This window comes from Neltuma alba, unplaced genomic scaffold, assembly GCF_004799145.2.
Source record: "Neltuma alba isolate B1F8T4 unplaced genomic scaffold, ASM479914v2 tig00013107_pilon, whole genome shotgun sequence".
In the NCBI taxonomy this organism is placed as follows: Eukaryota; Viridiplantae; Streptophyta; class Magnoliopsida; order Fabales; family Fabaceae; genus Neltuma; species Neltuma alba.
Window position 1 is genome coordinate 96,613 of NW_021637431.1, and position 57,238 is coordinate 153,850.

Here is a 57,238-nt window from a genome sequence, read left to right on the forward strand (position 1 = left end):
TGCTTTTGCCTGTGATTTTATTGGAGCAATTCATGTTTGAAGAAGGTTTTTTCTATTACTACTGGGATTTCTTCTCCCAGAATCTAATCCCTTCCATCATCTAAATCCACAAGTGCTAGTTCAAAGCAGAAGCAAGGATAAAGAAGTTAGTAATTAAGAGTGTAATATAGTTATTTGATATGTATGAGATGAACTTCAGTTACAATATGTAATGTCTTGTATATGCTTGAATATGATGCGCAAGATTTCGTAATCTCATTAGTAAACCCTTTGTTAGGCAAGGAACGCCATGCTCTACCCCTTTTTATTACGCCAAGGAATAATCCTTTACATCCAAATCAAACACAAATATAATAATGGGTTATGCTACGTTCAGGTGCATCCAACACTCTAAAATATTTTATGGTACATCCAACACCCTGAAATATTTTTCAGATGCGTATAGCGCCTTAAAATATTTTTTTATCTACATCCAACACTCCAAAATATTTTGTGATACATTCAGCATCTAGAAATATTTTTTAAGTGCGTACAGTACTTTGAAGTATTTTTTCACGTGCATCCAGTACTTCAAAGTATTTTATAATATATCCAGTATTTCAAAATATTTTTTAGGTGCATCTAATACTTTGAAATATTTTTTTTGCCTTAGTGCTTCCAGCACTAGAAAATATTTTTGGGTGTTGAACAGATCTAAAAAAAATACTTTGAGGTGTTGGATGTACCAAAAATTTTTCACGGTGCTGGACGCACCTCAAAAAGATATTTTAAAGTGCTGAATGCACTGCAAAATACTTTAAGATGTTTGATGCACTTAAAAAAATATTTTGAGACATTAGATGTACCTTAACCCTGTAATCATTCAACATTTCAAACAACAGTATACTCAAGCAATAAACATGTACCCATAAAGAATAATGATTATTGCATACTTACACCACTAAGAGCCGGACTTTTCCAGAAAAAAGAATGAGTGCAGACGAAACACACCAAAGAGTTAGCACTATACCTATGATATTTAATATAAAAACTAGTTTAATATATAATTTAATTTTAAATATAAGATCTAAATTTATTTTGTTTTTCATATATATTTATCTATTTTTCTAAAATAGTTCCTGTAGTAGTTGCACATATTAAACGTTTTATTAAATAGTAATTCTAATTAATACATATGATTAGTAAAGATATTTTAGAAAAGATAACACTTATTTATTACAAATAACTAACTTAACTAATTCAATTAATCTATTCAAATCAATTAACTATTCTTTCTGTTCTAAATATAAGACCTCTTTTATAGTATAATTTACACTACAAAAAAACTTTTATATTAGGAACTAGGGGAGTAGTTTTTATGTTAAGATTGGAGATAGTATCAATTTGTTTCCTGGATGCAAGTTTTGCGGCTTTGGAAAATCCACAGCCAAAATTGGTGACAGAGCCCATTAATCATTGCTCTGAATCTAACCCTAAAGTTGATCTCTACTTCTGTGCTGGGATTTTGGTGCGAAGGGGACTGGCAGAGAAAAATAGGATCTAATCAAGACAAAAGAAGCACAAAGGGAAGATTATTGAATTGGTCATGAGGAACTGGAGAGGAAATGATCTAAGTGAGGAGCCAAGGGGGCAAGAGATCGAACTGGTCTCTAATAGAAACGGAATATAAGGCAAAGTCAAACAACAAAGGCCAGAGATGAATCAACCCAGCCATATCAACTAATGGGTTTAACCCCCACGAATTCATGATATTCTCACCACACTAAAACATAAGGCAAAATCAAAACTCTGAGGTACAGAAGAGAATATGTAGAAAAATGAAGGCAAGAAGAAGGTTTAGATTTAGGGCCCATTTGGAATATCTTATAAGTAATTTTTTAATCGTAATTTACGGAATACGAGATAAATATGTGAAAGGAATTTTATCTCAATTTACATGAAACGTGTTTATAAGTTATTTCAATCATGATAACAAACGTGACCTTATATAGTTCCCAAAAGCACTTACTATTGTTATCAAGTATTAAGGGCTATTTCCGCAGTCTGACCTTCTTTTAATAATCATAAATGAGATAGAGATGGATGGAGAAATACATAAAGAAGTCCCTATAATAAAAAATAAATTCTAACCTGATGGTGGAAGATCATATTCATCGCATAAGTACTCTTTGCTGAATTTTCAACATATTTATGAATTTATTAAAAGACATATTTGAATATGATATTGTTAGTATTATATATAAATCAATTTACTATTTGAATTAACACACCTAAGTCTGATATGTGTGTCTATGGGTAAAACATTAGAACCAAATTGCAACTTCAAACTTGGGATTATTCAATGGTACTAAACGATTATAGTCCTTATTTATTACTATCTCTGGTCCTAACTATAAGAACTAGTTGATTAATTTGAGGAGATTAAGGAAAAAAATTAAGTTAGTTATTTATAATAAATATGTGTTATCTTTCCTAAAATATTCTTATTAATTAAGTGTATTAACTATAACTACTATTGTTAGAAGGATTATTTTAGAAAAAATACATAAATACGAGAGATAAAATAGATTAGGGTCTTATATTTAGGACTAAAATAAAATTTAAACAAAGTTTTATATTAAGGACCGGAGATAATATAAAAAATCATTATCATTTTTATTACTGTGTATTGGCCATAGGGGATGAAATTAGAAGTTAACTAGATAAATACTATTTGGCCAAAAAAAAAACCTAGATAAATACTAATAAACACCACCTTTTATATAAATATTATTCATATTTTAAAATTTATTTATTGTAATTTGATTTAACAAAAATATATTATTGGGTGACACCCCAAACCATGGTTTGGGGTGTCAATCACCCAAACACCCCCTCTAAAAACCAAAACCATGGTTTTGGAAAAAGCAAAAATTTTTTGCTTTTGGAGAAAAAAGGGAGAGTGTGAGAGCTTATATGATATGTATCTTGTTATTTTTTTTATAAACATATTTTTTGATAAACATATTTAATCTTATATTTTATAAATATATATACACATTAATTATTTATTAATTATATTATCTTATGTATTATTAATTATGTTGGTAAAAAATATATTATCAACAATTTTATTCCTTCAAATTAAAATATATCATAAAATCTATTTTTTCTGTAATTATTATATTAACTTATGTCTTTTTTTTAGTAATTTGTATATATAAAAAGTGCTTCTGATAACAACTACCCAAACACTCTCACTTCTCAGAATCACTTTTTTACAAAATTTATTTTTTACAGAATCTATTCTCCAAAATCACTTTTTCAAACCATGGTTTGGTTTCATCGACCACTCCCTAAATAAAAAATGTTTTGCGTTATTAGTTGTTTATCCGATGCGATATCGGGTGCGTGTGAAGATCGAGTTGGCGTGCCCGAATCGGACTTGTTGACTCGTTTATCAACCCATTGTTGCCTTTTTTCTCGTTTTCTTTCTGAGTTTTTGACTGTCGCTGCGCAGGAGATGGGGCAAAGGTGAATCATACTATCGATTTATTGATTGAATAAGTTCAGCGGGCGAAACTAAAAAGCAAACCGATCCGGGCAATAGAATTTCCTCGATCGCTTCGTTGATTCTGAATATTTGGTGTTTGGAAAGAATAACTTCAAGATGTTAGAGAAGATCGGGTTGCCGCCAAAGCCATCACTGCGCGGGAGTACTTGGGTGGTGGATGCCTCAAACTGTCAGGGTTGCTCATCTCAGTTTACCTTCATCAATCGCAAGGTTTCCTTCTTACAATTTCATGATCACTAGATTTTTTTTCATATATTTATAAATTAAATTGGTTATGGTTCTCTTTCGAGTTACCCACGATCCGGTTGTTTTCTCAGTTTATGTCTTTCTTCTTGGATTGATTTAGAAACATTTGTCAATTAGAGAGGAAACCCATGGTTTTTGTTTCCTTAGGGGTGTGACGGTTTATGTGGGACATCGGTTTCGCGATGCCATTTGAAGGAGACTATTAATCCAGTTTACTTCAAGGGCTCAGTTACTTATAAAAGAAAGTTTCGGCAGAGTTATCGTTGATACGGCTCTAATATCCTGTTATGCTGGCTAGCTTCAATATTATTCTTCAGAGTTCAAGTTGTCGATATAGCGGATATTTCAGAATCCGAAATCTTTCTTTTTTTCTTTTTATTTTTTATATGGTCCCGGATAAGTCTATACTTGATTATAAGACAGGCATGAGGAATGTTGTCGCTAATTAGTTTTGTTACCTAAGGGAATGGTGCTCAAGTTGATTTTCTTGAATAGATTAGTCAACTTGATGTAATCGATATAGCAATAAGGGAGGCTTGTATATAATGACGAAGTATTTTTATGCTGACTTGAATCTGGCTATCTGCTAACTGATTGTTTTTGGACTTCAAGAGTTCTTATCTGTCTATAGACATACAATGTACAAATTCTCTACTCTCTTTCAGGCCATGTCTAATGCCTCTGTAATTACTGCTTGCTTTGCACAAGAAGTGTTAGATTTCACTTCTTATTGACTAATGTATTCTCAGAGAGAATCAGTTGTGTGTGTGTGTGTGTGTGAAGTTTAGAGTTTTGATTTCATATCGTGGTGCATTTCACTCTTTAATTTTTCCTATGATAAGATATCTTATTGGGTCTTCAAGATACCTTCCTCTTACCTTTTTAAATTATGATGGCCACCCGGATACACAAGGTTGATTCTTGAGGATCCAGGGAGGTATTGTAAAGGAACAGTTTGAGGAAGGAAATATGTAACTAATTTGGGGTTTTTGGTTAGGTGTGGGCAGGAAACATGTGAAGTTTCTGGAATGGGCTTGAGTGTAATTCTGTTATGGTATGGGAATGGATGGGCAAAATTCTTGTGAAAGCTGAGAGGAGATAGCTAGAGTGTTGAAAGTCTAGGAAGCCTTTAAACTTACTGCCTTTTCTATTTTCTGTCGTTTTGGCAGTTTTCCAGATGCAACTGTGCTGTTGAGCTTTCATGCTTGGTGTTGCCTATTAAACTTTCTTATTCCATAAAGAACCAAGTCAATGTTTTAGTGAAATTGGAAACAAAAATACAGGAGCATGCCTAAAGTTCCTGGAGTTTAATCAAATTATGACTACGATCTGAAGTTCCATGGAATCAGTATTTATAATAGTATGCTTTCCGATTTCATTATTTTATTGAAACACTGGCTGTTGATCTTCTTTGTTTGTCCATTGAGTGCTTTTAAAGGATGTTGCAAAGGAAAGCCAATTTAGGTGTTATAGCAGTGACTAATTTCTTGTTAATATATTGAATTTAATTTTCTTCTTTTTATTTAAATCTTTTTAGCATCACTGTAGACGGTGTGGAGGATTGTTTTGCAACAGTTGTACCCAGCAAAGAATGGTCTTACGTGGACAAGGTGATTCACCTGTCCGTATTTGTGAACCTTGTAAGAAGCTAGAAGAGGCAGCACGATTTGAGATGCGACAGGGACGCAGAGCTGGCAGAGGTAGTTCCTATTTTTCATGATTTTTAAATTGGGCCTTTTTAACATTAAAGGATCAGATAACTTCTTTTTTATAACTTCATTATTTCATCCTTTTGAATTCTCTCTCCTATTTTTTTCAAGGGGGTTCAAAATCAGCACCTAGATGTGAAGATGAAGTTTTGAAGCAGATTCTTGGCCATGATGGAGAACAATCTTTTTCATCAGGAAGTCATTCAACCAATAGCGCAATTTCTCACAGTCAGAGATCTGTTGGCAGTGCATCCTCTTCAAGTACCATGGGACATGCTAATCAGGATGTAGGTGGCATACAAAAAACTATCTCAAATGATGACGTCAATCATTTGGGGGTTGATCTGGGATCCACCAGTCCTGATGATTTGCGCCAAAAAGCTTTGGAGGAAAAGAAGAAATATAAAATTCTGAAAGGAGATAAAAAATCTGAGGAGGCCCTTAGGGCTTTTAAGAGAGGTAAGGAGCTTGAAAGGCAGGCTGATGCCTTGGAACTTCATTTAAGAAAGATTCGAAAGAAAAATACATCCTCAGTTAACATGTCTGATGCGTTTAACAGAGATATTTCTTTAGAACATGGGAAAAAAACTAACTCACTTCCTCATATGCATAAAGAGAAGCATGATCTTACTGCTGAACTTAGAGAGCTTGGGTGGTCTGATTTGGATCTTCGGGATGAAGATAGGAAGTCAGCAAACTTGAGTTTGGACGGTGAACTATCATCTATTATTGGAGATATCCATCCGAAGAACAGTGAAGAAAAGGGCAGTAGAATTGACAAGACCCAGGTTGTTGCTCTTAAGAAAAAGGCTCTTGCATTGAAGCGAGAGGGGAAGCTTGCAGAGGCCAAGGAAGAATTAAAGAGAGCTAAAGTTTTAGAAAAGCAACTGGAAGAACAGGAATTGCTGGGAGAAGCTGAAGATTCTGATGATGAGCTATCAGCACTAATTCGTGGCATGGACAATGATGAGGAAGGGTCTTTAAATTTCCATGACCATGATCATAACTTTGATTTTGATAACCTTTTGAGAATGTCTGATAATGTTGATAGCAATTTTGAAGTGACTGATGATGATATGTTGGACCCTGAAATAGCTGTTGCTTTGAAATCATTCGGATGGACTGAAGATTCTAATAATTCTGAAAATATAACACCTGATTCTCATCCCCTTGATGCGGAGGCATTGCTTAGCGAAATTCAATCTTTAAAAAGAGAGGCTCTTAAACAAAAGAGGGAAGGTAATACTGAAGAAGCAATGACATATTTGAGAAAGGCAAAGTTATTAGAAAGGGAGCTTGACAGTTCTGGGTCTCAAGAGAACAATACTATGACACAAAAATCCACTGCTGCCAGTAAAGGTGTTAGTTCCCAAATTGCTGGTAAAGGATCTGAATTTATTGAAGTGGTTGAGGGAAATGCTAATTTCATGAACATTACTGAGGCCCCAAAAAGTCGATTAACGATTCAGAAAGAGCTTTTGAATTTAAAGAAGAAGGCTCTTGCATTGAGAAGGGAAGGGAAACTGAATGAGGCAGAGGAAGAATTGAGAAAGGGCGCAGCACTTGAGCATCAGCTGGAGAAGATGGATAAAGCTCAAAATCTTAACGGAACTCAGTCAAAAATTGGTGGTAATGTTCCGCATTCGGTGCACAAGCTTCCTGATATTCATAAAGATCTGCCACTTGGGGAAGGAGGAGAGGAACAAGTGACAGACCGTGATTTGTCTGATCCAACATATCTTTCGATCCTTAGGGACTTGGGTTGGAATGATGATGATGATGAGCCTCCAAAGTCTTCAACAAAGCCTTCAAAGAAAGATGGTGATCAATCTGTGCTGATCAATGATGTTTCTCTAAGCCAGCATTCTACAAATATGTTGGCAGGAGCACCAAAAAGAAGTAAATTTGAAATTCAGAGGGAACTCTTGGGCTTAAAAAGAAAGGCTCTTGCTCTCAGGCGTGAAGGGAAGGTGGAGGAGGCTGAGGAAGTGCTGAAAATGGCGAAAGAACAAGAAAGCAAGTTAGCTGAAATTGAAGCTCCAAATAAAGAACTGCAAGTGGAGGCTCTTAGCAAAGACAAAGTCTTCAATCATCCAGTTGCAAGTGCAGTTGATGAAGGGAGTCTTGAAGCAGTTACAGAGGAGGATATGCATGACCCAGGGCTGAATTCAATGCTTAACACTCTCGGGTGGAAGGATGAAGAGTCTGAAGCAGGATCCACAAAGGAAGAGCCAGTTAAGAATGCTGCCAGTAGTTCTGCACTTGATTCTTCTTCTAGCATTTCTAGTGAAGCTTCAGGGAGTAAGAGAGGGATTCAAAAAGAACTCTTAGCACTGAAAAGGAAGGCTCTTGCTCTTAAACGTCAAGGAGAAGTGGAAGAGGCTGAGGAAGTTTTGAGGATGGCAAAGCATTTGGAAGTCCAGATGGAAGATATAGGGAACCAGAACAAGGAATTTCCCCTTAATGCTTCGAATATTGAAAAACCTGGTTTACCTGCATCAATTGACTTGTATGGAAAGCGTGGGAGTCCAGGAGCTGCAATGGAAGTTGATACTGACTCACCTTCATCAGTGCTTGGTCCATTATCTAGAGAGGCCAGTCCCTCGAATGAAACCATTGGTCATAATGCTTCAGCTATACAGTCCATGAGTTCATCAGGTTTATTCACTGGCGATAGTGGGAGCCATTCTGAAATATTTGCCCAAAAACGAAGAGAAGAATCTATGATTGGGTCAGCTAATGTGGCTCAAGCAGCCCCTCCTATTTGTCTGGACTCCTCATCTCGTAATCAAGAAGAGGGATCCAAAAGCAATGTTGCAATTGATAAAAGAGAAGAATTTGCTGCCGAACATGAAAAGCCAAGCACAAGTGAGGCAGCTGCTGATCAGGATCATGCTACTAAGAATAATGTTTCCTATCATCAAGAAATTTTGGCTCATAAAAAGAAGGCAGTTGCTTTGAAAAGAGAGGGGAAACTAGCAGAAGCTCGGGAGGAACTCCGTCAGGCAAAACTGTTGGAAAAGAGCTTGGAGAACAATATGCAGCCAAAAGCTGCTTCCAACATGCCCTCCAATAACAATATGCAGCCAAAAGCTGCTTTCAACATGTCCTCCAATGTATCTAATATTGAACAGAAAAAAGATCCATCAAATGTTGCTGTTAAACCATTGTCTAGTCGAGATCGTTTCAAGTTGCAGCAGGAGTCTTTGGGGCACAAACGTCAAGCCCTAAAGTTAAGGAGAGAAGGCCGGATGGAGGAAGCAGAAGCTGAGTTCGAAAAGGCAAAGGCACTTGAAATCCAGTTGGAGGAGCTGGGAGGTCATGATTCTGGTAAATCTTCCAGTTTGTCAGATGCTGTACACGATGTGACTGTTGAGGATTTTCTTGATCCTCAACTGTTATCTGCTCTGAAGGCAGTTGGACTTGAAGATGTTAGTGCTGTATCAAAAGGTCCAGAAAAACAAGAGACTAATAAGTCCGATGTTGCTAGGACCGAAAACGTCAATGAAGAGAGAATTCAGCTAGAAGAAAGAATCAAAGCAGAAAAAGTGAAGGCTGTAAATTTGAAGCGGTCAGGAAAACAAGCTGAGGCCTTAGATGCTCTTCGACGGGCCAAGTTGTATGAAAAGAAGCTGAATTCCCTAACGTCCGCGTAAGAACGAAGCACTCCAACATCTGGGTTGGAAGTTCTTGTTTTGGGTGTTAACTTCTATGGTAGAAATTGATTTGTGAGAATTGTTTTGAAGGAGAAACTAGGAGTTGTACTAGAGGTTGCTCCTTCAATAAAATCCATGTAGAGTTCACTGTGTTTATCAAGATCATAGAAAATATACAACCATTCATGAAATAATTATAGATGTGGCTTTCAACGTGAAGGGATATGATGGTCTCTTGCTGCGTGTTTCTAATTGTTTTCAAAATTTAGTTTGACACAGACGACTTGAATTGCAAAATTATCACTTTGGTTTGTATTCTGTTATTATCTTTTTGACATGCTACATTGACCTGATCATGACTATGGAAATTCTGAAATTGTTTAGACTTGACCTGGAGAAAATTGTTTTTCTGGAAAATATATGTGCAGGGGAATGAATGAACATGGGATTGTTTCACTGCTATATGAACCGTTGTCACTTTTGCTCCCTTGTAAAAGTTTTAATAAGGGACAAATACATGGATTTTGAAGGCCGCTGTCTGGCGCAATCGAATCCATTGTCCGTATCCATAATTCCGCGGCTGTGCATCCGCGTGTGGTTTTCTTCCCTTAGTATAATAATTACTAGCTCCAGTATTTAATATAAAAGTTAGTAAAGAGTTGAATTTGATACTAAATATAAGATTACAATCTGTTTTATTTCCTTATTTATCCAAATTAATCCTATTGATTACATACATTAACTTCAAATGATAGTTTCGGTCTAAATGATTTAAAAGAGTATTTTAGAAAAATCAACACATTTTTAACAAATAACTAAGTTAACCACTTTTCTTAATTTATCCAAGTTTGTTGAGTTGATCTTATACTAAAGACTGAAGGTGGTATTATTCTTGTTGTTGTACAAAAAAGTTGAAGTGAGTTGAGTTTTTGGAGTTTACTAGGGTTAGAATATGTTTTTAAACTCAGAAAGTACTTATAAAGATATTTACAGATTACTCACTAACAATATTCTTATGTTGGTAGTGGGATTTGAATTCATGATCTTATAAGTTATGAGTCGACTTTTTACTAGCTGAATTAATCATTGTTTATTGGTGGTATTATTATTATACAAATGTTCAGTGTGTTTGAAATAATCCAAATAATGCAATGCGGGATGGGGCGATTTCATTGATGTTTGATGATAAAATATAAATTGGGGAATGTGTACGTCCATGAATACATTGTGGGCTAGGTGGGTGAGCTGGGTTGGGCCGCCTTTTTTCATGAAAAATTTCAATCCAACCCGCTGTAGTGCTTACTCAACATCCCGAAGTATTCTTTTAAGTACATTCAATATTTTAAAATATTATGATACATCTAGTACCCTAAAATATTTTTTTAAGTGCGTCTAGCATTTTGAAATATTTTTTGGTATGTAACATCCTTATTTTTATCTAGTATTTAATTAAATTTATAAATAAATATATTTTTGTATTAAGTTAATAAAAAAAAAGGTTAGATATAGGAAAATTATTATTATTATTTTAATAATGTTTTTGTGTGTGATTGTGTGTGTGTGGGGGGATGGTATTCTAGAAAATTATACCATGGTATAGAAGTCCCACATCGACTAATCTTTAGAGTGAAGGAGTTTGAGGAGCCTATATATATGAGATAGTGAGTGGAGCTTGTAGTGAGTAAATAATATTCGCGCATATCTAAGGTAGTCTCAGAAAAGTATTAGTTTTGAGTTTATTAACCGTTGGATCGGACTGAAATTTGGTCAGCCCATTTGGGACATCCAAATCGTTAATTTCAACGGTTGGATCATCATTTTGATCTCCAAGTTACAAGTTATTAGATATAAATCCTATTGTGGCATTTTCGAGTATGGGCCTCGTTTGTGCTTGATTGTTAGCTAGGAGACTAGGTAACTAAATTTCTATCTGTTACATGTATTGGTATGAGGTTGGTGAGTGATTTTATAACCAATTTCGTATACATATATTATGTTTTGTATGAACTGTCTTGTGGGTTACTGTTTTGAAAAGGATTGAAATCGTTTGTATTATTAGAAATTAATGATTATGACTATAAGGTGTTATTCTGGAATTCGGTTGGTTATGCATATAAATGTGTTATTTTGAACCCTGTGCATCTAGTTTGGGCGGGGACAGAAGATGATTGGAGTTATTGAGATGTATATACTTACCACATGGTATCGGCCTCCATATGGAGCTCTATGGTTGGCTACTATTACTGTCCCACTAGTTCTTCGAGGGACTGCGACACCCCACTAGTTCTTCGAGGGGGGACCCATGGTCCACCGAGTGCTCTGTGGTCTTTGGCCGGTCCATATCACTCGAGTGGTGAGCTTGTCAGAGTAGCCAGTCAAATGAAAAGAACTTAGCCCATGGGTCCAGTCGGCGGAAATAAGGAGGATATAAGGATGAATTTGGTTTCATGGGTTTCATATGACATGGTATCTTCATTAATGTTTATATCTTTTAAATAAATGAAAAGTATGTTATCTCTTTTGAAATCATCAGTTGCTTGAGATTGGCAGATATATTTGATATATATGGTTATTGTGAGTTCAACTGTTAGATAAGTGTCTATTGACTATTATTAACTCTGTGTATCCCACCTGACATCTCGCTAGCCCATGCTAGTGTGTGTGATAGGTAGGGATTTAGTTATTGAGACGTTGTCTCATCCCTATTGTTTAACATTTTTCAGGTGAAAGCTTTAAAGGAGGGACGTCAGGGAAGGCTCAGGAGGAGTAAAGCTACATTAGCAATTTGTAGCGTCTCCTTGGTTTATGAGCTATGTTGTATCCTGTATATTGCCACCTTAGGATAAATTGGTTTTAATTGATTCATGCATTATTATTTCTTATGTCTTTTGAGTATACTATTGTGGTATGTGTGCTAATAGGTGGCTAGAAGCCTAGGATCGCATATTCGCATGTGATTTATTTATGAATTTATTATAAAGTATGAATTAAGATTTAATTTTTAATATTTTGATTTATGATCTATATTATATGTTGTTTTATAACTATATTAGATAAGATTGATCCTTTCTTATATAGTTTGTATTTAAATGAGTTAAGAAAAGTTCTTTTATCCGTGATAGGATGTATGATTGGGTGCTGCTCTTTTCTATCACGGATAACAATATTATATAATTAGTTAGTGTAGATGATTGTGATATAATTTGAGTTTGTATTTAACATGGTTTGGTTATAAAAAGTTATTTATTAAAGTTACTATAAAAAAATAGGTTTATCTGTTTATTTAGGAAGGTTGTTTCATGGTGCATCTCCTAAAATATTTTTTCCGGTGCACTTAGCATCAAGGTAAAAAAAAAAAAATTACTTCATGGTGTTGGATGCACCTAAAAAATACTTCGGGGTCTAGATGCACCACAAAATACTTCAGGGTGCTAGATGCATTTAAGAAAATACTTCGGAGTGTTGGATGTACCTTATCTTTTTTTCTTAAAAAAATAATTTTCCAATAATTTTTAATGCCCCAATACATATTACAGATTTTTCAAGTTTAAATTAGACATTCTAGACAATTGTAACTGCTTAATATAAGGCTTAATTGAAGGTAATTTTTTTTCCAAGTTATCCTTGTAGTTAGATTCTTGTCCGATGTATATAACCTATGAAAATAATTAATACTCTGATTTGAATGTTTAAAAGAATATTTTTAAAAAAATATCGCACTTTTTACCAGCACATGAGTAATGATTCTGAATGTATGAGTTAGTTGACCTTACTATTAAACATTCAAATCATAGTATTAATTATTTTCATAGGTTATATAATTCTAAATATCAGACCTTAATATTATCTCTTATACTTATTACTGCTTATTGACCTATTTATAAATATGCGTATTACGTTTTCCTATTTTGTAAAAATCCCGCATTGCTTACAGTTATCCTCATCACCAGGCATCGATGCATCATATTGTTCTTTTTCGAACTTTAGGAAACGAAATGGGTAAACTGTTGCATCACAAGTATTTTTTATTGAAAGTAATCATATTCTAGGCATTACTGAACACTAAATATAAACAATTCTCTTATCAAAGATTCAAATCTTAACTCATCACATTACGAGAGATTAGCCTGTTCTGTTAGATTCAAAACCCATTGGCATGGGTAAGCTTCTTTGCAGTTTGCACACACAGCTCTGTGTGTATCCTAGGACGATTTAGAATCACATTGGATAAAGAGTTAAAGAGAGATTTTGAAACCAAGTTTAATTTGAAACAACTAAATCCCAAAGCAATTTGCAAATTTCAAGCACAATATTATTATTTAATAAGTTGGCAGAACCAAACTAAACTTCAAGCATGTCAACTACTACCTCCAATCCTTAATACTATCTCTGGTCCTTAATATAAAAGCTTATTTGATTTTTAGTTTGGTCCTAAATATAAGACTCCAATCCACTTTATCTCTCATATTTATCTATTTTCTTTTCAAGATAGTTCTTGTAATAATGATAGTTCTAGTCAATATATTTGATTTGTAAGGATATTTTAGGAAAAACAACACCTATTTATTATAAATAACTAACTGAATTAATTTTTTTAATCTACTCAAAATAAGTCAACTAGTTCTTATATTAAGAATTAAAGGTAGTATAAGAGTTAGTTTAACATTTAATTTGGTTATAAATATAAGATCCTAATCCACTTTGCTTATCATATTTATCCATTTTTTTCCTAAAATAGTTCTTATAGTAGTTGCACATGTTAAATGCTTCATTAAATAACTAATATTATTACAAACAACTAACTTAACAAACTTCTTTAATCTATTCAAATTAGTTAACTAGCTCTTATATTAACTCCAATCCTTGATAAAAAGCCTATTTTATAGTGCAATTTGTACTACAAAATGTGTTTTATATTTAAGATCGGAGGAGTGGTATTTAATTTTCAGAAACAGAAACATTTATAATCGGAGCACTTGACCTTCTATTTATTTAGTAGGTACATTTCATCATTTCATTAACAGGATCATATTTTCATTTCGTCTCAAGTAAAATTGCCTGGGGTGTTTGAAGTCACAAGTCAGAGATGATTCATAGATGCCAGGGAAAGGAGAAGTCGAGCAACCTTTAAAAAAAAAAAAAAAAGAAGTGGGAGGGAAGAGTCTTTTTACAGGGATAAAAGAGTCATTTTGTAGTTGTTATTTTTTTTCCAAATAAATATTATTACATGATTGGTTAAGGCCCTAACTTTTTTTTTTCCAAATAAATATTATTACAGATTGGTATCGATTTGTAATTAATTTTTACTTTTTTTTCCACTAAAATACTTTAATCTTCCTTATATTTTGCCTTAATTACACAGATTTTTTTCTCTATTTTAAAAATATTTATATTTAAGTTCAAATCATTAACTCTGTTTAGAATATTCTAAAAAATATTTAAATAAATTTTATTTTCTAATATACCATTCATAATACTAAATTACTAATTTTAGCTAAAACTACTTTGAAGAATTTCGAAGTTTCTTGTTCATTTCTTTAACTTTATTTTTTATTTTTACAAATAATTATTTGTGTATTTTTTTCATTCGCATTGGAACAGAAGTTTCAAGTAATTTGGTCAAAATATAAGTTTAATGGTCAAACTTAATGGTTAATTAATGATTTGTGTGGATGAAAAGGAATTCTTAATTATATGAGAGAAGTTTGTGTAGCATATAGGGGGAACAGACAGGCCAGACCAGGCTTTATCTTTGGCCTGTTTAGTAACAAGTTGGCCTGATCCTGGCCTATGGCATGTTATAATCTTTTTTTCAGCCTGAGCCTGACTTGTATAAAGGTCTGGTCTGACCTGAGCTTGTTAAAAAAACTTGTAATTTTTAAATTTTCAAAATGCATAGTAAAAAATACATAGGCTAATAAAAAAAAAGTAAAATATACATACTACATAATAATTATTTTTCATTATTATCTTTTATTTAAATTTTAATGTCATAAGTAATATTTTAAATTTTAGTTATGGTTAATATTATTGAAAACAAGTTATAAGTATATATTAAAATTTGAAATAAGACTAGATATAAATACAAAATTAAAGTTAAAACTAAGAAAAATAAACAGGTCAAGCTAGGCCTGACAAACTTAACAGGCTTTTGAAAAAGATTAGGCCTGGCTTTTTAGGCTAAACATGCCATAAAAAAGACTTGAGCATTTTTTTTTATTTTGAAACAGGCAGGCCGGGACAACTAATAGGCCATCTGCCTGTTTTCCCCTTAGTAATATATATTTTAATTTCAAAAGCGATTTATATATTTTCAAAGAAAGAAAGTGCTTTTGTAATTTGGTTAAAATAAAAAAGTGGTTAGTATGTTTTACTCTCTCCAATTCTTAGTATAAGCTTCAAATATCTAATTTACGAATAATGAATAATTAATTAAAATTAGTTAAAAATAATAAATAGGTTATGAATAGAATATACTCTTATCTCCAAATATGCCTTTATAATAAATGAGAAAAAAATATAGAAAATGTGACCAGAAAAAGATAACTAAAATCAACATTAAAACATGTAATAAATACTAAGTTAAGATAAGTCTAAATTAAAACTTATAAAATAAATAATACTCTTTCTCAATTTTAAAGTTAATAAATACTACGACCCCCACAGTCTTCTCCAAAAGTACAGAAGCTGCGTCATACACTTGAAGAGAGACACAAACATTAATTTCTTTCCATGGCTCTACACAGATCATGCATTCCCACCGCCCTCAAACCTCAGCTATCTGTACCAAAAGCACAGTTATCTCAAGCTTCCACTGTCAAATGGAAGATTGCTGAAGAATTCAAATCCACTCTTCGGAACAAAAATATTGTAAACGATTAACTCTTTCTTTTCTCTGTACGCACAGTCTTAAATACAAAAACCTTTTCTTCTTCAAACTTATAACATATCATGAACTGTGTTTTTCTTTTTCTTTCCGCAGCATGATGATCTCTGCGTTAATCATTCACAAAAGTTGAAGGTGGTTCAGAATGCACTTAGGAGTGTCAGTGAAAACTCATTGAAAGGTTTATACATGATCGATGCATTGCAGCGTCTGAACATAGATTATCATTTCCAAGAAGAGATTGACTCATTCCTATGGAGGCAATATGCGAATTTCAGCACTAATAATGTTGGCTTCAATGGTGATGAAGATCTTCATGAGACTTCTCTTCGCTTTAGTCTCCTGAGGCAGCAAGGACACTATGTGCCTGCAAGTGAGTATTGTGATCTTTCATACTAATTAAGGTTTTGCATTTCTGTATCCTTCTAATAGGTTTGTTCACTGGGAACATGTAGAAGAAGTGTTTGATAAGTTCACAGACGGGGAGGGAAATTTTAAGGGAGAGCTCTGTGAAGATATTGAGGGAATGAAGGATTTGTATGAAGCTTCACATCTAAGAATAGAAGGAGAGGATATACTTGAGGAAGCTGGGCTACTTAGTGGAGAAGTTCTAAAGGAAAAAGCAGCTCTTCTTGATGTTCATGAAGCTAAGTCTTTGAAATATTCCTTAGAGTACCCTTTTCACAAAAGCTTGCCAATGTTCACTGCTAAAAACTTCCTTGGAGATCACTGCAGCGTCATAAATGAATGGCTAGGATCTTTACATGATGTCGCAACCTTGGATTTCAAATTGCTGCAATTCTTATACCAGCAAGAGATTCTTTAAGTTTCCAAGTCAGTTAGTCGGTCAACATTATTATTTATTTTTTTAGGAATACTTAAACTTTGAATATTTGACATCTCTTAATTTGTTTGATTGTAGATGGTGGACAGATCTTGGTCTAGCTAATGAGTTAAGGTTTGCAAGGGACCAACCATTGAAATGGTACGTCTGGTCCTTGGCATGTGTCAGTGATCCTTCTTTATCAGAGGAAAGAGTTGAACTCACAAAAGTGATATCTTGCACATACTTGTTGGATGACATTTTTGACGTGGGTGGGACCCTTGCTGAGTTGACTCTTTTTACAGAAGCTGTTACTAGGTACATCAATTAAGAATGTCCCAAAAAACCCATTAGAGATTTTGAGAAATTAAAGGGAAAAAGTTTATCAATCATGTGTTGTTGAATATGCAGATGGGATGGTACATTTAGTGACAAGCTACCAGATCACATGAAGTTTTTCTTCAAAACTCTTTATGATCTTACAAATAAAATCAGCAGCAAGGTTTATCAGAAGCATTGCTGGAAGCCCATTAACGCTCTTCATGATGCGGTATGGTAAATTAATTCATACGTAGATAGGCAAAATCAATCTCATTGTTATAATTTAATATCTCATCATGTATAAAATACTAACATAAGCTGGTTAATTAGAGAGCTTTTGAGAAGTTTATTATTAGGAATATCATTAACTAGTGAACATTCTTGATGTGCAGTGGAGGAGTTTGTGCGAAGCGTTTCTGGTAGAAGCAAAATGGTTTGCAAAAGGGAAGATGCCAAAATCTGAAGAGTATTTGGAGAATGGGATACTGAGCTCAGGAGTGCACGTAGTGATAGTTCATGTCTTCTTTCTCTTAGGTGAAGGAATAACTCAACACAAAGTCCAGATGATAGACTCAAACCCAGGCATTATTTCTTCCTCAGCATCAATTCTTAGGCTGTGGGATGGCTTGGGAACTTCACAGGTACCTAATAATATTCCATACAATCACGTGCTAATGTCTGCACCTTTTAGAATTAAAATAAAAAAGAAGGAATATTTTATTATTATTTTGAGTGATATCAAAGTCACATGCTTATTCTTCATATTTAGACCTCTCAGATGATCGCAAGGAATTGGTTTCGGTGCTTATCAAGATCAACTTCAAAATATAATTTGAATGGGTTGGATTTTTTTTTTGAAGAAATATTTTGATATGTACAAAATCTAAAATAAAAAAAATTTCTTAACTATTAGTTTTTTAAAAAAAGTAAATTTTTTATTTAAAAATAATTAGTTAAAAAATTTTAAATTTCAACTGTTTGGTGCAGATCTCACTACAGTGATGAGTACCATTGCACTCATCCCTGCGGTGAGCATCAAAATTAGCTCCCATTTATGATAAGCATTTACTTAAGTTAAATCGATATTGAAAAAGAATGAGATATTTGACTAATGATATATGAGTGCAGGATGAGAATCAAGAAGGGAATGATGGATCATATGTGCATTGTTTGATGATGGAAAATGAAGGAATATTAATGAAAAGGGCAAGAGAGGAAGTAATGAGGAAGATAAGGGTATGTTTGGCTCAATGAGAAGAAGGGGAGGGAAGGGATTTTAATGGAGGGAAGGGGAGGGGAGGAGAGTGGAAGGATTTTAATATTATCTTGTTTGGATTTATAAAAAAAGAGAGGAGGGGAGGAAAAAATATTTTAATATGGATAATTTTGCTCTTATTTCATTTAAGATATGGGCATAATGGTCATAACATGATAAAATATGGATATAATGGTCACAACATGGCAAAATATGGGTATAATAGTCACAACATGACAAAATATTGCCCTTTCCCTACAAATTCTCCCAATTTTGGAAGGGGGTTGAGGAGGGGAGGGGAAGGAAAATTTTTTAAAATTTTCCCTCCGCTCCTAAAATTTTTGTATTGCCAAACAAGAGGAAATGATTAAAATCCCTCCCCCTCCCTCCCTCATACTAAACACACCCTAAGTGAAGCATGGAAGAAACTGAACAAAGAGTTTTTCTTTGAGTATTCATTTCCTGAACCTCGCAAGGATGGTGCCTTTGATGTATGGTTATGAAAACAAGATGATCGGTTAATGAACCAATCAAGACACTTGTTCATAGTTTACTAGCCAGATCGTGGTTAAACCGTGATCAATATGTAAAATTGTCTAAATAAAGAAACTATGGTTAATATATTTTTAAACACTTGTATGGGCATTCTTAGAGTTAAAGAAGTGAAAATTATTTATATTAAGTAATATTATATAAATTGTTTTGTTCAGATGTTTATAATATGTGGACAAATGAACTTATTTTAAGAGGCATTTTATTATAATAAAAATGTTATTATTGTAGTGTATTTCGGCCATGTTGAGGTGGCTATGTGATTGGTCATAGAGAGTCACCGTACGTTCAGGTTTAAAGCATAAAATGCTTCCTTTAAAAACACTGAATCAAGAAAGAAACAGAACATAGGTGATAGTTGATTTACTCTTTCTATCAATATAATTATTAAGTTAGGTTGGCATGAATGGTAGGAACACTCGTCAACTAAGTAGTGGAAGTTTGAATCCCAACTCATGTCTGTAACAATTTAATTGAGAGGGGTCCATGTTGTCCCACATTCGTTCTAACTACCCAAGTGCTAGTTGGGAAGGGTCCACCCTTTATCCTTCCTACTGTGTCATAGTTAAAGCGTACGTCTTTAATATAAAATAATTAATTTAAAAGGAAAATGATCACAAAATACCATATGGATTTCAAAAAGACAAATAAAGCATCCAAATAAGTAAAATAACAAAGAAGGCATCAAGTATCAATCTGGAATTTTGATTTTTGGTCTAAAGACCGAAATGCCCTTATTATTACAAAACACGTAGGTGGGATTTACAACTTTTATAGTAATATTGACTACTTCGTCAATGGGTTTTGCAACTTGTTTTGAGGAGCTGGGCAACTTTTCTATAAAAAATAATACAATTCCACGTTAAATTTTATGAAACACATAGTGGGATTTACAGCTTTTATAGTGAGAGTTACTACTTCGTCAACAAGTTTTGCAATATGTTTTGAGGGGCTGGGCAACTTTTCTATAAAAAATAATATAATTCCACGCCAAATTTTATAAAACACATAATGGGATTTACCACTTTCATAGTGAGATTTACTACTTTGTCAATGGGTTTTGCAACTTGTTTTAAGGGGTTGGGCAACTTTTCTATATAAAAAAAATATAATTCCACACTGAATTTTACAAAACACATGGTGGGATTTATAACTTTTATAGTGAAAGTTACTACTTTGTCAATGAGTTTTGCAACCTCTTTTGAGAGACTGGATAACTTTTCTGTAAAAAACATAATAAGGGCATTTCTGTCTTTAGGCTAAAAATCAAAATTCCGGATTAGTACCTAATTCCTTCTTTGTCATTTTACTTACTTGGATGCCTTATTTGTCTTTTTGAAATTCATATGATATTTTGTGGTCATTTTTCCCAATTTAAATATATTAAAAGTATTTATTAAATCAGTTATTTGTAACAAATATATATTAGCTTCTCTAAATGATCATTTTTAATGATGTGTATTGGAAATATTTTCTAGTGAGAGCTCCTTGCAATTAATGGGAATATTTTGAGAAAAAATTATAAATTTGAAAAACACGAAGTAGATTAAGATTTTATATTTAAAATCAAATCCAATTCTCAACATTATATATATATATATATATATATATATGAATGACCATAGGGAGTACATTTTTTGAGTCATATAAAAACTATAACCCCCCCCCCAAATTTAGACAACCTTAATTAGGGCTTATACTAGTATCAGTAAAAAGGCTTCACAAAATTAAACTTGGCAGTCCCTAAACTTTTGACCTATGTAGTTTGATATATGTGGGTCTATGTAGTTTGATATATAAGGAGCTCTCTCTCACTACAAAAAAACAGCTTATTAGCGACGGAATTTGCGACGGAAACAAATTCCGTCGCTAATTTTTTGGATGGATTAGCGACGGAATTTCTGTCCGTCGCTAATCCGTATTTAGCGACGGAATATTTTTCTTGAAGGGAATTGAAAGACGACGCGCAGCGGAAATCAACTTAAAATTTAAAACTTTCAACCCCTTGCCCGGATCTACCGATCGCGTTTAAGTTAGGTAGTAAGAAGCATTACCTTCGGTGTTTGATTTCCAGGTGGCTCGGTGATTCCGCCGTTCAGGATGCCTCTGCTCGCCTCCTTTGTCATTCGAAGTCGACAACTCCGGTCGGCTTCCTCTACCGGTATCCACACGAGTAGCCCTCAATCTCGAACGACGTGCTAGCGTCTATGTCCGTCTAGGGTTTTCAAAAATCCGTCCTCTCTTCTCACTTTTGGCCGTCCCTTATCTGCTTGGTGCTTTCGCTCTCCCTCTTAAAACCCTAGCTTCTTATATCAAATATATAGGATGCTATAGGTTTAATGAATGATTTTTAATTTCGAAATTAATCCTAAATTAATTCTGAAATTAATACAATATCAAATATTGCCTAATCAGATAAGAGAATAATTAAATAAATATGGTTTATATTAAATCCGTCTCACAGATTTAATTCACCTATTTATTTAATAAAAAAATAAAGATATGACGGAATTAATTTACATAGATCTAATTTATCCTTATAAATTAAATCTAACAATTAATATCTCTTATATTTATATAATATATATATATATATACGAATATATATACACACATACATGTCCACCCTATATTATTCATTGAATCTGGACATATCTTAGATTCAATGAATCTGGACATCATAACTCGCGTTGGGCTATTTTGTGTGCGACCCTGTAGGCCTATATGAAGTTGGCAGTGGGCCATTAACTATAATGACTCACAAGTCGTAAGCGGTCTCTAGCAAGACATTACGACTACCCAAATTATATGAGGATCGTTGAACGATATAACCTTTCATACAACCATATCGCGTCCCTTTTGTCACACGACATTTTGGTCATGGATGAGGCATGGAGAACGTCATCCTCCTATTCATGACCATTACTTTCTCGATCCCTGAGTAGTCTGAGTATAGAAACGGAACTACCTTTCCATTATAGTATGGCCATACATTTCACAGACTCACTCATCGAGGGGCCCAGTAAGATCTCTCTACGAATGTGAGGGACAAATTCTATCTTGACCATTCACATTCCTCCGCATGAAAAACCACTAAGCCTGAATATAGTCTTTATGATCACTCGGTCAAAAGTGACTTTTGACTAAGTCAAAGCTAAGCGTTTCTCATGTAGGAATCCATGATGATCTCAGGTCAAAGGGCACAGTGACATGGTTTGTATATAAGAGAAGCTTATGACTTAACCCATGCAGCTCTCTCATAGCGGGTCGATCCAACACCTTGTACTCTTACATGTGCCTATGACTTTAATTTATATCTCTATATATTTTTAAAGTCATATTGGTCTTATTTCATCTCTGCTCCCACATAGATGACCGACCAGGGACATTTAGGATAAACCATGAGTTATCCAAGGATAGTCATCACAGTAAACATGCAAATAATATGATAACGTAATTAATAAATTCATAAATTAACAATGTTCAAAACATAATGATTGGCCCCTAGGGCACAATTTCCAACATTTCTGTCAGACAATTCCGTCGCTAATCCATCAAAAAAAATTAGCGAAGGAATCTTTTTTGTCAGACAATTCCGTCGCTAATCTATCAAAAAAATTAGCGACGGAAATTCCGTCACAAATTAGCGACGGAAATTCCGTCAGAAACTAGCGACGGAATTTGTTTCCGTCGCAAATTTTAAGAAAATAAATTACATAGGATATATATACAAGTAGAAAAATACTGTTTATCATAATCTATTTAAATCATTTAATTTTTTATATAGAATAATTTATTAGATTTTATTATAGTAGTTATTTTTTGAATTTTTTGAATAACAAGATTTTTTGACTAATTGTAAATGATTTTCTTCAAATATATAAACCACATATACATAATATAATATAATGTAATATAATATATATATATATAATTAAATTGTATATCTTATCAATGTTAATTAAAAAATAAATTTAAAAAATATTTATGAAAAATTATTTATGATGTAAAATTCAAAATTAGTGTCATTAGAAATTAAAATTATATTAAAAATATTTTTTAAAAAATAAAACATTATAAAAATAGTAAAACTAATATTTAAAAATTATTTTTTCATTAAAATAGTTATGATTAAAATTATCATATAGTATATTTTTAGTTTTTAATAATATATATATATAATTGTTTGTCTAAAATAATATAATATATATTTAATTTTACATAATAAGTCAACAGGTTCATTGCAGCTCAACTAGTAAAGCCGCACGTGCGCATGGAGGAGGTCCTGGGTTCAAGCCATGGAGAAGTCACTTTGAAAAGGGAATTATGTGGTGGTGACACGTGACGCACGCGTGGCAGGCGGAGGTGAGGTGGCAGCGACACGTGGAGGTGGTCCCAGTGATGACGTGGCAATTGGTAGAGGTGCCACGTGGCATTTTATTTTATTTTTTAAAAAATCGAATTAGCGACGATTAGCGACGGAGAAATTCCGTTGGTAATTAGCGATGGAACAATTCCATCGGTAATTAGCGACAGAAAAATTCCGTCGCTAATTCCGTCACTAATTAGCGACAAAGGAATTAGTGACGGAAAAAATTCCGTCGCTAATTCATTCCGTCGCTAAAATCATGTTTTTTTGTAGTGTCTCTTTCTTCTTCTTTTTTAACCTTAAGGAGCTCTCTATGCCTGCATCCGTTTGTTTCCCAATTTATCCTCAAAATTGGCCATCATTTCTAAAATTATCCTCTGGCCTACTTACCTTATCTACTCAATGTATACATATATAAGTTGTGACAATATTACTAATTGATTATTAGTTTAGGTTGATAAACTTTTTCTTATTCAAATGAATAAGTAGTTGGCAAAACATACGATAGGTTTAAATATGATGCCACATGTTTTGATGAAAAAAAGAGTAAGGGTACGAATTGCTCCACATTTTTAAACTCTGGGGATAGAAACCGAGGAAGAAGTTCGAGAAATATGAAAGAATAACCTTTTTTATAAAATGCAATAATACCTTATTTAATCAATCAAGTTTCGGAGAAATGCTTATATATTTTCTGAGTCACATCATCTGAACAACCCCTATATAATGAAAATACAACAATTCAAGTGATTTTAATCCTAGTTAGCTGTCAGGCCAAAAAAACAAAATCCTAGTTAGCTGATGACTCATCTTAAACAATTCACATTTTATATTTTGTGTTTTAAGAAAAATAAACTTTTTATTTTGGGGGAAAAAACAAAAATCTAGCTAACTAGGATTAGCGTAGTTATCGCGCTCCAAATATAATCCCGCGATGATTGAATTAGGGTCTTCTCATAATTCTCTTTCTCCTTTTCTTGTCATAGCCCCTTCTCACCTCTAGATTAAAAATATAGATAGTTTAGATGTAATATTTTATAAAAAAAAAATATTAAAATATTTTAAATTAATTTTTTTTATACCACATTATAAACAAGAAAAAATCGAGAGAAAAAAAGACGGTGGAAATTGCATATTTGCGAATTAGGTATTTTATCAAAGCTCTGTTGTCATTTTGCAATGAAATATGTTGTCAAAACCTATGAAATTCTTGTAACGGGTCCCAGTTTGAGATTTTGCAATTTTTATGATCTTTTTTTTTTTTTTCAGGTTTTTCCTATCAACTAGCCAGATTAATTTTTTCTTACATTAAATTTATTCATTTATCTTTTAATAATATCATAATAATATTTTTGTAGGATATTACATCTAAACTATCCATATTGTGATCTAATTATTAAGGGTGGACAAGGAATTTTGAAAAGAAAATAAAGGAGACTATGAGAGAATCTGATGGAATATAATTCCCGAAAATTAAGGCAAGAAGAAATCTTCAGCCATTAAATATATTGATTGCATTCAGACCCCAAAAAATATATATATTGATTGCATTCAGACCCCAAAAAATATATATATTGATTGCATGGAACATCAATTAATTTATCTTTTAATTATCATTCCTTGGGGACTAAGAATATGAATTGGAGATCAATTAATTTATCTTTTAATTACCATTCCTTGGGGACTAAGAATATGAATTGGAGCCTTGGGGCCAAAGAAAAGTCGAGACTTTAAATATGTGTCCATTAGTTCAAAGGTTTCATCACTTTGTTTCACTCACTTCTTATTAGTCCCACCGCTTCACAGTGTCAGTGACATGGCGATTCTTCTAGGTCCTCCCGAAATCTATGACTCCGCCCACAGCCACAAAGCCCCATCGCCACCACCATCATCCACCGTTAATGTCACTTCCAGCGATCCTTTCATGGATCAAGTGGTGGCTGATTTTAACAGAATCCAAACACGGTCTCATCAAAACATGGGCTTGACAGAGAATAATTCTCCCACCTTCATCTCCTCCGGCGATCCATGTCTTGATTTCTTCTTTCATATTGTTCCTGATACTCCCTCTTCTTCTCTGATACAGAGGCTCCAATTGGCTTGGTCACATAACCCCTTAACCACCCTCAAGCTTGTTTGTAATCTCCGAGGAGTCCGAGGAACAGGAAAGTCCGACAAGGAAGGGTTTTATACTGCCGCCTTATGGCTTTACACCAATCATCCCAAAACCCTAGCAATCAACGTCCCTTGTTTTGCTGAGTTCGGCTTCTTCAAGGACTTGCCTGAGATTCTCTATAGGATCTTGGAAGGACTCGATGTGCGAAAGCTTCAAAAAGGCGAATGGCATCAAAGAAAACAAAGCATCATAAATTATTTTCACAAGAAACATCGAAGCAGAAAGGACAAGAAAGCATTGTTCACAAAATCTTCGATTCCAACAAGGCAAGAGAAGAGAATAGCCATGGCTAAGAAAGTCATACAAAGGTATCAAGATGATGCTAACTTTCGCTTACTATACGATCACATCTCAGATCATTTTGCTGAACGTTTGAAGGAAGACTTGGAGCTCCTCAAATGTGGGGAAATAAGAAAGATTAGTCTTGCTGCCAAATGGTGTCCATCCATTGGTTCTTCCTTTGACCGTTCTGCACTACTTTGTGAAAGCATTGCAAGGAGGATTTTCCCTAGAGAATCCTATCAAGGGATCGAGGAAGCCCATTATGCTTATAGGATTCGGGATCGTCTAAGAAAGGAAATTTTGGTGCCATTAAGGAAAGTGTTGGAATTGCCAGAAGTATACATTGGTGCAAATCAGTGGGGCTTAATACCATACAATAGGGTGCCCTCGGTGGCCATGAAATTCTACAAACAGAAATTTTTGAAGCACGACAAAGAAAGATTTGGCAAGTACCTGGCAGATGTCAAATCAGGCAAGTCCACTATAGCATCCGGTGCTTTGCTTCCTCATGAGATCATAGCATCGTTAATTTATGAATGTGGATATGGATATGAATTTGATGAGATTTATGAATGTGGATATGGATATGAATTTGATGAGGAACAAGTAAATAAGGAACAAGTAACAGAGCTTCAGTGGAAGAGAATGGTCGATGACTTACTAAAGAAAGGTAAACTAAGGAGCAGTTTGGCCATTTGTGATGTCTCAGGAAGCATGAGGGGAACACCGATCATGGTATCTGTGGCAATGGGGTTATTGGTATCTGAAACGAGTGAAAAGCCATGGAAGGGGAAGGTAATCACATTTAGTGAGAAACCAAAATTACATGTGATAAAAGGGAAGAATCTGAGGTCCAAGGTAGAGTTCGTGAAAAGAATGGAATGGGGAATGAACACTAATTTTCAGAAGGTGTTCGACGTAATCCTAAAGGTGGCAGTGAATGGGAATCTCAAGGAAGACCAAATGATTAAGAGGGTATTTGTTTTTAGTGACATGGAATTTGATCAGGCATCGTTGAATCCTTGGGAGACAGATTATGAAGCAATCAAAAGAAAGTACAGAGAAAAGGGGTATGGATCTGCAGTGCCACAGATAGTTTTTTGGAACCTGAGAGATTCTATGGCAACCCCAGTGGCTAGCAATCAAGATGGTGTAGCATTAGTAAGTGGGTTTTCTAAGAATCTGCTAAAAATGTTCTTAGATAATGATGGGGCCATGAACCCTCAACATGTCATGGAAGCTGCGATTTCTGGCAAAGAATATGATAAATTACTTGTGTTGGATTAACTCAATTCAGTGAAATAGAACGTTTTTATCTGATTGAGGTGTCTGTAGTTTTTCTATTTGCAGTACGTAGGATACTTTTCATTACTTCAAATGAATTTCTGGTACAATTACCTGGAATAATAAAGAAACTTATTTTTCTTCCATGTATAAGAAAAGTTCATTTGGGATTTATTTTATTTAAATTAGGAATGAGTAACCTGATTTCAAGAAAATATATATAAATATAGTTAGAGATTCTTACAGCATCAATTTTGCAGATAGTTACGCTGATTACCTATAATTGTGGCGTCAATTGTAGAATTGATTCTTTCATAAGTAATACTAATTCTAAATTCGAAGTTAATTAATAGTGGATAAGAGAAAAGTTTGAGGTTGAAAAATCGTAACTAATTAACAGCTTATATTTTTTGTTTTTTGTTTATCTATGCACAGCTAAGCTTATAATCGAATCATCTAAATTGTTACCTGGAATTAATATATATTTATATATAATGAACATTATTAATATCTACGATCTAAATATTTAAGTGAACTAGGAGTTATTTTTTGTATTTGATTAACCAGAAAAAATATGTTAAATATATGAGGGTGATCTTTACAGCCAATTATTGTGCGCGCGCGCGCGCGTATCCAACTAGATCTCATATATTGATTAACTCATAAAAACCTTGTAAATCTGCATATCTCCCAAAAGTCCTAAATCCACCATTAGCCATTATATAGTAAAATCACATTTGAAGCAGAATATGTAATTTTAAATTCAAATAAAATTAAGTAAAAAAATTTAATTAATGAAAATGATGTTATAATTATAAGCCAGTACTTTTTCAATTAAAAATTTAATGACTATTTTTATCTGTGAAGTAGAAAACGTCCCTAAAATAGGTGAAACTATTAATTAAAATTACTTAAAAATAATATTATTTCCAAAATTGATTTCAAAAAATAACAACTTAAATTCAGCTTCACATTAAAAAAATTAAAATAAATTAATAAAAACAATGAAACAAAAATATACCTTATTATGAATGAATGCACGAATGTGGAGATCAATTAATTTATAATATGATCAAAATATATTATGTATTATCCAATGGTATATCAATGAAGCTTATTTGAAAGAAATGCTCTTTTTTTTTTTTTTCTTTTTTTCCTTTTTGAGATTTTCAAGCTTAGACTGACACAGTTGAAAATGGAAAGGGAAAGCAAAATAAAAGAAAAACAACAGCTAAGCCCTGAATCTATAATTAGTCTCTATTTGTATTTTAAGAAAAAATATGAAAATTATTCTCTATTGATGTAGTATGTGGTATTATCCGAAAAACTTTTTACCAAATATCACGGGTTGCAAATTATCCTATCCGATCGTTTCAATTTGCAATTAACATAATCATATCAGCGTATCATTTCAAAAAGATATTACACGATGACTTTTTTGATAGTAAAATTGACTAAAAATGGATTCAGAAAATATAAAACAAGAAAAAGATCAATGTATTATCATTTCAATGTTGTGAGGTTTTTTGGCCTAATATTGTGAGATTTTTATTTTTCATTGACCGGAATATTGAAAGTTTTAATTTGTCTTTAGAGTATAATAATCAATTAATTCATGAATTCCGAATTTTGAAATTAGTCACAATGAACCAATCGGGATAAAGGATATTGTTTCGCGCACTGTTGAATTGAAGACCCTTTGTCGAAGTTCTTTTCAATGAAAAAAAAAATCATTTTTCCTAAAAAGAAATACTTATTAAAAAATTGGAAAAATTTGTTGAAAAGACGCTTTAATAACTCAAATCCTTATTTGAATCATTAAATTTGTTAAATCCTAATTAGGTCACATGACCCAAAAAGGAATTTTAAAATTTTATGAAATGAATCTAATGCCCCTTTCATTATAAACCTAGAGAGGCGAGAAATTTTTACCATTCCTGTGTTGCTTAAAAACTCTGAATGAGAGAAACTTGACATTTACCATTGCAAAGTCAAAAAATCGATTAAGTAAGTAACGCTGAGTTAGTTTTTACATTAAATCTTCCTCCATTATTACAAATGTGTTAAGTATAAAATGAAACATGTTAATTTTTAAGGTTGTATTGTGATCAAGTTTTATTCAAAGACTCATTACAAGTGTGTTATGGAGATATAATTGAAACATATTAATTTTTAAAGTTGTATTGTGATCAAGTTTTTACTGAAAGCATCCTATAGGGACAAAAAGTTGTCAATTTATAATTAAATGGTGTTAACTGTAAATTGAAACATGTTAGCTTTCAAAGTTATATTAAAATAACATTTTTAAAAGTGTGTTATAAAGATAGAAAGTTGTTAATAGAATTGAAACGTGTCAACAGTAAAATGGAACATGTTAATCTTTTAAGATTATATTGTGATCAAGTTTTATTCAGAGACTTGTTGCAAATGTATTATGGAAGCATAAAACTAATAATTTAGAACTGAAACTTTTTAATTGCCTAATTGACATTCTTAATTTTTAAAGTTATATTATAATAAAATTTTATTAAAGACTTCCTGTAAGTATATTATAAGATAAAAAGTTGTTAATTTAGTATTGAAATGTGTTAATTGTAAAGTGAAATATTCTAATTTGGAATTCTCTTTTAGTTTTTAATGAAATAGGCACTAGAATCATTTCATAAAATTTTAAAATATCTCTTCAAGCCATGTTACTTGACTAGGGGTTTGACAAATTTAGCAATCTAAATAAAGATTTAGGTTATTTAATTGTCCTTTTTAAGTGATTTTTCCTAAAAAATTTTACAACATTTGTTTGAACTTTTAAAAATATTTAGAATATAAAAAAGTACATTTTTAAGAAAATTAATATTTTGGTCCTTTAAGTTTTGACTCAAATATGATTCAATCTTTTAACCATGACTTCGTGTGACTCAATTCCTAAATTTTTAATTCAGTTAAAACCCAGATACTAATCTTTTTTTCTTTTAATAAATTAATAATTATCCTATATAATTCATATTGAGTCATCACATAACCATTCCATGTGGCTTCCAAATAAGTTCCATATGGCTAAAATTTTTTTGCCTCACCTAACTTATAAAACTAATATATAATCTAATATTAATGTAGGCATACTTTAGGTAGACCATGTCACATTTGTAATAATTAACCAATTTTACTTTCTTAACTAACTAACTAACTCTTATATTAAGGATTAGAGAAAATACTAAATTTTACTATAATCCTAGATATTCAATTATTTCTTAAACCGTGCGCATTACCTTAAATATATTTATAGCGAACATTTCATTTAAGGACCACTGTAGCAAATTAATATCAGTCAACTACAAAACATTTCAAAATTTCAGTCAAGCCTTTTGGACCAAAATGAAATTAAAATTAAAAGTAAGATTATAATAATACCTCTCATTTTTATTTTTTAAGAAAATAAATATTAATTGTTGCCGGAGTTCTGGCCATCGGCACTCAGGTGGTCGCCACGGGATGTTGGAGCTCTAGTAGCTGTCACTATAGCTCTGGCAGCTGGAGGGTATTTTTTAAAAATAAGGTGGCCAAGGTTTGAACCCATGACCCCTTGGCACACCAAAAGTGATGTGACTACCAAGCCAACCAAACCATTTAGTCATATGATGCAAAGAAAGAAAAATATATATATAAAAAAACAAATGTAAGTGTCCAAATGTAAGTAAACTAGTAAAATTCAACAATTTACAAGTGAAATTTGTAATATTTCGAATTTTGGGCCTAGAAATATCAAAATTAGCCTAAAATGAGTAGGCTACTAGATCCTTTTTTGCATGAGTCCCAGAGATTCCCTAAAAGGATAGAGGGATTCCTAGAGACTAAATCACAAATAAAAAGTTTTCTGGGACTGAGGAAAAAGAGAGTTAGAGACTCTAGTGAAGTCTCGAAGCCTAAGAATGAGAAATAAAGGTAAATGTATGCCCAAGGTTATGTTGGAAGCCTTAATGAGGTGAATTTAAAGGTTAAGCCTAACCAGGGGTAAAATTGTAATTTTGTAAAGTTTTTGGCTGATAAAGGTAAAAATGGAAAGTATGCCCGAAAATCCCAGAAAAATATCAAAAAATGAGAAATGGTAGGTTAAGGTCTGAATATTTCAAAAAAATTTCAAAAAAATAGGAATAAGGTTCAGAGGCCTGTATAAGGCTAAAAATGATAAAAATGCCCTTAGAAGGAAATTGTGGAATTCCCAGGGTTTTGACTGATTTTGAATATTATTAAAAATGAATTATTTAAAGTATAGAGAGGCCTCATATGATTGCAAGAAAATGGGGAAAAATACTTGAGGAATTATCACAGGTTTTAAAAATAATTCCGTCCCCAAAAAGCGAAGAGGTTGGCTCTAATAGAATTTAAAGCTTATTTATATACTATCCGGGGAAATTCAAAGTCAAATGTCTAGAGATTGACTTTTGACTTAAGAAAAATTAGAGAAATTCCTTGTGATGAATAGATAGTATTGGTACTCGGAGATAGATTCATGAAATTGTGGACCGATAGAAAGAATTCGGTCAAGATCATTCTGAAATAAATATTATTAATTATTTTAATTATTTTAATGGAAGAACAAGGAAAGAGCATCACTCTATCTCTGGACATGTTATATAATACCATGTGAATTTATTTGAGGTGAGAAAATTGTACTAGAACATGTCCCAGTGGTCCCTAGAAGGTTAGGACCCGAAACAGTACCCTATACGGTGCAGAATGGCAAGATAAGTGGAGGAATGCCTAAAGGTGGTATTTTGCACGAATTTTATATTAATTTCCTTCATATTTTAATGCCTTAATGATGAAGGAATATGGAAGAGACAGGTGTACAGTTTGATGGGAAAAGAAGGTATTAGTGTACGGTCAGATATAAGACACGCGTACGGTTGGAATAAAAACATGTGGATTGATGATATAGGCATGATGTCATCATGATGAGGTAAGCATAATGTTATAGGACACTTGTCACCATAAGATTAAAAGAGAAAATGGACGGTCCAGATCAAGCCATGTATTTTTAAGATCAACAGCCTAGATTCAATCTTATTTTCTATAAATACCCCTCCCCTCCCTCTCATTTCATCCTAAGCCATGGAAACCTTGGGAAAGCTCTGGGAAAATGATTTTTAGAGAGAGAAAGAAGAGGGAGAAAGAAATGCCAAGTGGTCCTATACAAGATCAAGCTATGAAACAAGGACCTTGAGGCATCCAAGAGAAGGTTTAGATGTGGTTGAGCAAACAACTTTAATGGTTGGAAACAAAAAGAGAGTAAGAAGAAAGCTTAAGGACACAAGGTAGCAAACTTGACCTTACTCTTATGTGCTTGGTATTTACTTGCATGTATGACATGTTTCTTTGTTATATAATGTTATAAACTCATGTTTTGTGATTGTGAATGTGTTTGAAATATGCCATAGGCCTATGTGTTTTATGATAAATGTATGATGATTTCTAAACATGTCATTATGTTATAGAGATGTTGAATTGCAAGCATGTTATAAATGCCAAGCTTGCCATATATGTTTGGGTGGTTATTGTCTGCTATTGAGATTCTCCCGAATCTCACCCCTCCCTAACCAACCATTTAAGTCAAGTATGATGGACAATGATTGCATGAAGGAGAGCATGAGAAGGAAGGAGAAGAAAGTGGAGAATTATTTACGTTGAGGATTGAAGCTATTGGTTAATATATAATTATCCTATTGTGTAAATTATGTATATGAATGCCAATGACGTAATATATTTGTTTAGAATGTTTATGGTATAAATGGAAAGGTATAAGAATGAATGGGAAAGGATAGGGCCAAGTTATGCGTGCCAAAACAATAAAAAGGATTAAAGCAAGAGTTGTCTAATGAATAAAACGTAGGTCCTGGACCAGTTAGTTTCTAGCTCTTGTTTGACCTATCAAATGAAAGAGTTAAGTCATGAAGTTTGGCAGGCATGTTGTACACATCCCAAGTTTTAAAATGATAGGTAGAACATCTCAATTAGATGTGTACACAAGGAGATACGAATTTTCAAAATTGAGGCACGGAATCTAAAAGTTCCAGATTTTACCAAATGAATAGTAACCCAAGTAATTTTGTTGAAATTTTAAATCCACGGGCTTGTGTTATGATCCGTTTAAACCATAACGCTTACGAGTGCGTACTCTGAGGAGTAAAAGTAAGGATGTTTCAAAATTAAGTAATTTACAACAAAAATTTGGCAATTTACAAGTAATATAGTAAAATTTACAATCCCAAATGCAAGTGTTTAAGTGTGAATGAGTAGGTAAAATGTGAAGATCTACAACAAAAGTTTATGGATTTACAACCCAAATTCGGCAATTCACGAGAAACACAAGAAAATTCACAACCTAAAATGTAAGTCTTTGAGTGTAAATAAGCAAGTGAAATTTAGCAATTTACAACAAAAATTTAGCTATTTACAACCCAAATTCAGTGATTCCTAGGAAACATAGACATTATAAAACTAGTAAAAGAATTCATAACTTCAAATACAAATATTCATGTTTCTTATGAATCGTTGAACTTGGGTTGTAAATGGCTGAATTTTTGTTGTAAATCACTAAATTTTACTTATTCATTAACACTCAAACATTTATATTTTGGGTTATGAATTCCCTTTTATTTTTTGTGAATCACCGAATTTGGGTTATACATTCATGAACTTTTGTTGTAAATATTCAAATTTCACTTGCTTATTCACACTTAAATACTTGTATTTGGGGTTGTGAATTCCATTATGTTACTTAGAGATCACCAAAATTTTGTTATAAATTGCTAAATGTCAATTGTATATTGTCAAATTTTACTTATTCACTTGCACCTGGACACTTACATTTGTTTTCTTTTACATATTTTTCTTTACACCACATAACTAAATGGTTCGGTTGGCTTGATAGTTACGTCACTGTTGATGTGCCAAGGAGTTATAGGTTCAAACCTTTCCTTGGCCATCTTAGTTAAAAAAAAATCCTCTGACCATAGGAGCTACAGTGATGGCTAACGAAACTCCAACCTCTAGCTGTGGCCACCTAAGTGCTAGTGGTCGGAACTCCAACGACAATTAATTTAAAAAATAAAAAATAAAAATGAGAGGTATTATTGTAATTTTACTCTTAATTTTAATTTTATTTTGGTCTTAAAGTAGTTGACTGAAATTTTGAAATGTTTTGGGGGGTTGACTAATATTAATTGGCGGTCCTTAAATGAAATTTTCCCATATTTATATGATGTGGTCATTCTATTCATGAGGTGACCGTTTCACCAACCAGCGTGCGTTTTTTTTAATTGAAGTGGCCCTACTCCAGGTTTTTTCCTCCTAAGAGGAAAGGGACCAAATGTAACCATACTATAGATCAGAATTGCTTCCATGATCTCTATATATAATGATACTAGGCAAAATTGCAATAAGATTCTAAAAAAAGAATATAATTCATAAAACAATCTCATAACAACTGAGTAACTTATAATAACAGCTTCTAAACCGAGAATTGACATTTTAGCCCCTTACTTTCCATTAAAACTTTTTAGTAATTATCTTCTTTAGAACCTGGCAGTAATTCTCTCATGATATCATGGCAGCATTACCTTGATGTTCTCCAGGGCCACAACTAATTTTCAGGCTTTGTGATATGATGACCTAAATGTGCAAAGGCACAGAGAAGGGGAAAAATAGAAAAATTAAATAAAATTGAATTGTTTTCTCATTCAATATTCGTGACTCGGGGACAACGTGATTGCTATAAATTATATCATATGTGTAGTTGATAGAGCATAACGACTAAGTGCAATTCGCCTAGTTGACTCATCTAGTGGAATAATGCTTTTTTTATTTCTGTGTAGATTATTCATAGGCCTTTCTTAAATACTCCCTCTAGCATTAAATGTATGAACTAGATAATCAACTTGCAGAAATTAAAGAAATTGATTAAATTAGTTATTTATAAAAATAATGTATGTTGGTTTACCTAAAATATCATATTTAATAATTTGCATTACAACCTCCCCTTAACGATATTTAGAACCAAAATAAACCTATATTTAGAGAGAAAAAATTAAAAGTTTAGGAGACAAAATGGATTGAGATCCCATATTTAAAATGAAAATAAACATTTTAACTAGCTAGAGGTGGGAGTAACTTATAATATAAAAATTGAAGATGTTATTTAATTTACACACCTTTTAGTTAGAATTAACTTACAAGCATGAGATATAGTGGGTTGTTTGTGCTGCTTGTATTCACAGCTAAATTCCAAAACGTTCTGTTCTATAGGAGCAAATTTAGAATAATATAATGAAAGTATTAATGAATCTTTACTAACTGAGTTAAAGTAAATATTGAAAATGTTTATCAACGTTACAATCAGCTCACAAAATTTGAATGTGGGAAGCTAGCTAGCTTGCTTGCGCGTCTTTGTTGATGCAACATTTGATTTTGATTGATGCTACGTGAAGGACCACCTTGGAGGCTTGGAGTTTTGTGTTAGCCTGACAAGTGATTATCTTGCAAGTGTAGGGATCATTAATTCATCATCCCACCTTCAATCCTTGATATAAAATATAGTCTGTAGTTCAATTGAGGATCAGATCTTATATTAAAGATCAGATTAAAATAGTAGTTAATACAATTATGTCACGAGCATTCTAGGGTTCGAAGTCACAAGGAGGTCAACTCCTTACCAACCCAAGTCAAAGGTAGTTCCAATACATTAATCACGGAGAGAAATAAGATTCAAAAGTGACCATAGTTTTGGAGTAACCAATTATCAAAAGAAATTAGAATTATAGTAAAAGTAAAGTTGTTCGTACAATGACCTAGCCGCCTCTCCGTTCATTATTCTTTATTTAGTATTGAATTTATTGTTGTTTTTTTTTACCGATTGAATTTATTGTTGTTCAACCCACATACAACTCTGTTTTTTCCATCATAAGTCACTTCTAAGAAAAAATTTTGGTCTTAAATATAAGTTACTCACATGGTATTCAATGATGGTTTTCTAATTTTATTCTTATTTAATTTTTATTGGAAAAGAGAAAGATGAAAAAAGATATGAAAATAATTTGTAAATGTACAGAAATTTTAAAACAAGACTTTAATGAGGATGAATTTGAAAATTTTTATCAATTTAATGTATTTTTTAGTATGAGAATAAGTTACAAGTGACTTATTGACAGGGTGGTAACCTAAAAGCCAAAAGTCGCCACAAATCTTTAGAATTATCTTTAGCAGAGTCATGAGTTATCTGTGTCTAACACTACTTTAGATCAAGGCTCACTTTTCACTTATTAATTTATTATCAAGTTTATCCATTGGTTAGGTATTTGATGGCCAATCACAGCGTAACAAAATCAATCGAGAGATGGCAATGCGATAAGATAGGATGCATAATCCTAAATATAATTATTTAAAATTAAAAAAACTTTAAAATAAGAAATATAAAATTATAATAACATGCTCTTTTGAAGATGATGCGAAATTAAATTATTTTCGTGAAATAGAATTTACTTATCTCGTTTTAGTAATGAATTTATTTGTGAAAATAAGGTCTCAATATAAACATCAATACATTTTTTTACTATTATTTTTTAATTTAAAGAAATCATTATTTTTTAGAGAGTAAATACCAAAATTTTATTTAAGAAGTTTAAGTAAATCTTATTATATCTCGTGTTTCATAAAATTTTTTTTCACAATATATTTTTTAATTTTGATCCACTCCAGATAAAATTATACGTTTGAATATTAGTGCTTAGGATTTAAAAAAATTGAACTGAATGACAACTGAAATTCTCTTTTGGGGGAGTGAAGTTTTTCACTTTGAACTTAAGAGATGCATTAGACTTGTGTGGCAATAAAAGTTTTTCAGGAGTATAAGGGCATTCTACACACGTGCACACACATGTACACGTGCACATACGAGCATGCAAGAATTACTTAACAAATTTACATGAAAATCAAATGAATTAATTAGGGTTAAAGGATAAAAATATACTTTTTAAAAAAATCAAATGAATTAGTTAGGATTAAAAGATAGAAATATACTTTTTAAAATTAAAAAACCAAACTAAGATTTTGTATAAAGTTAGAAGACTAAAAGTATATTTTAGCTTAATTATAATAAATTATATTAAAGACTGAATGAATACTTCTATTTTAATGTTAATACTTTTTTTGAGTGAATTTTAATTTTAATCCTTTATTTATTATGAACGTCATTTTATCTTAAGAGAGAGAGAGAGAGATGCCATTTTTGTCTTGTGTCATGGGGGTCAAGTGCCTTTATGTAGGTATCCATAGGTCCGTCCCCTGGGGCCAATTACCCCCAATAATTAATTCTTCTTACCAAATAGGCCGCTTGAGCAAGTAAAATTATACCCACAGCCTATTTATTTGGAAAGAGGAATTAATTGTGATCAAAAGAAACGAAAAGAAATAGAAAAAAGGGAATGAAAAATTTGCCAACCTATATATTAAAATAAAAAATAATTTGATAAAAAATTTGTATTTGGTAGGTTGAAAATGATAGTAAATTTGTTGATAAAAATTATGATAAACTAGGAAAAATATGCAAGTGATCATATCAACCTTAATGAATATTTATTAATCAATTAAGATAAACCATTAAATAAATATAAATATTAAATAAGTCACTTAATAAATAACAAGATTAATAGATCAAAATAAGAGATCATAAAATATATTATCGTATATAAATATTAATTAATATATAAATATGAAATTAAATACAAAATATAGCACAAATAAAAAAAGACAAAGAAAGGGTTTCTTGAGTTGAAAGTCTCAAAACATGGAGTGTGAATCAAACCCATATTTGAATTGAAATTGAGATATTGATGCAAGTTCTTTCCTATTTTACTATGTTCAACTCTATATGTATTCCTCTATCTGTGGTTTACATTGAATGTACAGAAAAGTAGGAATTGACAAGCTAAATACTTAACTTCTTTAGAGTCCTGTTCTAGAGGCGGCTGAAGTTCAAGGGCGCAATCAACCAACAAATTTGAGTTACTTTCTGTAAGTAAATTTGTTTTTTCAAATTTTCTTACCTGTCATTGAAATCGGTTCCCACAAAAAACAAAAAAAAGAGAGGGAAGGGCATTTTCTATATATTCCCTTGTTCTATTTATAAACTTTAAATTTGAAAAGAAATATTGTCTATTTTATAATTTTTAATTTTTTTGGCCTGAATTTTATGATTTTTAATTAAGGTTTATCGTAATATTTAATTTTTTTATGCTACTCTTAATTATTTTTCTCTTATCATGTTTTTTCATACATTTTCTTTCATGTTTAGAAACAAAAATTTATTTCGAACTTATTTATTATTTTTAATTAATGTAAAAAATAAAAAAATTTTATTTGCGTTGCAAAATTTCACAGCTGTTCCCACTTCCCGCGTCTCACCCACTTTTTTTGACCTCAGGAGCATTTATTGCAGTCAGAGGTACAGGTGCACATTATATACAAAGGCAGATACTTTAATTATGTTCCACATGATCCACCCTTAATTCAAAATATACACACGCAATTCAAACAATTGATTAAATTTAGTTAAAAATAATAAATATGTAAAGACATAATTTATTTACAAAAAAGATGAGTGGGAGAGAGAATAAGTGAAATAAAAAAAAAGAGATATATAGTTAATTAGAGATAAAAATAAAAAACACATTAAATGATGAGCTAAATTTAAATTGTAGTTTATAAAAAAAATCAAGTCACTTTAACGATTTAATACTTATATTTTAAACTAAAAAGAATATTCTATTAAATCGAGCTAAACGTATGAAAGGGTAAAAGGTCTAGGATACGTTCACTAGATTGAAAACAGAATAGGGCACGCACTTCACATTCAATTTCACAGTGAAATTCAGATTGAATTTTCAAAGGTTGTTACGAGTCCAAACTTGGTGTTAATGGTTCCAATGGACAACCCTACCAATAGCTGTCAAGCGGACGGTTAAGTGTCAAAAACTTAACATTGCACGCCATTTAAATCCTACTGAATTTTATTTTTTATTTTTATTTTAAAAAAATTTTACACGGTTCGTATTTTAAAAAAACAACATTTTAATGTGTACAAAATTTGAAATAAAAATAACTTATTAACTATTAGTTTTTCAAAATAATAAATTTTTTATTTAAAAATTAGTAGTATCTAAACTGTTAAAACTATAGTTAAACAGTACAGGTGTAATGGGTGTTGAAACTAGTTCCGTATAATTATACATTGCATCCCATGATTTAACGATGACAACACAAAACGTTCCATAAACAGCATTGAGCCTGTTTGGCTCAGCAGTTAGAGGTTCATAAGTTACTTTTTTTTAACCAGAAGCATGTTTGAAAAATTTATGGTATTTGGATTGGTGGTGGAGCAATCTTGACTTTTGCATAAAAAGTTACAATAATCTATAAGTAGAAATTAGCTGCTTATGGCTTATGGCTTATAGTTCATGACTTTTGAAATATGGAAGGATAAAAAGTTACGAAATTTACTACTTCCTCTAGTTATTATTATAATCCTCAAATAACTAATTTGTGGATAACAAAGAATTAGTTAAAAATAATAAATAAGTTAGAAATATATTTTTGTTTTCAAATATGCCCTTATAATAAATGATAAAAAATAAAAGAAATATATGAGATTAGCAGGAGCTTATAAATAATTTAAAATTATTATATTATGTAAATTGATAATTTTTTATTTGTTATTATTTAATAAAAGTCATACCTATTTTCGTAATCTTACAAACTAAAATTACTTATTCAATCATAATCCAAACAATTTACTTTCACAAACTAACTCATTTATAAAAATCAATTCAAACATAAACAATATTACTCAATGTAACTTTTTCAAAAGCCAAATTGAAAATAAGTTACTTTTTCTAGTAGTAATTCAAACGGGCCATTATAAATTAGTGATCTAATTATAAAATCAAGACCAAATCATGTGAAAATTTTGCATAAGCTTATCGTGTACAAGTTAGCACATCCAACCATGATTTTCAAGGGCCACAATGGCTCCACCAAGTCAAAACTATAGTGGTCAAAAGATTAATTTTTCCTATTATATTTTATATCACTCATCATAACAAATTTGTTGGTGGGGAAAAATTCTTAAGTTTTAATAAATAATTTGTTATACTTTTTATAAATTGCAAATTCACAAGAGATTAGGACCCTTTTAGGCAAATATATATACATGTAAGAGTACTATATATATTTGCAAGTATTTTTTTTAATCTCTATAGTGACGTTTTAAGACTCTAAAGTCTATACATGTAGTAAAAATCATGTGTTTTATAATAAGAAAAAGAAGTATGTCACCCGAAAAAAAAAAAGAAAAAAAGAAGAAAAAGAAGTGACAGAACTATACAAGGTCCGTTTGGCGCTAAGTTATTTCAATGGGAAAACTTCGTTTAAGGACCGCAGTACATAATTAATTTCAAAGAGCTTCTAAAACTTTTTTGAACTTCACTGCAGGACCAAAGGGCAAATGATATTAATTTCACAAAGAAAATGACACTATTGCCCCTCATGTGAACAAGTGTGGGAGTGCCCATTTGCAAGTGAGACTAGACAATTTGCAATATACATATATATATATATTTCCAATTGCAATTAGTTTATTTACATGTCACCTCCTTCACCTGAAAAAGATATTCGTGAGTGAACAAGTGTGGGAGAACCAATTTGCAAGTGGGATTAGGCAATTTACAACATACATACATTTATTTACAACTAAAATAATCCGTTTACATGTCACCTCCTTCACCTAAAGAAGGTATCCATGAGTGAACAGGTGTGGGAGAACCTATTTGCAAGTGGGACTAAATAATTTGCAACATACATATCTTTATTTACAACTAGAATTAATCCATTTACATGTCATCCCGCAGTAAGTATTATGAGGGGTAATAGCATCATTTTCTTTGTGAAATTAATATCACTTTGCCCCCTTGATCCTGCAGTAAAGTTTCAGAAAGTTTTGGGAGCTCTTTGAAATTAATTCTGTATTGCGGTCCTTAAACGAACTTTTCCCTATTTTAATTCTTTAATTTCGTACTTTGCCATTGACCCCATCTTTCAATTTCCTTCATGGGAAAAGTCTGGAATTCACACTGTACCAAATGGTCTCTTTGAGACGCGCGTGCGTACGATGTTCATGCATGTGGAACGCGTCTTACACTACAATCCAAATACATGTTAGTTGGTATCTTCTTCATACGCTGAGGATCAGATTTATTATGGAAAAGTATTGATGATGGATTATATTAGTAAAGACAGTAATTAATGATTCTCTTTTTGGCTAAATTTTGAATTACAATGACAAGTATACTTTGAGAGTTTTAATTTTATACGAAGTTTTAATTTTAAAAAATATATCTTTAGTACTTTTAACTCTAGAACCATTAACAAAAAATAATGACATTGAGATTTTAAATGTTGACAAAACATATTTAAATACTAATATATTAAGTTTAATTTGCTACGTGTAGATGGGTTGTTACTTCTTCATCATGAATATCCGAGGATCTCTCTGACTTTATTTTCTACTGCAAAAGCAGCAAACAAATAAAACCCTTTTGTTGATGAGTTAGAACAGTATAAATGTTTGAAGACAATAAGAATAGAAATAGTGTAGTCAACACGAAATGTCTTTGGCATTGTCCATATCCAAAAATAAATGTGCATTTGTGATTGAAAGGAACACCAGAAAGGCCGAAGAAGCTACGCTTCCGGTTTTTAATGTAAGATTTTATTTATATAGGATTTAAATTACAAGTTATATCAGAGGATAATATATTATTTCCCTCTATTTTACAAACAAGTTTTAGTCGCCTTTAGATTTTCTTTTAGAATGTGGTGGGGTTAAATCCTACCCCAACGTTGGAAGAATTTATCTGTCTTTGTTCCAAATATGAAATATACCCGATATCAGAAAATGAAAACTAAAGTATCAAAATGATGTAAATGCTATTACCAAAAAAAAATGATGTAAATGCTTGAGGACAATATTGATGTTTGGAAAGTAAAAATAAAAATGAGGAGTGAAAACGAAACATCTTTGACACTGGGGCCCATATCATTAATTATGCTTGAATGGAACACCGGAAATTCTGGAGCAGCCAGACTTGTAGAATTCAATTTTGTTTCCTTTTTTTGAATGATACTCTCTCGCCTGCCTGCTTCTCTATATAAATGGCAGCTTCTTATTTCCTCCTCACTACAAGGATATCCCTCCAACACAGAATCTACCATTAAAGCATCAAGGCAAGCCTTCTTTCTGCATTATATATATATATATATATATATTGCTTATTCGCCATGGCACCCTGTCAGCTTTACACCCTAAAGTCGCCATTTTTTCTGAAGCAAATCTCAGATATTCCAAGAAACAACCCCAGAGGAACTCATTTCTCAAACTCTGCTTCCATGAATAAAGCCGTTTCCATTATTTCCATGCAACAGAACATCACTCATTCAAAATCAACGTTAAATGTGAGGCAATTCTCTTTTATCACTTTTAATTCAATCTTCTATAAACACATACATATTCAAAAAAGAGAGTGTAAAACAAAATAATTTGATTTATTTATATCATCATTATTTCTGATATAGCTATCTAACTGAATTAGATTCGAGCATTGCTAATTAGGAGTAGCTTTCTCATATGTTTTCTGCATTCACGCGGACTCAAACACGACTTGTGCTTAAGCAGTCAAAGCTCTTTCCACTATGATGAATGCATGTTCGGTCATTTATATATCATCTTTAATTTATACTTGTGGGTATAATTGTTACTCATTTTCAGGATGACATTCATATCAGACATGCAAAAGAATTGAAGAACGTTAAGAAAATCTTCTTTGAAAAAGCAAAAGAGAGATCAGTGGATGGTTTATATATGATTGATATGATTCAAAAGCTTGGGATTGAACACCACTTCGAAGAGGAGATTCAAGAAGCTGCTCGGAAACACTATCTGAAGCTTGGAACTCACAGCTATTATAACACAGATCATAATCTTCAGCTCTCTGAAGTTGCACTTCAATTTCGCTTGTTAAGACAACAACTTTGTGATATAGATACGGGTAATTATAAACTTGCCTTTCCTCTTCCAGAAAGTAAAGACTCATAATTAGAATAAGATAGGTGCATGCACGTGATACATATTTATCACGCGAAGCTTTCGTTTCTATGGCTAGATAAATAATAATTCCTTTTAAAAGTCACACATGTCAATTATTGGAATAGCAGAACTGTTCTTGAATCTTAAAAAATGAGTGGTTATTATTGAATCTTATTATGCAGGCGTGTTTGGGAACTTCATGGACAAGAAGGGAAAGCTGAGGCAGAAATTCTGGGGAGACACTGAAGGGCTGATTGAACTGTTCGAAGCTTCACAGTTAAGTATGGAAGGAGAAGATGATCTTCATGAAGCTGGGAACTTTACATGTCATCTTCTAAGTTCAAGATTCCATGATCATCATGAAGCTAATGTTATTGCAAATACTCTCAAGTACCCAATCCACAAAAGTTTGCCCAGGTTTACCCCCAGAAATTTCCATTTTTCAAATTCCCAACTTAACAACGGGTGGTTAATGCCTCTAGAAAACCTGTCCCATATCAATACACAAATTGCTAACTCAATCAACCTGAAGGAGATATATGCAGTGTCTAAGTGAGTTTTTTGATATAATATTAGATAACAATTCTATATATTAGCCTATTTATAAAAGACAAGTCCTAGTCACATTCTCGTACTGACACAGTTTTATATATGTAATATATATAGGTGGTGGAAAGAGCTAGGTTTGGCCAAGGACTTTAAGTTTGCTAGAGACGAGCCGATAAAGTGGTACATGTGGTCCATGGCATGCCTCACGGATCCTATCTTTTCAGAAGAAAGGATCGAACTCACAAAGCCCCTATCTCTGGTATACATAATTGATGATATATTTGATGTTTATGGAAGTTTGGATGAACTCAGTGTCTTTGTAGATGCTGTTAAGAGGTAAATTATTTTTCACACACATAAATACTTAATTATGAAAATCATAACAAGTTTCTCATTGGCCTTAGCACAATAAATCTATGAATATTAATGCAGATGGGATTTGGGAGCAACTGAGCAATTACCAGACTACTTGAAAGCTTGCTTCAAGGGCCTCTATGATATTACCAATGAATTTTCCATTAGGGTCCAAAACAAACATGGATGGAATCCTGTAAAAACATTAATCAAATCGGTAATTATAAATTAAGTTCATGTTTCAGTTTATAAGGAAAAGACATCTCTTTTAAGGGGAAAAAATCATTGATTTATAATTTCTTTTTTGCAGTGGATAAGATTGTGCAATGCCTTTTTGGAAGAAGCCAAATGGCTCAGTTCAGGGAAGTTACCAAATAGTGAGGAGTATTTAGAGAACGGGATTGTGAGCACAGGGGTGGATGTGTGCCTTGTGCACGCATTCTTCATGTTAGGTGAAGGCATTACCAATGAAACTTTGGTTCTCATGGATGGCTTTCCACCTTTGGTATCCTCCACATCCACAATTCTCAGGCTCTGTGATGATTTAGAAGGTGCAAAGGTACGAAAGAAATGAGGTTATAATTAAGATTTAAATATATTGTGTGGGGATATATATTAGAATTATATTGGATGACTGGCCACAGTTAAATCGCGATTTAGTAAATCCATTCATTCAACTGTTGATTTAGTTTTCAAGACCTCGGCGACCAATCGATCTAGGTTGCAACTATCTGTAACCTTGTATTTCTCTCAATACTCCCCCTAATCTCTTAACTATGGGAACTAAACAACTTATTTACAGAGATCGAGGAAATCGGTTAATTAGTAATTTGTAAAAATGTGTGTTGCCTAAAATACTCTTTTCAATCATTTATATTAAAATTACTCTTTGATGAAAATTTTCTGAGTATGTGCAATCAATCGCAATAGTTCAAGAAAAAGATATTATAAATAGAGGTGATAAAATGAATTGAGATCTTATATTTAAAACAAAAGTAAATCCCCCAACTAACTCCTACATTTTGAACTAGAGGAAGTATACTACATATGATGTTAAATTGGTACATTTTACAAACAAATTCAAAAATATTTTCGTGTGAAGTAGAAAACTAGAATACTATGATACCATTATATTTAAGGAAATTTGGGTGCAAGTCCAATTCGAAGCTGCATGATTGTTTGACATAATTTATCTACTTCACATTTGGACCACAAATTTAGAAGACCCCAATCCACAGGCCTCAATGTAATATCTTTTTCTTTGTACAGGACAATGATCAAGTTGGTAAAGATGGATCCTATCTTACCTGTTACATGAACGACCACCCAGGAGTTTCTGAGGAAGCCGCAAGAGAACATATCAAACATAAGATCTCGGATGCATGGAAATGTCTCAACAAAGAATGCTTCACTCCAACAAATCCATTTCCCTTGTCTTTTGCTAAAGTTTGTTTGAATGCTGCGAGGATGGTGCCTATAATGTATAGTTACGATAACTGTAGCCCATCAAGGCTAGAAGAGCATGTAAAATCTTTGCTTTATGGTGATGGGCTCAGAGAGATGATACAGCAGAAAGATCAGACCCTTGTATTGTGAAAATAATGGGGCATTACTTTTTATTATCACACTAGTTATATCTAGGGGTGTCTAGGTGGAAACCAAACTATGGTTTTAAAAGTGATTTTATAATATATAAGGTGACTATGTAAGGAGAGTTTTGTTTCAATTTGTGTAAATGTGCTTTTTAAAAATAGTTGTGTATGGTCTTTTATAATTTGTATAATTTTAGGGAGACAGACAAGAGTTGAGTCCAAGGAGACTTGTTACTAATAAAAGTCTATTTCTTTTTATCTAGATGTCGGTTTCGCGTGTTGCACAAAGTTTACAAATAGTACCATTTACAGTACTTCTATTTACAAAACATTAAGACACAGGATATTAGAAACAGGATATAAAACATTGTTTATGTATGATTTGAAAATGAGATGTATTTTCATGATACTTTTAGACATACGCATTGATTTGCTACGTTATTAAGGAAGATATAAAATAAGAGGCATCCCATTAAGCAAGAATACCGAAAAGTTGATGGATATTATTATTATTATTATTATTATTATTATTATTATTCAATTAGATATTTTATTGAAATTCCAAGCGCTAGCTCATCTATATATATGTTTTTTATATAAAAAGATCAATTACACATTAAACAACATAAAAGACAAGAAGTCTGAAACAAGCAACTACGTACATAAAAGACAAGACTATTACATAAGCGCCAATGAAGGACCACAATTGATCAAATGGATAAGAATAAATCACGAGATAGAGGCCTCAGATATCAATCATTAACATAAGAGTTAATTTAATATTCAAATTGGTCCTAAATATAAGACTCTAATTTACTTTTTTTCCTCATATTTATTCATTTTTTAAGGTGATTCTTGTAGTAGTTTCACATATTAAAGGTCTCATCAAATGGTAGTTCTAACTAATATACATAATTAACAAGAGTATTCTATGAAAGACAAAATCTATTTATTACAAATAACTAATTTAACTAGTTTCTTTAATCTATCCAAATTAGTCAACTAGCTCTTATATTAGGAACCAGGTGTAGTAATTAATTTATTTATGTAATTTTTTTAAATTAATTAAGTAACTCTTATATTAAAAAGAGGAAGGACCGGGTGATGCACAAAACCCTAAAAACAAGTGCAGCAGACCTTCAAAGGAGGTGACGCACAATGTCACTTACGATTATTGATAGGGCAATCTTATGGTCAACAGGGAAAATGCACAGAACAAATTAGAAGCCATGTGGGTCCTATGCCACATGAGAATACGGTTGGTGTAACAGTCAAGCTCCTCAGACGGGCAAGTTGGAGATGAAGAAGATGCTTAAAAGGAAGCAATTATTGTGGAATTTCAAATTTCTATACTGTCCTAAATATCACGTAAAAATTGATTTAAAGGTTTGTTTTGATCATAAATATAACATCTTAATTCATTTTGTCTCTCTCAAATTTATAAATAACTAACTCAAATAATATTTTTAATTTCTGTGAATTAGTTACTTAGTTTATATATTTAGGATCAAATGAAGCATTTAATTATTGGCTTGTGATACTAGAATAATGTCCTAATCAGTAGTAATTGGGACATTATTACTGTTCCTTCCCAAAGAACATTGTCGGTATTGGCTTATAGTGCCCATAATGCCTTAAACCTATGGCTACAATAGTTGATAATGAAGCATATCATGAATGGACATGATTTTCTCCCAGCGATATTTAGGAAATTACCATTTATGTGAAAATAATAAGAAAAACACTTAGTCAGGGCTTTCTAAACCAATAACACTAAATACTTTCTTAAATCTTTTTTAAATATAACATTCAGGGTTCAACCCTCTATGAGTAAGATGTGTGTGGGTGTCATCCTTTCATTGAGTGAAGGATGGTGAAAAGCCTAAAAATATTCAGCATATTGATGCTGATAATAAACATTGTTTCATTATTGATTTCAAGGAAAGAATATTTGAAATATAATTTGAATGAAAGAAATGCAAACTTTAAATGAATGGAGAAGAGGAAAGATAGAGAACAAATTAAACTCAATTTCTTCTTCTCCTTCTTCTTCATTATTGATTTCAAGGAAAAAATATTTGAAATATAATTTGAACGAAACAAATGCAAACTTTAAATGAATGGAGAGGAGGAAAAATAGAAAACAAACTCAACTCTTCCACCACACAACTCTATTTCCTTTTTCACATGTAGACCAAACTGGATCGGACTAGCTAGTCAGGCCAAATTGGGTTCTAAGCCAAGTCATTAGACCAATTGGTCTGGTCCGATCAGGTCCCAATGAATTTTTCATATTTTGTAATATCACATCAACCCGTTTGTGATCACTCGTGTAATTGGAGGCTGGAGCCAGAATTCCATTCCATGCATGTGGTGGTTCCTGTCATCTTTATTGTTGGAAACCAAGTGGTCCCTTTCTTTTTCTGTGGTATGCAGTCAAAGGGTCCCTTTTAAATGCACATAAATGTGTAAAACAAGCAAATGTGTAAAGCATGTTCATGAAAACCAAAAATCAAGATAGGTGGCACTCTTTTGTGTTCTAGATATAGAAACTGAAGAATTTGTTTTGATCCTAAGTATCATCTTTAATACAAGACTCAATTGATTAATTTAGAGAGACTAAGAAAACTAAATAAATTACTGTAAATTATTTATATTTACTATTTTCTTCAAACTAATTTACCTAATTTATAGACTAATATATAATTTAATGATGCATATAAGTATTTTCAGAAAGATCATGTAAGATATGCTTTAATTAAGTTTTTTTATTTAATCTTTTAGTCAACTTGAGAAGATTTTTGCTTTACAAAGTTGAATAGTCATCATATTCAACTTGCCTCTGAGTTCTGACTCATTTAATTGAAAATTTTCTCCTTATTTTCCTCTTTTTTTTATTTGGATTAATATAATTTTTGATCCCTCAAGTTTGTCCTTATTTTGGTTTTGCTCCCTCAAGTTTCAAATCATAGGTTTTAGTCTCTCAAGGGGCAAAATAGTCTAAGTTTTTATTGGATTATAAGGACCAATGTTTTAAATGAAAAGAAATTTAAGAGACCAAAATCTATTATTTGAAACTTGATGGGCCAAAACTAAAATGGAAGTAGACTTGAAGGACCAAAGTTTGTATGAACCCTTTTTATTTATTATTTTTAAGTATTACTTCCTTTGGTTTTAAATGTATGAGCTAATCGGAAAGTTTATTTGATATTGAACAGAAAATCAGTCAACCCGATAAGATTTTTGCCTTGCAAAGTTGAATAGTCATGGTATTCAACTTGCCCTTGAGTTGTGACTCATTCAATTGAAAAATTACTCCTTATTTTTCTCTTTTTTTTATTTGGGTTAATCTAATTCTTGACCTCTCAAGTTTGTCCTCATTTTGGTTTTGGTCACTCAAATTTAAATCATAGGTTTTAGTTCCTCAAGGGGCAACATGGTCCAAGGTTTTATTAGATTATAAAGATCAATGTTTTAATCCAAATAAAATTTGAGAGACTAAAATCTATGACTTGAAACTTAAAGGGCCAAAACTAAAATGGGAGTAAACTTGAAAGACCAAAGTTCATATTAACCTTTTTTATTTATTATTTTTAAGTATTACTTCCTTTGGTTTTAAATGGATGAGCTAATCGAGAAGTTTATTTGATATTGAACAGAAAATCATGATTCACTTTGTCTTGTAAATTTATAAATTTTTCTCAAACTATTCTATTGTTAGCACATATTGAAAAAGGATTTTTATATGAGGTACCTCACACTGAAAACTATTAAAAATTGTATCTTGAAAAGACTAACACATGCTTTATACAAATAATTATCATAACTGATTTTTTTTTTAAATTAGTCATTAAATTCCTACACTTAGAATTAGATTAATATTATTAATTATCCTATTGCGGTGGCTAAAAGTACTCCCTTCTTGACTTTCTTCATCCCCATTTTCTATTTCTAAAACTACCACTAATTAATTGTTCATTAAATATGACAATCAGCTTAGCGTTTAGGGTTTAGAATTTTAAGTTCATTAAATAATTAAGTAATTTTTTTTAATTTTTTAAATCTTTTTAAATTATTCAATTTGCAATTTTATGTCCTTAAGTCATGAGTGTTCTCCTTGAAACCAATCTTAGAAGATCGATATCCTATTATAATAAAAAGGGCTGCAATACATATTGAGAATTGCAGAAAATCCTAGAAAAGCTCAAAGATATCATAGTAGATCTTTAAGTTGTTGAGCCACAAAGTTATGACAATTTTCTCGGAAGATGATGACCTAAGATGATTTCTAAATATAGAGACCTCCAAGTCTAGCAAAATATGGTGGGAAGCTCATTCATGACTTTTCTACTGGCTTGTTTTGAATGCCTTATAAGGTAAGTGGCTTTCTAATCGTGACTTACGAAATACGAGTTAAGTATGTAAAAAGAATTTTTTCTTGACTTAGATACACTTGCTTAATTATAAATGTTTAATTTATAGACTGAAAAGTTGATAGAAGGTAAAGATTAAGAAAAGTAAAGAAACAGAAGAATGAAAAGCAAAAACAATTAAGAGAGAGAAAATAATAAGAGGTCAAATCACAATATCATTACTTACTTGCGAGAACTTTCTTAAGAGAAAGACGAATAGAAAGTTTATTCATGGCTTTTCTCAAACAACCATATTGCTAATTAACTAGGTATATGAGCATATATTCATCTGGTTAGGTGACTAGATGAATATGAGCCCATGCTCATCTGGTCAGCCCAACTAGACCAGTGTGATTCCTTTTTTCTTCTGTTCTTAATTTTAGATGAGAATAGGCGATGAAAATAAACCTTTTTGTAGCAATGACTGTTATATTGCTTTATACAAAGAATTCTTTTAAGAGAAGACAAATTTCTATGAACTCATATAGGATATTTAAAACCATGCACAGTGGTATGTAATAAGTCAAGAATGGCTTACAAAAATATAAAGGTAAAGAAAATACTACAGAAATAATTGGGATGAGAAATAAATATGTTATCAATTAATATCCCAATATTAAGTCAGCAATCCATGCTTACGAGAGAAAATGTCATGAAAGTCAGCCAGAGATAAGCATGTAAATACTACCTCAGGTGCTTATCATAAGTTTCAAATAACTAATTTTCACACAATTAGTTAAAAACAATAAATAGGTAAAAAATATACTTTTTTTTTTCAAGTATACCGTTATAATAAATGAAGAAAAAGCCGGAGGAAAATATATGAAAAAAATGTAATGGGAGAATGTGTGGCAAAGAAGAGAGAATAAAATGAACTAGATCCCTCTCTAAATTTTTTTTGATAGTACAAAGCAGCAGACATAACTAGCGACTTATAGACACACTAACATTTGGGTTCCTACTGAAGCATTCTTTTCCAAACACATGTCGCAGCCAATCAGGTACCTCCGCGAATATGACGAGTTCAGTTTCCATGCACGTAGCGAATTTAGCTAGAGCGTCCGCGATGCCATTTACGTCCCTGTGGCACCACTTGATCTCCACCTCCCAATCTCTGTTTATCATACTTTGAATCTCGGAAACAGTGACCACATCCGGATGTTCCCCGTCCACCCCAGAAAGGATAGCAGTAATTGCTTCAATGCAATCACTTTCCACTTCCACCATTCTGAACCCATGCTCCCAAGCTACCTTCAGAGCCCACAAGATTCCGAATATCTCAGACGAGAGACTCGAACCTTCCACCATGCGGTGAAGAAAACCACAAACCACTTCGCCCCTGTGATTCCTAGCCACGCCCCCACAGCCTCTGGTATATCTCTGTGTATCAAAGGAACCGTCTACATTAAATTTGATGCATCCTTCATAGGGAGGGTTCCATTTAAGCACACCTTCCGATTGCTGGGAAGAAAGGGACGGCTTATTCCAGTTGAGACAAGCTCTGGTCCGAGCGAGGATGTCAAAGGGATGTTGAGAAGTTCCATTGAAAATTTTATCATTACGAGCAAGCCAGAGAGCCCGGCACACTATTGCGAACCATTGCTTCCACTCAAAATTATCCACAGAGTCATTGTTAGCAATATTCCATCTGATCCAATCAGTGACATCGCTGTCCCGAAAGAATTTGCTTTGCCTCCTCACTGGTACAATTAGCTTCCAAACTTGTCGTGCGTTAATGCAGTCGCGAAGCACATGAATCGTTGTTTCCGTAGTAAGGCCACATATCTCGCATAGGCCTGAGTCATGCAGCCCCTTCTTCATCCGAGCCTCATTAGTAGTAAGTCTGTTCCTAGCACTAAGCCAAAGAAACGTTCGGCACCGTTGTGGAACTCGAAGTTTCCATAAGTGCCGCCAAAAGTTCTGTTGCACATGCCCAAGAACAGGCCATAGAGATTGATACGTAGACTTCAAAGAGAATCTACCATCTGCCGTCCACCTCCAAACAGGGATATCAGCAGACTCACTACAAGGAACGCTAACCTGATGAAGATCAGCGATAACATTAGCTGGGAGGAATTGTTCAAGCTTCGAATACTCCCAACAGCCGGAAGCCGATATAACATCAGCAACCTTCCAACGAATGACGTCATCGGGAATATCCCGAACAGCAGCATCCTTCAACAGCGTACCTCGTGGGACCCACCTATCAGTCCAAAAATTAGCTTCCTGGCCTGAACCCAGTTGCCATCTCACACTCTGTTTAGTGTGCTCCCACATAGAGCAGATGCCCGACCACGTCCTTGAGCATTTACGCCTTTTCTCGACTTTAGGAATAAGATCCACCCCACATTTATATTTCTCCCGCAAAAACCTCACCCACAGTGCATCACGGCGTTTCACTAAACCCCAACCCAACTTGACCATATAACAGGCATTTTGATCCGACGCACGCCTTAAACCGAGCCCTCCGTCAGATTTGCTACGACAAACAGTGTCCCAAGAGACAAGATGTGGTTTCCGACTTGTGGCCGTGTCGCCCCATAGAAAACGTCTACATCTTTTATCGATTTCATCACATACAGCAATAGGAAGTGGTGTAGTTTGCATCGCATAATTGGGTAAAGCAGATACCACAGACGACACCAAAGTATGACGGGCTGCAAATGACAGCGCATTCGCCTTCCAACCTGAAAGTCTTGACTCCATCTTGCGCAGAATATATTGAAAGGTATCCTTTGACACACGTTCATGATACAGCGGCATGCCGAGGTATTTGCCCAAATTAGCCGTGGACTGGAAACCCAAGAACTCGCTCATCTCCTTGCTTCTCATGTGATTAACATTCTCCGAGAAGTAGATTCTGGTCTTGGATGCATTTACTTTTTGACCAGAGATCATACAGAAATCATCCAAGATAGCTTTAATGAGCCCTGCTTGTTCCATATCAGCTTCTGCAAATAGAAGAAGATCATCTGCGAAAAACAAGTGAGAAACAGCTGTTCCTTTCTGATGAAGCCTAAAAGGCCTCCATTCACCCCGATCAACTTCCCCCTGTATGATGTGACCAAGTTTCTCCATAGCAATGACAAAAAGGTATGGGGACAGGGGATCCCCTTGCCGGACACCTCGAGAAGGTTGGAACTGATTGGCTTTCTCACCATTCCAGAGAAGCTGCATAGTGGGAGAAGACACACAAGCTTCTATTACCCTACGAATGTAAGGGGGGATACACAACTCTTTCAAACAGTCAAAAATAAAGTTCCAGCGAACCCTATTGTATGCTTTCTCTAGATCAATCTTAATAGCCATAAAGCCTCTCGTCTTCCGCCTCTTCTTCATTGAGTGAATAATCTCCTGAGCTAGAATAATATTGTCTGTGCTCTGTCTCCCCTTCACAAAGCTACATTGATTAGGGGCAATAATCTTGGGCATAATTTCCTTGAGTTTGTTAGTTATGATCTTGGTCACCATCTTGTATATAACGTTGCACAAACTTATCGGTCGAAAGTCCCGAATGGTTTGCGGCGTCTCTGTCTTTGGGATTAGTACTATCTGTGTATCATTAATATCTCTCACGCGTGTCGGATCCTGAAAAATCTCTTCCACCTTTCTACTAACACTGGCACCTACCACATCCCATTGACTTTGGAAAAAGAGGGGATTCAAGCCATCCGGCCCTGGTGCTTTGAGAGGACTCATGTCAAACAAAGCTCGTTTAATCTCAATATTATTAACTTGTCTGCCCAAGTTGTTTAGTTGAACGTTGTCAATCACGGGGTATCCCACATCAAAAATAATTGAGTTTCCTGTGTCAGGTTCCTCAGAGTAGAGGGACTCAAAAAACTTTGTACCCATTTCCATAATCACTTTGGAATCATAAGACCATTCTCCTGAATCAAGCTTGAGGGCCTCGATTCTATTTCTCCGGCGTCTACTATTAGCCACACTATGGAAGTAGCGTGTATTTCGATCACCATGTTGGTACCAGTTGCACCGTGATTTTTGCAACCACATAACTTCCTCCTGAGCAAGTACTTCCTCTAACTGCACCCATACCTCCCTTCGAGTCTGTTCTAGGCGGATAGTAGACCCCGTGTAAGTGGTCTTCCTGTCAAGATCTTCTAGGCGTCGATGTAGCTGTTCCTTTCTCTTGTTAATATTCCCAAATACGTCTCTATTCCATCGAACGAGCTCCTTGGTAAACTTGGGAATATTTTCCGCCCAATCCCCTTATTGAGGCCACGTTGTTCTAACGAAAGGGGAGAACTGTTCATGCATGACCCAAGGAGCAAGAAACCGAAAGGGCCGATTGCGTGCTGCAGACCCAGCTGAGGATACCATTTTGACTAGAAGAGGGCAGTGGTTCGATTTATACATGGGGAGGTGAATCACAGAGGCATTCATGAAAGTGTCGTGCTATTGATAGTTCACTAGAACCCGATCAATACGGCTAGCACTAGCTCCCCTATGCCAAGTAAACTTGGGTCCGCTAAACCCAATATCTCGCATATCACTAGCCATTACCCATCTACGAAAGGCTGTCTCAGGAGGCACATATCTACCTGTCGGTGTTTGACGATCCTCCTGGAGAAGAGTAGCATTGAAATCACCGGCCACAACCCAATGACCTGAAATGACACGAGTTAAATCTTGGAGTCCTTGCCAAAGGAAATGACGTTTACAGTATCTCGGGTCCCCATATACTATGGTAAGAGCCCACTCATCATTTTTACCTCTATTTACTGTACCATGCATGAAGTATTCCGTTTTATAGTCCACTGAGAACTCAAAAGAATCACTCCAGAACACCCAGATCCCACCACCAAAACCTCGGGTGTCCACAATTTCCTTATTCTTCCAACCCAAACGTTGTGAAAGGTGTAAGGCTTTATCATTCTTTTGTCATGGTTCAAGAAGAGCTAGAAGCCCAACATGATGCCGATTTTGAATATCACACAGTAGACGACTAAATATTTTACCTCCAACTCCTCGTGAGTTCCAAATGAGTAGGTTGCTATCCATAGGAAACACAAAGGTTTTGAATGGGCGTCCACAAGAAGAGACTCAACAATTTACGGCCTCGCCTGTTGCCGCATCGAGCACGACAGTATCCTCAGTTCCACCTTCTAACAACAGATTTGAACGAATAATGCACCCCTCCCCTGCTTCTGCACCTGGGTCAATGGGATTACTTGCCACCGGATTAACCGATGACGAGGCAATTTCTTGGTAGGGAATAATTGCGTGGGACTTGGTCTCCATGTGTGTAGCGTGGACCTTTGAAATATCGGACATGACAGGTACTAAGGCTAAAGACGATGAAGCCATACTCCTGATATTTTCCTTAGACAAGTCCACTTGTGCTCTGACCCGTGTGTACTCCTCCATTGGGCTAACTTTTGCTTTATTACGGCCCGTATCTTTTTCTTTAGGGGCAATCCCACTTATAGCCCTTGATTTGGGTCCCACTGGTATTCCACGTGATTTGCTCCCCTTATTTTTAGCTTTCAAATCATTAGTAGTATCATGCATCTGATTGCCCAACATCCTTACGTGATTCTCATTCTGTGATACATTATCTTCTTCCGTCGATAAGGCTGAGAATCGGGATCCCATTCCTCCTTGATTACTATTCCCCTGATTTTCAGCACCTTGAACCTCTTGATTATCGGGGCTTCTGCGATTTGGAAACCGAAACTGGCGCCGCTGATTGCGGCGAGACGCCTGCACCATCCAACCACCATACGGTGTGCCTTTCTCTCGTTCTGGGTATGACGGCGCCGTCGTGGGTTTAGCTCCTGTATTACGACTATCTTTGCCTTGACCACAGCTCTCATCGGGACGACTAGGACAGTGGTCTTGGTCATGACCGTACTTGCCACAACCAAAGCATATAAGGTGCAACCCTTCATACACGATTTTCTTCTCTTTTCCATTGATCAAAATAGCTGGTAGTAATGGCTTTTGAAGGTCTAGCTCAACGCAAAGTCTTGCAAAGCGTGCCTTTGACCGATGTTCAGTATTTCTGTCTACACGCAGAACTCGACCGATTTGATTACCAACTACATAGAGAACACCCAGATCATAATAATCCAAAGGGAACTGCGGAATCCTCACCCAAGCTGCAATCTTCGAAACTTCCTCCTCAATAGGATCAAAGTCTGGCTTCCATGGTTGCACTGCTAGGTAGTGGTCCAGTATGAGCCATGGTCCACCAGTTAATGCGAACTCATAGTCATCTTGATGTTTGAAATTAACAATGAAGTATCCTGCACCAAACTCCAACGTCTCGACATCACCATTATGCCCCCAAATCTGCTGTAGTTTCATTCCTAGATAGTCTTCACGAACCATCCGTCCTAACAATCTAACGAATAGCGTGAGTCTCCACTTCCTCGCAAGCTTCTTTTTGAACTCAGGTAACACAATTACATTGGGTCCCCTGTTCGTGTTCTCGACTTTCAGTCTTCTTCGCCACCCCTCATCGAACCACCATCCCTCTTCCTCCTCATCTTCACTGCTCAGCCCATCAGTATTCGCACACGCTTCACGGTACGATTTCCTTGGAGTCTCTGACTCCATAGGCCCCGTATCATCAGTCATCCACTCCTCCTCACGTGGGACCACCGGACGTCCGTACACCACTACCGCATCGCCTGTTCTCACTTTTTTCCGACTCCTCGCCAGCGCGTCAGCCTCTTCTACCGACTGTGCCGTCTCACCCTCCCCTTGCGCACTCTTGTTCATCTCCCTCGGAGTTCAGGTCCTCTCTAAATTTAAAAATTATAAATAAGACTGAAGGGACGACAAATATAGGAGAATGCAAAGTTTTACGACTATGACCCTTTCTTATTGATTGTCAAAAAGCCCTTGTAAGTTGTTCCCCCAAACTTTGCAAAAATTAAACCCAATCAAAATTAAGCATTTTGGAACTATGGATTGTTTTCAAGCTGAAGAGAGTCTAGCATTCTTTTTTTAACAAAATAGAGTTTAGTATTATGGGCTTTGAAGTTAATCTCTTGTAAACCCA

General features: G+C 33.5%; 4 protein-coding genes and 1 pseudogene across 5 annotated transcripts; 4 read left to right on the forward strand and 1 right to left on the reverse strand.

The window, feature by feature from the left end:
* Positions 1-3,478: 3,478 nt before the first annotated feature.
* Positions 3,479-9,547, forward strand: LOC114734498 (titin homolog). 2 transcript variants are annotated; one of them, XM_028922119.1, is made up of 3 exons: positions 3,479-3,763; positions 5,348-5,499; positions 5,620-9,547. In XM_028922119.1, the coding sequence occupies exons 1-3, from the start codon at positions 3,711-3,713 to the stop codon at positions 9,162-9,164; spliced, it is 3,750 nt and encodes a 1,249-aa protein (XP_028777952.1). In that variant the 5' UTR covers positions 3,479-3,710; the 3' UTR covers positions 9,165-9,547. The 2 variants fall into 2 exon arrangements, with proteins under 2 accessions (XP_028777952.1, XP_028777951.1); XM_028922118.1 differs by having other exon boundaries at positions 3,480-3,763; positions 5,337-5,499.
* A 6,349-nt stretch (positions 9,548-15,896) lies between these two features.
* LOC114734504 ((3S,6E)-nerolidol synthase 1-like) lies at positions 15,897-18,448 on the forward strand (annotated as a pseudogene).
* A 6,771-nt stretch (positions 18,449-25,219) lies between these two features.
* On the forward strand, positions 25,220-27,115 carry LOC114734516 (uncharacterized). Its single transcript, XM_028922133.1, has one exon. The coding sequence runs from the start codon at positions 25,295-25,297 to the stop codon at positions 27,113-27,115; it is 1,821 nt and encodes a 606-aa protein (XP_028777966.1). The 5' UTR covers positions 25,220-25,294.
* A 15,368-nt stretch (positions 27,116-42,483) lies between these two features.
* Positions 42,484-46,056, forward strand: LOC114734517 ((3S,6E)-nerolidol synthase 1-like). The gene is made up of 7 exons (XM_028922134.1): positions 42,484-42,670; positions 42,984-43,263; positions 43,484-43,853; positions 43,968-44,186; positions 44,283-44,421; positions 44,515-44,763; positions 45,474-46,056. The coding sequence occupies exons 1-7, from the start codon at positions 42,497-42,499 to the stop codon at positions 45,798-45,800; spliced, it is 1,758 nt and encodes a 585-aa protein (XP_028777967.1). The 5' UTR covers positions 42,484-42,496; the 3' UTR covers positions 45,801-46,056.
* An 8,568-nt stretch (positions 46,057-54,624) lies between these two features.
* Positions 54,625-56,955, reverse strand: LOC114734506 (uncharacterized). The gene is made up of 2 exons (XM_028922128.1): positions 55,285-56,955; positions 54,625-55,062 (listed from the first exon to the last, which is right to left on the reverse strand). Exons 1-2 carry the CDS (start codon positions 56,953-56,955, stop codon positions 54,625-54,627), a joined length of 2,109 nt encoding a protein of 702 aa, XP_028777961.1.
* Between the last annotated feature and the right edge of the window lie 283 nt (positions 56,956-57,238).

Excerpts from the sequence above, each read along its gene's own strand:
- LOC114734516 (XM_028922133.1), top strand. The coding sequence starts at position 25,295 with ATGGATCAAGTGGTGGCTGATTTTAACAGAATCCAAACACGGTCTCAT.
- LOC114734498 (XM_028922118.1), top strand. The coding sequence starts at position 3,650 with ATGTTAGAGAAGATCGGGTTGCCGCCAAAGCCATCACTGCGCGGGAGT. Across the intron at positions 3,764-5,336 it reads TTACCTTCATCAATCGCAAG|CATCACTGTAGACGGTGTGG; the intron begins GTTTCCTTCTTA and ends AAATCTTTTTAG. Across the intron at positions 5,500-5,619 it reads GGGACGCAGAGCTGGCAGAG|GGGGTTCAAAATCAGCACCT; the intron begins GTAGTTCCTATT and ends ATTTTTTTCAAG.
- LOC114734506 (XM_028922128.1), bottom strand. The coding sequence starts at position 56,955 with ATGAACAAGAGTGCGCAAGGGGAGGGTGAGACGGCACAGTCGGTAGAA. Across the intron at positions 55,063-55,284 it reads ATGCGGCAACAGGCGAGGCC|AATAAGGAAATTGTGGACAC; the intron begins GTAAATTGTTGA and ends TTGGGTTGGAAG.
- LOC114734517 (XM_028922134.1), top strand. The coding sequence starts at position 42,497 with ATGGCACCCTGTCAGCTTTACACCCTAAAGTCGCCATTTTTTCTGAAG. Across the intron at positions 43,264-43,483 it reads ACTTTGTGATATAGATACGG|GCGTGTTTGGGAACTTCATG; the intron begins GTAATTATAAAC and ends CTTATTATGCAG. Across the intron at positions 44,764-45,473 it reads ATGATTTAGAAGGTGCAAAG|GACAATGATCAAGTTGGTAA; the intron begins GTACGAAAGAAA and ends TTCTTTGTACAG.